The sequence below is a fragment of the Zingiber officinale genome, chromosome 1B (genome assembly GCF_018446385.1).
Source record: "Zingiber officinale cultivar Zhangliang chromosome 1B, Zo_v1.1, whole genome shotgun sequence".
Classification (NCBI taxonomy): Eukaryota; Viridiplantae; Streptophyta; class Magnoliopsida; order Zingiberales; family Zingiberaceae; genus Zingiber; species Zingiber officinale.
The window spans coordinates 125,814,667-125,886,755 of NC_055986.1; the positions used below are offsets into that span (position 1 = coordinate 125,814,667).

General features: G+C 35.4%; 5 protein-coding genes across 6 annotated transcripts in view; 4 read left to right on the top strand and 1 right to left on the bottom strand.

The window, feature by feature from the left end:
• The first annotated feature begins 8,441 nt into the window (after positions 1–8,441).
• On the top strand, positions 8,442–31,652 carry LOC121977643 (protein ANTI-SILENCING 1-like). Of its 2 annotated transcripts, none has more exons than XM_042530104.1 (10): positions 8,442–8,688; positions 22,343–23,597; positions 24,256–24,279; positions 25,163–25,255; positions 27,606–27,684; positions 27,759–27,849; positions 30,586–30,676; positions 30,786–30,902; positions 30,993–31,101; positions 31,185–31,652. In XM_042530104.1, exons 2-9 carry the CDS (start codon positions 22,350–22,352, stop codon positions 31,041–31,043), a joined length of 1,794 nt encoding a protein of 597 aa, XP_042386038.1. In that variant the 5' UTR covers positions 8,442–8,688; positions 22,343–22,349; the 3' UTR covers positions 31,044–31,101; positions 31,185–31,652. The 2 variants fall into 2 exon arrangements, with proteins under 2 accessions (XP_042386038.1, XP_042386044.1); XM_042530110.1 differs by lacking the exon at positions 8,442–8,688 and adding an exon at positions 20,493–20,564.
• Positions 31,653–33,117: 1,465 nt separating this feature from the next.
• Positions 33,118–34,846, top strand: LOC121977660 (acyl-protein thioesterase 2-like). Its single transcript, XM_042530120.1, has 9 exons — positions 33,118–33,221; positions 33,296–33,413; positions 33,480–33,516; positions 33,596–33,665; positions 33,762–33,866; positions 33,979–34,132; positions 34,217–34,299; positions 34,383–34,476; positions 34,561–34,846. Exons 1-9 carry the CDS (start codon positions 33,191–33,193, stop codon positions 34,646–34,648), a joined length of 780 nt encoding a protein of 259 aa, XP_042386054.1. The 5' UTR covers positions 33,118–33,190; the 3' UTR covers positions 34,649–34,846.
• A 23,300-nt stretch (positions 34,847–58,146) lies between these two features.
• Positions 58,147–64,110, top strand: LOC121977671 (DEAD-box ATP-dependent RNA helicase 36-like). The gene is made up of 6 exons (XM_042530130.1): positions 58,147–58,805; positions 60,127–60,449; positions 61,699–61,902; positions 61,985–62,066; positions 62,207–62,305; positions 63,756–64,110. Exons 1-6 carry the CDS (start codon positions 58,215–58,217, stop codon positions 63,906–63,908), a joined length of 1,452 nt encoding a protein of 483 aa, XP_042386064.1. The 5' UTR covers positions 58,147–58,214; the 3' UTR covers positions 63,909–64,110.
• A 954-nt stretch (positions 64,111–65,064) lies between these two features.
• On the top strand, positions 65,065–69,613 carry LOC121977683 (5-dehydro-2-deoxygluconokinase 2-like). The gene is made up of 5 exons (XM_042530137.1): positions 65,065–65,474; positions 66,247–66,494; positions 66,622–66,913; positions 68,770–68,922; positions 69,086–69,613. Exons 1-5 carry the CDS (start codon positions 65,130–65,132, stop codon positions 69,467–69,469), a joined length of 1,422 nt encoding a protein of 473 aa, XP_042386071.1. The 5' UTR covers positions 65,065–65,129; the 3' UTR covers positions 69,470–69,613.
• A 1,202-nt stretch (positions 69,614–70,815) lies between these two features.
• LOC121977695 (AP2/ERF and B3 domain-containing transcription factor RAV1-like) overlaps positions 70,816–72,089 on the bottom strand; it is a 1,556-nt gene continuing 282 nt past the window's right edge. Inside the window, exon 1 of the mRNA XM_042530145.1 lies at positions 70,816–72,089. This exon is cut by the window's right edge and continues 282 nt beyond it. Within this exon, the coding sequence (XP_042386079.1) occupies positions 71,179–72,089 (911 nt within the window). The 3' untranslated portion in view covers positions 70,816–71,178.

The following is a 72,089-nucleotide window of genomic DNA, read 5'->3' on the forward strand; positions in this document are numbered from 1 at the left end:
GGATCTCCTCTGCCTTGCTGTTGATTAGGGCTACAGGATTGAAGAGAAGGAGGGAGGTTTGTTCTGCTTGTTCTGATCGAGAGGTGAATCCAACAGTGAGGTTCTGGTTTGATCAGTGAGGTGTGCTCGGGATCTCAACAAGGTTGAGTGCTGAGGATTAACAAGCGTGGCTGTGAGCTAAGAGGCACTGTCTTAGGGATGTAGATCTTGGGTTGATCTTGCCGGCAGCATTCAAACCAGCATCATCAGTGGCTTTGGATCAAGAACAGAGGTTTGAATTTAAGGATTAGGTGTTGTAGATCATGTGTTGAATTTGGATATTTGTTAGATGATTAGGTATGATCTTGATACCTATTATGATTAATCATCATTAGGTTGTGTAGATTAATTAGGTTATATGGATTTAGGTTTTGGATTTCTATCTAAAGGGTTGTTTGGGGTTAAGGTAATTAACCCTAATTAACTGTTATAAAAGTTGAGGGATATGGTTTAGGGTTTATCCCTAAATTTCTATTTAGGATTTATTTAGCTATTTGTTTGTATTCTAGCTAAATAAAAGTAAATGTATTTGTTTGACACAGGACTCTGATTCGAGACAGACGTCTCGACGTTGGATTTGACGTGATACTGTACCTTCTATTTGAGGCGGGTACCTTTGACTTATCTTTTCGATATTGTCTTATGATATGTATAGTTTATATATGATTACTAGTGATTGGTAGATTATCACTTCCCCGGTTATAGTTTATTTGATATCTGTAGGCGGTTATTAGTGATTGGTAGTTTATCATTTTCCCTGGATGTAGTTTAGTTGATACCTGATACATGCTTCTATTGATAACTGTTATACATTAGTCTGACATGCTTTTCTTTCTGGCTATGTTTATCTGTGTTCATAGAGATAGATGTTTTTATTGTGCTTCCCTCTATACTGGATTAGATGATAGATATGTTGGATATGTGATATTGGATTCATGCTGTTTATTATCCTTGATATATATGTGTTTATCTTTTGGCACCTACACATATGGAGGAGGATATGTCCAGGTATGACATACTGTAGCCGCATGCACCATATTGCATGATTGCATGCTGGGCGATTGACGACTCCATTATTGTTGAGCTCGTCGGCCGGCTACATGAGGGCCTGCACACAACGTGTCTACTGCATGGGTAGTGGCACAGCACTCAGGGTGTGTATGGCAGGTTGCTCGGTGGTGCACCGCCGGGGTGCTCATGGGTAGCACGATACAGCGGGGTTGCAGCCGGGATCCCTCCCCGTCATCGCGTACCGGGAGTTGAGAGCATTGCGCTCCCTCACTATGTTTGAGGTAGGAGGATAGGTGTACTCCGATCCCGTCCACTCGGTCACTCTTGAGGGTAGTGACGGCAGAGTGCAGGTGTCCCCTACCCAGCGGTCTCACCATTGTGTGTGAGATCGATGGCGTCAGGGGTGACCATGTCATATTGCATCATATGCACAGATTGCATTTATTGTGATTGTTGCATATTGGATGATGCACTTAGGTGACTGCATATGATTGACATGCATACAGGATACATGCGTATTTGTTCTGACTATCTTTATCTGTGTATGTCCACAGTCATTCGCCCAAGCCTCGCAGGTGAGTACAGTTTATTTCAGTTATGCATTTCTTATTATTCTTGCTGTAAACTGTATTGCATGCTTCTGGTTACTCATTACAGTTTATTCAGCTATGCATACCTGTTATATTGTTAGGAGACTATACTGTAGGTCCTATGGTTTAAGAGACTGTACCTTAGGATATTACTGGTAGTTATATGTTGCTGTACATATCTATTGGATTACCAGCTGAGTTCTTTGAACTCACCCCGTTGTTACTATTTTTCAGGTTGAGGCCGTCAGGAGAGATTCCAGTCGCTAGCCCCTTTGTCGCGAGGATTGCTAGATATCGTTTTCTGTATTCGTTTTTATATGTATACTTGTGATGTGAGTTTGTATTGTGGACTTTATATCGAACATTTAGGTTTGTTACTTTGTTTTCCGCTGCGAATATTTTGTTACTTCGTGGATTTCGTTTCTTCATTGTAGTGGAGTAGGATGTGTACGTATATCTTCGTTGATTTCTATATCATATTTTCGTTATATAACTGCGTGGATTGTTCATATTATATCTGTGTAGAAATGTTGAATATAACTGCGTGGATTGTTTACTATTTGTGTGTATTGTTCCGGCCGAGTGTGGCCGAGGTATAGATATATGTATACTGAGATTCATATTGTCACACGTACAAGGGAGATGCTGCCGAAATTTCTTCGGACAGGGACTACCTGGGGCGTGACAGACTCATTAGTGCGTGTGACCCAATAGGTTCCCGGTTTATCTTTGTCACCCATAATTAACTACTTAATTATAGAACGATCATAAGTGACACCTAGTAGTACATCATGATCCCCAATTAACCGAAAAATCATAGTTGATCTTAGAATTAATTCTAAACCCTTCAGTTCCTTTCACTCGTCTTATACCCACTTGGTTCAGGACATGATCTATGTGTCTTGTCCCCACTAGGCTAACTACGTCACACCTAGTCCAAGTAATACTTCCTCGTTTTAAGGATTCAAATTACTCGTACATGTGTATAAGAGTCTCACACTCTTAACATGTGATGCTTTGGCCAAAGACTTTGAGTGGCCATAGAGTATACGTCTCCTCGCGAGGAGCGGTGAATCCTTTGTGGGTTATCCAAACACCTTCGGGTACTTCAACTTATACCTAATTATCCCGGATCTACACCTCAATGAAATATTTACTTAAGATGTCAAAGTATAAGTCTCCATGACCAAGATGACTTGTATACTTCAAGTCGAAGGAAACTTGCACTCGTGTTGTAGTAAGAACTTCACAGACATATCTATATATATGTAGAGAACCATATGAAGTCTTATGGCGAGTCACTCCAATGAACTAGTTACCATAACCAACATCCACGTTTAACTCTCGACATCCTAATGTCTCCAACTAGTGAGAAAACAATCGCTTGACCAAACCAAAGAGTATAACTCGTGCTAGTCTTACAAAATTGATGATGTCCGAATGCATCAATTCGACGACTAGGAAAATTTTAATATATTCATAATTGCACATGTAGAGATAATCATTAGTTGTGATCCAATCACAAATTCTCTTATGCTATAAATTATATTATGGGCATTCAATAAATGAGTTTAAGATAATCAAACATATAATATGCACTCAAATAATACCATGCCAGATAAACAATTCAAGGCAAGCGAAACAAAAGTCTTAGATAATCTCCAACCATAAATACCATATTTGGTGTAGTTTTTATACTAAAATAGTATAATTTTAGCACCAAATACTATTTCAGCTTCAATCCACTCACCCCAAAAAAAAATATTCATTAGAATATTCTATTTTTTTCTTATTCATAATTTAATTATCAATATATATTTTAATTTATTAGTATTTCTATATGATAATTATTATATTTAAAACTAATACTTCATTGATATTTGATAGGTTTATTTTTTAAAAAAAAATTATGCATCCAACTAATATCTATAAAAATTATAATTTTTATTACATAATTGTTCAGGCATAAATATATTTTAGAAATATTATAAAATCATACACAATTAGGATAAAATATTTTACTAATTTTTATTTAAAATAAACAATGACACTTAATTGAAAATATAATATTATAGGACTTTAACTTTCAGAATTACTATATTGTTCTCATAAATACTCGATTAATGCATTTTGAAGGACAATATGTGCTTCTTTGTCTTTAATTTATCTATATCGAGCTAGAAACTCTTCAAATCGAGTACTATCATCTACTACTAGCTCAACATCCAGAGTTGGCACCTCACCTCGAAGTGTTCACGATTGGTGTATTTAAATCACATTCATTTTCAATTATCATATTATGCATAATAATATATAATGTCATTATATCATGTAAAATATTTTTCCGCTAAAAACATAAAGGTCCTGCAATAATTTCAAAGCATGATTGGAGCACGCCAAATGCTCGCACAACATCCTTTCTACACGCATCTTGCTTCATTGCAAATAATTTATTCTTTCAACCTTGTGAATCACGAATTGTTTGAACAAGTGTTAACCATTTTGGGTATACCATCAGTAAAATAATAACTCATATTGTACTCTTTTCCTTAAATGACATAACGAGCAAAAATAGTAATACTTTAAGCAAGATTAGAAAAAACATGAGAAGATTCAAGTACATTAATATCATTGTCCGATCCGACCAGCCTAAAATACGCATGCAAATCCACAGATCATAATCAACTATAGTTTTGAGAATAATTATTGGTTTTCCACTATGACCAGAATATTGTCCTGTCCATGCTATTGGACAGTTTTTCCATCTCCAGTGCATGCAATTTGGGCTACCTAACATACCTAGAAAACCTCGTTGCTCACCAATCTATAGTAGCCTAGTAGCATTGTGAGCATTTGGAGATCGTAGGTACTGCCCTCTAAAAACTTTAACAACAGCATGACAAAATCGTCTAACACTTTCAATGGAAGTCGATTCCCCTATTTTAATGCACTTATCAGTAGCATTTGATAGTACACTGTATGTCAATATTTGAAATGCAACTGTTATTTTTTGTAAGCCTGACAAATCAAGTCTTCCAAGCCTATCTCTTCTCTATATAAAATGGTTGTCATGATTACTAACATCATCACAGATACGCATAAACAAATTCCATCCCATTCAGAATTTTCTTTAAAACATTACATCATTATACAATGCATTTTCGGTGAAATAATCATTGAATAGATTACGATCATTAGCTTCACGATTACGATTGATCACGTTGTGACCAGGAATTGAGTCTTGATGTATGCTTTGGTTGTTTTCTTTGTTGAGATAATTCAAGATAATTTGATTGTTGGTAGAAATCACTTGAGCGATCAGTTATTGCCTTGCACCAAACTACTTTGCACCAAACATTTTCGCACAGTTATCATCATCAGAGCTTAAAGATGATAAATTTGATGAACTTTCATTATTGTTATCCATTTTCTAAGATAATTGAATGAATAAGGTATATATTGTTTATGGGGTATGTATTTATAATGTATGTTATATCTATACTTTTTTATTTTATACATATGACGAGACCTAACAATGAATATATTTGGACAAAATTACACAGATAACGTGACACAACAATGATAAGATTGGGGCAAGTTAGACATGTGACATGACCTAACACTAAACACATATTTTTTTATGTGCGGATGGCATGATTTAACAAACACATGTGGATAAAATTCCACACATGACACAATAATGACAACATCGAGGCAAGTTGGGCAAATAATGTGACCTGACATTGAACACATTTTTTTTTGTGCATATGACATGATTTAACAAACACATTTGGATAAAATTACACAGATGACGTGACACAATAATGACAACATCGAGGCAAGTTGAGCAAGTGATATTGTTGGGGTTGCAAGGTTACAAACATAGTCCCATATTGAAAATACATGGGAAAGATCATGAGTTTATAAGAAAAAGATATCTCTATTGACATGAGGTCTTTTGGGTAAAGCCCAAGAGAAAAATCATGAGGGTTTAGACCCAAAGTGGATAATATCATACTATTATAGAGATATCTAAATTCTTTTTTATTCTTCAATTGGTATCGGTCACTCTTCATCAGACTAACCATAGGAAAAAGCATGAGCGAGAGCCATGATCCAAGATCAAACCATGTGGGTGAAACCTTGAACAAAGAAGGGGAGGCCTTGAGCAGGTTAGTGACCTGATGCTTGAGGGGAGACCCTGAGCAGGTCAAGAGTGACCCGATGCTCGAGGGTAGGCCTTGAGCAAGTCAAGAGTAACCCGATGCTTAAGGGGGATCATGTGGTCCTTTCATGAGTTTATAAGAAAAAGATATTTTCATTAGCATAAGACCTTTTGGGTAAAACCCAAGAGTAAAATCATGAGAGCTTAGGCTCAAAGTGGACAATATCATACAATTATGGAAATATCTAAATTCTTTTCAATTCTTCAGACGTGACCTGATACTGAATACACTTTTTTTTACAAATGACATGACTTAACAATGAACACATTTAGATAAAATTATACAGATGACATGACACAACAATAACAACATCAAGGTAAGTTGGGCAGGTGACGTGACCTGACACTAAACACACTTTTTTTTTTTATATGTAGATTATTGGGTTGTAATGATTGTAAATAAAGTCTCGCATTGAAAACACATAAAAATGATCATGAACTTATAATGGAAAGATATCTCTATTAGTATGAGACCTTTTGGGTAGAGCCTAAAAATAAAATCATGAGGGCATACACCTAAAGTCGACAATATCATACCATTATAGAGATATCTAAATTCTTTTTGTCATAACAATTGGTATTAGAACCCAGACTGCCAGAAGGACTAATCGCCGGCTGTATACAAGAGCTTATTCCAATTGAGCTATGTGGGTGGAATATTGACATATAACGAAGGAAGTGTAGGCTCCCATGCCTGAATCAAGATGACTAAACACTGGGCAGAGAAATCCTAATTGCGGCTAGGTAAGGAAATCCTAGTTGTTGTTTAGGTAAGAAAGTCATAGTAGGTCAGGTGAACCGAGGGGGTAGGTCAATTGGATCAAGGAGCAGAAAAGTCCTGGTGGATAAAGGATCAGATGACATCAAGTGAATAGGTTTGAGGGGGTTTGGGTTACAATGATTGCAAACAAAATCCCACATTGAAAATACATAGAAAGGATCATGAACTTATAAGGGAAAAATATTTCCATTGGTATGAGACCTTTTGGGTAGAGCCTAAAAATAAAAGTATGAGGGCTTGGACCCAAAGTGGATAATATCATACTATTGTGGAGATATCTAAATTATTTTGGTCCTAACATAGATGACGTGACCTAACAATGAATACATTTAAATAAAATTGCACAAATGATGTGACACAACAATGACAACATCGGGGTAAGTTAGGTAGGTGATGTGACCAAGCAAGTTGGGCAGGTGACGTGACATGACACTAAATACATTTTTTTTTATATAGATGATATGACCTAACAATGAACACATTTAAACAAAATTACACAGATAACGTGACACGACAATGATGGCATCGGGACAAGTTGGGCAGGTGACGTGATCTGACACTAAACACACATTTTTTTTATATGTATATGACATGACCTAATAATGAACACATTTTGACAAAATTACACAGATAACATGAAACAACGATGACAACATCGTGACAAGTTAGGGAGGTGACATGATGTGGTGATTATAACAATGGACAATGTTATGTAGCTAACGTGACATTACAATGCACAAATCTAAATCATTGAATGATTTTCATTCTTATATCTATCGTCAGATCAAAATTTATATAATTTTATATTCACGTTTTTCCCTATATAATGACTTACCATATATTGGTATAACACATTTTATGTCAACAATTTTTGTGAGAGTATTCTCTTCTAATAAAATGAGTTCAAGTCCCCAACAAACTTCAGACTCATTTGAAGAAGATAAACACTTATGTCATATTTATCTTCATATTTCACAAAATCCAATCATAGGAATCAAAGAATCAATTATAGGCAAGAATTGAGACAGAGTATCATGCAGATCCGAATTTTATGCATTATAGTTGATCGCCAAGATTTTTACAAAAAAGAATGCTTATTATGCTTAGTGTAGTATTCAAAATGAAAGGTTGCATACGATAAATCGAACATTTGAATCATAGTGGAGCATCTAAACAAGATATTATAAGTTTCTATACTCATATTTATTTTAGACTATCTAAATTTTATAATCAAAGTCTAAGTTCGTTAATAGCATTGCCTTCATAACTGATATTCAATTGTTTTCTTATAGTTAACTCGTGTCAATATTGTAACGACCTAATTTTCCCTATTTCGAGTTCTAAATGTCTTCAAAAACATTTAGAAATACTTTAAAATATTCTAGAGATTTTTAAAAATTTTTAGAATATTTTTATACGATTTTTGGAGATCGTTTGATATTTTTACTAAACGAAAGAAGTTTAGATAAAAAATTATCCAAGTCGAGTTTTGAACCCACGATCTCGACCCAAGCCAAACCTCAACCGAACCCAGCCAACCAACTGGTCTGCGGTTGTTTTGTGATTAAAAAGGGAAGAGAATTTATTTAAGTTGTAATTGGAACATTTAAAATAAATTGAAAAATAAAGGGCGCGGCTGAGGCATCGAAGTCGAGATCCGTGGCTTCGGTTAAAACCAGCTAACCAGCTATTCCGTGGCTATTTCGTGAAAGGATGGGAAACGAAATATAATTAAGTTATAGTAAAGGACAGAAATAAACCTAGGTATTAAAAGGAGAACTTAGGTTTTAGCGGAAACCTAATTTCTCCTCCTCCCTCACGCACGCGACGGTGATCTTCTCTCGGGCGGAACCGCAGCAAAGCTAGGGCTTTGTTCTCCGGCGCCGGCGAAGGCCTTTTTCCGGCCGGTCTTCACAGATTTGAGGTCCCCTCGTTGAAGAGAGCTCGTGGGCACGAGGAAGGGTTGAAATCTTGAGGTTTGAAGCTTCACCCGAACCCTAGACCTCCTTCCTCTTCTCGGTTGTAAGTCGAAGCAATCAAGAGTAAGTACTACTCACCTGCGGTAGGAGTAGTTCCGCGATTTTGCTTTCTTCTTTTCCTTGCCGAGCATGAACAGATTCTGTATTGACTTGTTTAAGCATTTCGGTTGGATTTTTGCTAAGCACAGCATGGTTTAAGGAGCTTTGTTTTAGGTTGTGACCTTGATGAGCATGCTCTGTTGTGTAGGGTTTTACAGTTTCGAATTTTACAGTATCAAGTTTCCAGTTCATGGTTGCTGCCGTGAGTTCATTAAGGATACAAGAGGGGAAAGGTTTAGGGTTTGATATGTAGCTGTCTTGTGCTATTAGTTCCTTTATACCGTGTAGATTGTAGCATTTCTTGCTTATGCTGTTAAGTTCCTTATGCAGTTAAGTGATAGCATATTCTGCCTATGCTGTTAGTCCTTTATACCATGCAGATTAGAGCATTTCCTGCCATGGTATTTCTGTTTTCGAATTTTTTGATGTCCGAACAGCCTCTAGTCCCAGCACCTAGTTATGTTTTAAGCATGTCTTTAGCACTTCAGTGTTGTACCCTTGTGTATCTACCTGCTGCCCATAAATTCCAGCAAGTTTGTCTTTCTTTTGGGACTGTGCAGATGGGCATAAACAACCTTGTTATAACAATTCAGAGTTAGCTTATTTTGCTACCTTATCTAGCATTCCAGTGTTTGGTTTCTTTGCATTTCAGTTGCTTAGTTTCCTTTGCATTTCAACATGCGATTCGGTTTCGGAATTTCACAGCTTGAACTCCACAGCATGCTTAGTTTTGCTTTCACAACATATTTAAGTTGTTTTTTATTCTTTGTAGCATAGCCTAAGGAGCATGGTTGTGCTAGGAAACCTTAGAATTTGTAGGTAGAAAGGATGGTAAAGTGCTCCATTTAATCTGCTTAGGGGTTTTCGAGAAGTTCTAAGCAAAGCAAGTCCAAGGTCAAGATAGGATCCTAAATTTCAGTATTTGAAGAGTAAGAACAGCCCATTATTTAGTTAGAATGGTTTAGCATTTTCCTTGCAACTCAAAGGGCAAAAACAACCCTTATTTAGTTAGAAGGGCAGCCTTTATTTAAAGTAGGCAGTATTTGAATAGCATGAGCAGTATTAGTTTTTAATTCTATTTCATTCGTAGATTTTTAATGATTCACGTGTGCAAATTTTTGTTATTCACATGTGCAGATTTTTAGTATTCATATGAACAGATTTTAGCATATAGTAGCATGCTGATTTTTGTTTCCCTTTGCTTTAAGATGTGCATGAACAAGTTATAACATATAGTAGTATGCTGATTTTTGTTTCCCTTTGTTTTAAGATATGCATGAACAGATTTTAGCATATACATGTTTGCACATAGCATTTAGTTTGGACTTTCCTTGCTATAATGAGTAGCTATAAGTAAGAAAAAGACCAAGGTCTAGTTAAAAAGAGATAACAAGTAAATTAAAGTAAGAGGCTAGTACCCGACTTCCGAGGTTGTCGTTAAACAGATCCAGGTGACCGTTTCCGAGGTCTCGGCCCTAGTAAGACCGAGGTCTTTACCTTGTGGGACTACAACAGTCTCTATTAGGGAGCGCGCATAAGATGGTATTAAGCCTGGGCCCAAAGAAAAAGAAGAAGAAAGAAAAAGTGAAATTAAAAGATTAATTTCAAATAGGAAGTTATAAGTAAATGAAACAAGTATAATCTATGTTTAGAATCAACAGAAGTTTAGTTCCTTTAATTCTAAGCATACAACATGAGTTTCATTACTTTTCTTATCAGTTTAGTGAGCATGATTAGTTTTATTTCCAGTATTCAGCTTTATTCTGGTATATCATGAGTATGCAATTTATTTGAGTACCTTGCTATTAGATGAGTACATGTAGCTTTTCTTTTAGCATTTCAGTTTCAGTATCGTTTGCATTTTTATGCACTTCGAGTTTTTGTGAGATAGTATAGTACTTACTAAGCGTTTCGCTTATAGATCTATTTTTCCTCCTACTGCATATAAAGGAAAAGCTAAGATATGAAAGGAAGGCGACAAGGTGGTGGTGATGAAGGTGTGTGATGACTGGACTATGGAGAGATCCAGAATGAGCTGGCAAATTGCCAAGACTTTTCTGTTTAGTTCTTTTAGTTCTCTTTTAATGTTATCATGCAATTGGGATTGTAGTTGAGTTTATTCCGCACTTGTAATTAGTTTTCTTTTATTATTCGTGGAGTGATATAGTTGTTTACTATTGCTAGAGTAGTTTCTTTCTTCTTATTGTGGTTTTTATCACTGCGTGATTGTGAAAAGTATGTTCCAGCCGCCTGTGGCTGTGTATACATTGTTTGTATTATTGATTTAGTCACCGGTACGGGGGAGACTCTATCGAAATTTTTCGGTAGGAATTCCTCTGAGCCGTGATAAATCTAACTGATGCTAATATTAGCATAAGCGACACTAGTAAGTAGAGTAGTAGTTAGGTAACGGTCGCCCTTAGAGAGTAGTAGTAAGAAGGGTGTGTTCCATTCTCCAGCATCACACACACATCTGCATCAGCCTTGCCGTCTCCAAGTAAGAAAGTATTTAAATTCTTTCTTTATTCTGCTTTCCTTATTATTAACTGCAGTATAGAGTATTTGTTTGTGAATGCTTAAGTAAGATAGAAGATTTTGTTTCCCTTTTCTATATTCATATATAAGTATGATTAGAAGGGTTAGAGAAGCTATCAAGCCTTTTCCTCTGCATAATTAGATGTCAAGAAGAGGACGTCCCCGTACCGTTCATACTGAGGACCGAGTTCAGGAGAACGAAGAGCCCAGAACCCCTGGGCCTATTCTCTCTGAAGTTGTTGCTCAACTTCAGAGACAAGTAGCGAGCAACAGCAAGTGATTGCCAATCTAATGGCCAATCAGAAGCCAGCTCCTCCCACTCCCCCAACCATTAATGTGGATACTCCAGTGGTGATTGAAGTCCTATCAGTTGCCCTGGAAGTCGCCACAACACCTAGAAGACAAGAAGCATACCTCATCCAGTTGCTGAAACTAAAACCAGAAAGCCGAGTCCTGTGGTGCTCAGGCTTGGTTCAAGACACTTGAGAGCACAATGGAGCTTCTTGACTGACCAGAAGTCGAGAAGGGTAAGTGTGCCTCTTTCTGCCTATCTGGAGGTGCTTGTAGGTGGTGGGAGCGAGTTAAGAGTAAGAGAGCAGTCAACCAGATGAGCTGGGTAGACTTCGAGACAGAGTTTTACGAAGAAGTCTTCCGTCAACGGATCACCAATAAACAGTATGAGGAGCTTATGAAATTCAGATAAGGTGACCTACCAGTAGAAGAAGCGGTCAAAAGATTTAACAGGCTAGCTTACCTTTGCCTAGAGTTAGTAAGTACAGTGAAAGAACGAGTTAGACTGATGCTCCTAATGCTGAGACTAGAAATAACACCTAATGTGAGTAGTGAAACTCACCGACCATAGATTGGTGAAGAGCTGGTCAGCAGGGCATTAGTGAGCACTATCTGAACAGCAACAAAGCACAACAAACGCAACACAAGCCAGTCAAGATAAGATAAGGCGGTGGGAAGCAGAGAACCCGGTCAGTAATCAGGCTGGAAGGACAAAGATAATAAGAAAGACCCAGCGGGAAGATGTTCGGGTGATGCAGAGTATCCAAAGGTATTTCCAGAAGGGCTACCTGGACTACCTCCCAACAGAGAAGTGGAGTTTGAGATTGAATTGGTTCCTGGTACCGCTCTAATTTCAAAAGCTCCGTATCGCATGTCTCCAGCAGAGTTGAAAGAGTTACAAGCACAACTACAGGAGTTACTTGACAAAGGCTCCATTCGCCCTAGTCACTCACCTTGGGGAGCTCCTGTGTTGTTTGTCAAGAAGAAAGATGGATCTATGCGAATGTGCATAGATTACATAGCTCTGAATCAAGTGACGATCAAGAACAAGTACCCCCTTCTCAGGATCGACGACTTATTTGATCAGTTAAGAGGGGCAACAGTGTTCTCAAAGATAGACTTGCGCTCTGGGTATCATCAGCTGAAGGTGAAAGAAAGGGATATACCCAGAACGACGTTCAGGACCAGATACGGATACTACAAGTTTGTAGTCATGCCTTTTGGTGTGACTAATGCGCCAGCGGTCTTCATGGACTTGATGAACAGGGTGTTCAGAGAATACCTTGATAAATTTGTCATTGTGTTCATCGACGACATTCTAGTCTATTCCAGAACCCCAGAGGAGCATGACACGCACTTGAGAATAGTTCTGCATACCCTACAGCAGAAACAACTTTATGCTAAATTCTCAAAGTACGAGTTGTGGTTAGAGCAGGTGGTGTTTCTAGGTCACATAATTTCTAAAAGAAGGTATCCAAGTGGATCCAGCCAAAATAGAAGCGGTTAACAACGGGAGTAGATCAAGAATGCCAGGGAGATCAAAAGCTTCCTTGGTTTAGCTGGGTACTACAGGAAATTCGTGGAGGACTTTTTTAGGATAGCCTCTCCACTAACAGCCCTCACCAGAAAGAACAAGAGGTTTGAATGGTCAGATAAATGTGAGCAGAGTTTCCAAAAGTTGAAGAAGAGACTGACCAGTGCTCCTATTCTGATTGTTCAGTGACAAGAGTTTTGACATCTACAGTGATGCTTCCAAGATTGGCTTGGGAGCTGTACTCATGCAAGACCCAAAGGTTGAGCTAAGTTAATTGGCCGGCCATAGCTTGGAGCCCAAGCTTGATTGGCCGGCCATATTAAAAGGGAATTTATTTTTAATTAAAATTATTTCTTATGTGGATATCATGGTTTTAAAAGAGAGTTTAAAATTTAAATCTTTCCTTTTATAGCTTTTTACAAAAGATTAAGAAAAGATTTAAAATCTTTCCGTATTTGTAGATTGAAAGGGAATTTTAATTTTTGAGAAAACTTTCCTTTTAACCATGTTCATGAATTAAAAGAAAGTTTAAAATTAAATATTCTTTTTTATTAATTTCTATTAAAAAATAAAGAAAAGATTTGATATCTTTCCTTATTTGATGATTGAAAGGAGATTTTAATTTTTAGAGATAACTTTTCTTTTTGGAAATTATTCATATGTTTAAAAGAAAGATTTTAATTTATAAAATTTCCTTTTTACTAACCAATCATGAAGGGATAAAATTATTGGAGAAATTTTATAAATTTCTGAAAATAAATTAGGAAATTTTAATTCTTGTTTATTTAAAACTCTCCTTGTTTTGGAGAAATAAGTGGCCAGCCAATATTATTGAAATAAGGAAATTGATTTTTAATAAATTAATTTTTCTTTTTCATAGCAAAAGAATTAAGGAAGTTTTTAATTAAATTTCCTTATTTGCCAAGACTAAGGAATATAAAAGAGGAGGTAGAGGTGCCTTCAAAAGAGACGACTCTATTATTCTTTTCCTCCCTCTCTTCCTTGGTGTGGTGGCCGGCCTCTTCCTCTTCTCTTTTCTCCTTCTTGTAGCCGAACTATCTTGTTCTCTTGGAGTCCTTGTGGTGGCCGGATCTAGCTTGGAGAAAAGAAGAGAAAGGAGGCTTCGTTCTTGCATCCCTTGGAGCTTGGTGGTGGTGGCCGAACCTCATCCTCTCTTGGAGTCTTGTGGTGGCCGAACCTTGCAAAGAAGAAGAAGGTGTCTGGTGGTTTTCATCTCGGAAGATCGTTGCCCACACAACGTCCGAAGTTAGAAGAGGAATACGGTAGAAGATCAAGAGGTCGTTAAAGTTTACAAAGAAAGGTATTACTAGTATTTATTTTCCGCATCATACTAGTTTATTTCTTTGTAAGAATTCCAAATACAAGAGGCTAGATATTCTAGGTTTCAAATTTATGTTTCGAATCGTGTTCTTTTGTTTTTATTTTTCGAACTTGTGCTTCGATTGTTCCTTTTGGTTAACCTAGAGTTATTTAAGGAAATTAAATATTAGCTTTCCTTAAAAGGCTTTATCTAGGCGGTGGTGGTTGCTCCCATATCCAAGAAGGCCATGTGCCTCGTCATGCAGTCCTGGAAGCCAATTTTGGAAATTAATATTTAATGAAATTAATAACATGGGTGAATTTGGATTGATTGTGTTAAGTTCCGCAGGAGATCCAAATCTAAACCTAAAGGAACATATATGTTAAACTTAGTATCAAACGTATTAAGTCCTGTAGGCGATACAAGTTTAATTTAAAAGAACACATGGTAGCTAGGAAAGGTTCAGACCTTGTACAAAATTTTTGTACAGAGGAACCGGTACGGTCTTCCTAGAACTAACCAACAATAGTATGTCACGCTCCGGGTAGTCCCTGCCCGAAGAAATTTCGGCAGCATCTCCCCTGTACGAGTGATAATCTGAAACTTCCTACAACAATCCAGATACCTCGGCCAACACGGCCGGAACATATGTATAAATAATAAGCAACAACCACACAGTATGATAGTAAACAAACCAAACTAAAACAACGATACGGAAATCATCTAAGTATTCCTACTCAACTACACCCATAAGGCTCAAAACTTATATCCTACTCAACTACACCCATAAAACACAAATCACAACGACGCAAATAAAATTAGCTTACTTCTTCTGTCGTCCAGGCAGACATGTAGCAGAACATATCCAAATAAAATCCAACGATAATAAAGGATCATACAAGATCCAAGTGTCAAAACCAGAACAAGTCTAAAACATAGTCTAATAAGAAAACCAAAAGTCCAAATAAATATCCTCGCGATCTGCAGGGGGACTAGCGATTGGAACTCTCCGGACAGCCTCAACCTGAAAATAGTAATAACAACGGGGTGAGTCAACTCCTCAGCGGGTAACTATTGACATGCATAGTAAGAAAATAACCAATAGCAATAATTATGTGTATAGTCTCTTGATATATGAATGATAAATGCAAACTGAAATATATAGGAGAAAAACTGTACTAACCATGACCTGGTATAAGGATAACAAGGGCGTTAGACCCAGAGTATCATAAATCCTGTATGCATGTCAAACATATGTAGCATATAAGTGCAGCAAACACAAGCAATAAATGCATCAATGCGTATGATGTCAATGACATGTCCTGGTCACCCCTACTGCCAATCAGTCATCTCACACACGATGGTGAGACTGAGTGGGTAGGGTTGTGACAACCATGCACTCTGCCATCACTGCTCCTGATGAGTGACCGAGTGGACAGGATGCTGTTGGAGTACACCATCCTCCTACCCCAAATTATAAGTGGGGGAGCACAATGCTCTCATCTCCCTGAGCCAGTCCAGAGGAGGGGTCCCTGTCCTGCTACAACGCTGCGTCACACTACCCATGAGTGGACCAATGGAGCCCTTGACAGAGCAACGTGTTGCAACACACCCTGCCTGATAGAAACCACTAACCCATGAGTGGTTGTGTGTGCAGATCCATGTAACTGGCGATGTGCTCAACAATAATGGAGCCAACAATCTCACAGCATGCAATCACGCGAGATGATACATGACACTAAAATTATGTTTGGTAGGGTGTAATCTGTCTTGTAATGTAATCAGGTTTACATTACAAAGCTGATTATTTTGTTTGGTTTAATTTTAAACTTGTAATGTAATGTAATTTGAATTACAAAAAGATAGTGAAGTTTTGTAATCTGCATTACAAAGCAAATAATATGTAATCCGATTACATTACGAGGTCACCGTTTAACCAAAATTTAAATGTCGAATATACCCCTAGTCCACTGCGACCGCTGCCCACCGCCATCGGCCGCAGCCACTGGTCGCCGCTGGCCGCTAGTCGTCGTCGGCCACCGCCGGCCTTCGGTCACCGCCGGCCGCCAGTCGTTGTCGGCCACCGCCGACCTTCGGTCACCGCCGGTCGCCGCCGCGGGCAGCCGGCTGTCGCCGCGGGCCGCCGGCTGTCGCCGCGGGCCGCCGGTGGCCGCCGCCTACCGGTCGCCGCAGGTTACCGGTCGCCGCCGTCGCCCATTGGCCACCGCCGCCCGCCGTCGGTTGCCGCCCACTGTCACAGAGGTGCTGCGGCCATCGGTAGAGGTCACATGATATTTTTGTCATTTTATAATAATACGAATTACATTGCTTATAAAAAATAATGGACACCAAACAAAAGAATATAATTACCCTTGTAATCAAAGATTACATACATTAATTACCAAACGTAGTAATGTAATCAAGATTACATTACATTACATTCCAAATTTGATTACATTACAAGCTAGATTACATTACAACCAACCAAACATACCCTAAGCATGGAAATATCCTGATCCTATCCATCTCTACCAAAATGTGTACCAAAAGACATATGGATCAAATAATATGGTCTAGGTACACAAGTCAGATAAGGTATAAAAACCTAGGTCCTGAACATAATAAGACATGGTTATGTCACTACCTCTTTAAGCATATAAAATCAGGTGGGTACTAATATGGAATGCATAACAAGTAAGCAAAAGCAAGCATGTAACATGTATCCGGTAGTGACAAACCGATGCAGATAAGAAACAAAATTATTACTACTTGTTAAAAACTATTATGCATATCAAATGACATATCTAAAAAGATAAGTCAAGGTACCCACCTCCAATAAAAAGGTCCAATCCAGTCCAAATCCGACGTCGAGATACTCGTCTCGCGTCAAAGTCCTGTAATTAATTGTACATTTTAGCTAAGTTTAATTATAAGAAAATAGCTAAACCAAATTATTTTCTCCAGGAACCCTAATTAAATAGTTAATTCCAGTTAACTATCCCTACTCCGAAACTTAGGGTTTCATTCCACTGCTCAATTACATTAAAACCTACACATGAACCTAATTCATCCACATATACAATATTCATTTCATTCACTACTCCTTACCTCAATTTACAACCGTATTCACAGTCGTAGAAACTCATCGCCAAAATATGGTGGCCGAAATTACAAAGAAGTTGCTGCTAGGAAATAAACTGGAGTTGCTGCTAGAAACCAAAAACCCTAATAAGCAATTTCCTTGTCAAACCAAATACCCCAAACCAACCATACACATTTACTCACCCAAATCAGTGGTTAGGGTTGAGGACTACCTCGGATTCGACTGCAAGGAGTGTGAGGGAAGAAGCTCCGTGACTGTGGGCAAAAATAGGAGATGTTGGCTGGCCGGGAGTCCTCACATCGAAGCAAGAGGAGAAGGGAAATGACTTCGTTCCCGAGAGAGAAATCAGAAGGCTAGGGCTCCGACGACGTCGACAGTAAGAAGAATCGAGGAATAAGGCTCGGTCGCCGATGCTAGGGCAGAAGAGAAATTAACCCGCGCTAGGGCTAAAGAGGCGCGACACTCGGCGATCAGTGGCGTTGGCGACCGGGATCTCCACGGCGAGTGGCGACGGCAGAGGAGGGAAAATCGGGCGAATCGGGAGTCGGCGTCGGCTGTGGTGGCGATCGACGCCGTCGCTCGGTGAAGTGGCGAAGCAAGGGTGGCGCGAGGCGTCTGCGTGCGTCGGGTGTGCGGCTCGGGAGGGAAGGAGAAGAGAGGCTTTGGCTTCCCTTGGCCATTGCTTTTGTACCGGGGGAAGAAACCGTCGCGGAGCGGTTTGGGCAAGGGAGGAGGCGACGCGAAGGAGGAGAGGAGATGGCGTCACGGCTAGGGCATGGGTTCGGGGAAGGAAAAATAAGAAAAGAAAAGAAAAGAAAAAATAAAAAGGAAAAAATCAAACATTTCTTCGCTTAAATGAGATAGCCTAAACAGGCTTTCCCGGGATCAAATTTTTTTTTTTATCCCTGTAACCGAAGCAATACGGTCTCTGAAAAATTCTTAAAAATTTCGAAAAATTCCCTTATGGTTATTTGTCCTTTTTCGGTATTTTATACAGCGAGGATAGGGGGATCGGTCGATCGAACGAGGACTCATCAGAAGCTGAATTTGGACGGGAAGACGAACCGATTCAAGCAGGATCGGTCGACCAAACCAGGGGATTGGTCAACCGATCAACGATGAGTCAAACCTGATCCTGAGATCAGTGGATCTGGACCAAGCTTAGCTTGGCTATTTAAGGAGGGCTCGACCAGTTGTTTCAACAACAATACAATTTTCGAAATCAAGAACGAACAACTGCTGTTCTCTTCAATGCTGCTTCGACAACCGACGAAAGACTTCTAATTCTATTGTTGTCGATAATTTTGTTATATTCTACTTCAAGTTTTGTAATCTTTATTCAAACTATTAGTGATTGCCCGCCGAAAGCGATCGACGATCGCGGATCTTGGAGTAAAAGTCGTCATATGCTCCGAATCAAGTAAAAAAAATTATGTTAATATTATTTTTATCTTGTTCTTTATTCCGTTACGTTAACTTTAAATTTTCTAATAAACAAACGAATTAGTTACGAATACTATTCATCATCCTCTCTCTCTTTTAACACGTCATCAATTCTACAATTTCTAAGACATGAGACGACTGGCGACAGCTTCAGATTTCGTGGGACCCATGGAGAGGGAGGAGAGAATAATGACGGTAGAAACTCATAGCTAAACAGTTTGTAAAGTATTTAATTAGGATCCCTTCTCCCCAACAATGTCAGATTTGTTTCATTTCGTTGTCGATCAATCCTGACACAGCCCCTGTAGTGTGCTGTTTCCCGGATTTCCCTTCCAAAGGCCAAATCGATGTAATTTTCCAATTTAACGACCTGCCAATATGGGCTCGTCCCGGGCCGGAGATAAGCGCTGCCCATTAACAAAACCGACATTTGAAATCGTTGGCTCACGGTTACGGCTTACACAACTTTCTTTCCCTTGAAAGATATGTGTTTCTCCCGCACGTTGGCACGCTCTTCGTAATTTGCCGTTTCTTGCTCGCGGAGTTGGTCGCCGGCGATAACACTCCTCTCGCACAAAGAGATCTTCTCGACGGTAATCCAGTTAGAATAGGTCCTCTCCCTTCTCCATTCCCAGTCTTTCTCTGACGACATTTTAAAGCACTTAGAAACCCTAATTTCCGGTTCCGACTGTCTACTTGTACAGTTGTAAAAAAAATCCCCCCTTGTGTAACCCTCCTCCCTCGCGCTTCTCTCGCGAGCCCCCGGCACCCGGCCACCTACCGGCTCGCCGTCGGTTGGCAGGGCCGCTGCTGCACGAAGCCAATTCCGCCTCCTTCTTCCCCTCCGCCTTCGTAAGCTCCTCTTCCGGCCGGCGAGGTGGATCAGCACTCAGTCCGACCTTTTGAACGTGCAGTGAGAAGCCGCTGCTTCTTGCTTCTTCCTCGCGTTCACAGTGACAACTCTTTCTATTCCTGCGTCCAGACCGCTTGTTGCAGTAGTCTGTCTATAGCAGGCCGTATGTCATGGATTGTTTAGTCTTACTAACTGAATTTGGTGGTTTGCTAATTATGGGGTTCTGTTTATTAGATTGGCTCTGGAGCAAGCAATAGGCCGTTGATTCTGCAGCCATATGTTGGGAAGCAAACTTTCCGATTGAGGTAGATTGTTACCTTTCTCCCTTCTGTGGCGGGTAATCTCAGTAAGAGTTGAGCATCGTGGACCGTGATAGTTGTTCTGTTTTGTGGTTGATCAAATTGGATTCTTTTTAACAAATGGCCTAATTTAAGGGGTGGGAATACAAGTTATGGGTGATGACATACTAGTGGATGATGACTCTATCACAGATGAGACCTAGGTGCCTCTGAACTATCTAACAATTTTTGTTCGTTAGCAATGTCACCAAGTGTGATGTGTTGGGCACGACACACTTAGATACTCTTTGGTAGTAGTAACATCCATGAAAAAGTCCAACCATGTTCACTGATTGCAATTTGACATTTATTAGATATTCTGCTAAAATTGATGCATATTTCTTTGGCAGGTGTTTATGCTCTAGCATTAAGTTTTTTCTTGCACACTGAATGCATTCTGATGTTTGGTGGACCAACCTTAGGTGGGGTTGACAATAAATTCTAGAAGTTCCATCTTAATAGATTATGAAAGTTTTAATTTCATGCAAATGCTATAAGCACTATATGCTCATTATATCCTTTTTTTACCTTATTTAAATAATTTCATTGAAATTGTTCACCTTTACTAATTTCAAGAAAAAACATTCTTTTAACTCTATAAAACTTGCTAGAAAAATACATTCAAACTTTAAAACTGCATAAATGATTGCAATTTACATATGAAATACTCCAGTTTCAGTGAAACTTAATGGGATTGTTTTATTGAACTAGTAGGAAGTAAACAAGAACTCCTCCTGAATAGCTCAAACAAACAGCCTAGTCCAAATTACTTGAGCTTCATTTCACATTGATGATTATGTGCAATTTCTCTTGCTAGGGGTCATGTGGGAACTCACTTCTTTTGATGTGATGAGCAAACTACAAAATGTGCTTTAAGAGCTTAAATTAACTTTACCATTCAAGATGCTATTTAGAGAAGTTGAACATTTGCTTCTCAGGTGACTAGTGTGCTAAATAGATTATTAGTGTCTGAAGTCAATGAGGAAAAATTATCAAAATAAATGGAGCCTTTTGAAGAATCACGTGTCCTCTCCCTTCCTAACAATGAAGGGTTTAGACCAACATTGGACAAGGATGTGGTGCATATTGCTCTTTTTAGGTCGTAGGTAACTCCTACATTCGAGTTGCCTAAGAGAAAGGAGAAAACAACTTTCCTTGCAATAAAGACCAAAACGAATTACAAGAATGAAAGACCAGTCATCTGTATGGAGGAATAAGATTGTGTTAAATAGCTTCTTGGTATTTGGTATAAAATAAATGCTCTATTGGCTTCATCTATCTGTTGTTTTTCTTGTTTGCTACTAAACACTAACATGGACATTCTAATTTGATCCTTACATCCGAATTGATCAAGTGTACTTTTTGTTTTCTCAAAATGTGTTGTTATGCACCTAGATTCATATATTCTGTTAGATGCTCATACCAAACTCTGAGTCACGTAGGATTTTTGAAACATTCTAGTCTGTTAACATTAGATGTGCTTGATCTATGTCATGAGGGTTTCTTGGTGCAACTGTCCAGTCATACATCTGGGTATGAAGTTATAAGAATAATTGTATATCAAAGAATCATTTCTCTACCTTCTCTTGCAATTGGCAAGAGAAATCTCCTATAACAATTGATAGCGTATAATGCCACTAATGGTTGTGAAGAACAGTAAATGTTTTGCAGAATTTTAACCTACCACATCTTCCTCTCTCAACCATACTCCAAAAAGCCCCCTTTTCTCATACCTTTTTTTTAATCTGATGTTACTTCCTCTTTTGCTAATGCCTTAATTTCAGAATATTTAACTATGATATTTGTAAACTGATTATGAATCTTGAGACACTATTTTAATCTATAACTACTGTATTTACATATTGTATTAGAAAATAACTAGTCATACTATTAAGTTAATATACCAGTAATTCTACATACTTGAAGTCATCCTTTTGATCATAGTTTTGTCCCTCTATGATAATTACTTTTAACTTTTCCTTGTAGTCCATTTTTCATAGTTTTGGTTCTTCATTTGCACAACTTCTTCTTGAATTTCTATGGATGTTGTAAATTTTCATCAATTTTCGTAGCTTTATTATTCAACTTGTAATCTAGAATCTGCTTTGCACTGTGCAATTCATGTTTTGTAATTGGCATGTTACTTCAACATTTCTTTGATTTTTTGAGGCTAATTTGGTCTAGGAAACTTTGCTTGTAGATGAGCAATGGATCACCTTGAGGATCCATCAAATGATGCACCTAGATTTCAATGGGGCAAAAAAAGAGGAGTTGGTGGTGCTAAGAGAAATTTTCTGTTCTATGAGTCATTTATGATTGATAATATCATTTATTCATTGTATGACTCTATATACGCCTATAATGAGCTTGGTGAGCCTCATATTGGGAAAATAGTGAAGTTATGGCAACAACCAGACAACAAGAGGAAAGTGAAACTTGTATGGTTTTTTCGCCCTAATGAACTCAATAACTATTTGGAAGATACTCCATTGGAGAAGGAAATCTTTTTAGCCACTGGAGAGGGTGCTGGTCTTTGCAACATTAATCCGCTGGAAGTTATAGTTGGCAAATGTTCTGTGATTTGCACTTTAAGGGATGAGAGGAATCCACAGCCATCAAATTATGAATTGGAAACGGCAGATTACATATTCTATCGCACCTTTAATGTTCAAAGCTTTACGATATCTGAAAATTTTGATGAAAAGATAGCTGGAGTAGAAGTAAAGTATTTTTTAAACCATAAAGAAGATCAGTTAGATTCTAAGACTGAGGTGAAAGCTGACACTGATAAAGTAGGTCCACTGATTCCCATTCCACTCAGTACATCAATGCCAGATCCTTTGAGAATTCTAGAGAACGCAGAAAATAACAGCATCAAACCTGCTGCAACTTCCTTTAAGAAAGCGGCTGATATTGTTAGCAAACTTTCAGGACAATGTCTTCCTGACAAAAGAGGATCTCCAAAAATGGAAATTACTTCAGAAGGTGGAAATGTTGAAGATGATTCAGTATATGATAAAAACATATCTCATTCAGGCTTAGTTGATGGTAAATATCTCAAAAAAATGAATATTCCTGCACAAGTCATGAATGCCACTCATTTAAACAAGAATGAAGTAGAGTCTAATGGCTGTAATTCTTCAAGTCATCTGCGCAAAGAATCTTCTGAAATGAGGAGCGATGCTCCAGTTGATAAGATTCTCAAGAGAATGGACACTAATGCTTCTAAAGAAGCCATGAGTCACCCTAGTTTCCAAAAACCAAAGATGGAGTCCAATGGGGCTGGCTCTTCAAAAGAGATTCTTCATTTGCACAAAAATTTGTCAGAGAACAGGAACCTTGTTGATGGTAAAACTAAAATTGTAGATGGACCTGAGAAAAAGTCTCCTCTTTTGGCAATGACAAAAAAGCATTCTGACACTGAGGTTTTGCAAGTGACTAGAAGGCCAGATGTGGTAAGACTTACTTTCTATGTACATATACTAAGACTTACTTTCTATGTACATATACTAAGCAATAGGAAGTAGGCCAGATGTGGTATTGCTCACAACTTGAAAAGTATATGCTAATCATTGTCCTTTTCCTGTATCCTTTTTCTCGAGTTGTAATAGCTCAAGTGTTTTATTAAACCTTAGTATGGAATTCTTTATTTTAATTCTACGGATGTATGCAGAAGGGGCGAGGGGGGACTCCATGTACTATTTTTTTTATACTGTGCAATTACAATTGCCCCCTCTAAGATTGAATACTAACATATATTCATTAATTTGGCCTCCAAAGTTGAAGGCTCTAGGTCTGCCATTGACTATGTGCCTTTTTTTACGTATGGTTGTTGGTCACCCCACAACAACTTGGATGGTATGATAATTGTGCACTTCATGGCTAGGTCAAAGAGACATTTCTACCTCATCATGTAATTGTATGGTTGTTACACAGAACTCTGCATTAAACTATTTTTGTCTCAAAGATCATAATATTTGGTTTCTTTAAATTGATATACATATGAGAAGTCATTTCATGGGGAATTATATAAAAAGTCACATTGATTAAAAGTTGTATTCATTTGGCAGTAGAGGTTATGTGCTGATACTATTTCTTGTATTTTTTTTCCAGGATAAAAGCAAATGGTTCAAAATGGTGAGTAGCATTTTACTTTCCTGACCCTTTTCTTTATGTTGTTTTACTCTTTTTTTTTGCTCATATACTGAATGTCAACATGCCATATGTTAGCTTCACAGTCCCAATGTGGTACCTATAATTAGATTATATGTGCTCCCTACATGAATGGCACATTTGACCTTTTCCTTTCATGATCATGAAACTTGCTGACGAGCCAATAATATCAGTCATAACAAGATGGCAGTCTTTTAGCAAACAATTTGATTCACTGCTTTAATTCTAGTTGTACATGTTTGAATGCATATCACCTCACATTAGAATTTTCTCAGAATGCAGTCTTTCTCTTTTTTGTCTGTAAATGGATGCACGAGCGATACTATCCTCTTTCTAATCCTCAAGTAGTAGGTGAAGATTTTTTGGGAAAATTAATGCAACTTTTAGAGTTCGTTGACCATTGGTAAGCCATATTTGTCTAATGGAACAAATTATATTGTTTTATGTTTATGTTGTATTGGTAATTGTCATGTGAACGAAGGAGCTAGACTTTGTTGTGTGGCATGATGTACTCATAGCATGAAATAATAGGATTACAATTTTATATTAACCCAAATATCAAAGTCTTACACATTTGGTTGCCAATGCCATGTGGTGTAATGTACACACCTCATTGTGTTTGTGCAGTTAGTGGCATGGCTAAACCTGTATGCAATTATGGTGCCTAGCTGCACTAGTTAGTGTCTACTAGTCTGTCAGGATGGCAGATAACTTGTTTTTATTCAGTATAATCCATGTATATTGCCAGCTCTTGTTTGATAGAATAGAGATGAATCTTATAATTCTTCAAAACCTTGACCATTTTGGTTGTTCGATTTCAATATTTTACTTCACATGAAATATCCAGAAGTGGGAGGACAGAATACAAAAAGCTGAGAGGGAAGGAACTCTTGTATTTGTGGAGAATTTGGACCCATCATATGCATCATCAGAAGTAGAGGTACTTGCCATTCTTTATATTTTCCCATCACCAACCTCATCTTATGTGAAGTTATACCAAAAAGTGAAGACAGATGCACTTCTCTGTTGACCTGAATTCCCTTCTATGTGTCCTTTATAATCTATAAACCACAAACGTGTTGAGATTTTTGGCAGTTGGTCCTGGACTGACAACATCCAAGTCTCATCTTGCAAAAGATGCAAAAATAAAAGAACACTTGGTTCATTGTATTGAATATTTACTCAAAATATAGTAAAAATGGTCAGAGCTTAAATATGCTTGCTTCATGTGCACAAGATGTTAAGTCTTACCATATAATGTCTGATAGTCTATTTGCTTCTAAAACTTCAAAGTCAAAATTTTATTTATTTGCTGTCAACAAAAGTGAAGCCTTTCTTAAGCTACATAAGCAAGTTTCATTTTACTATCAGCCATGCCTCTCTTGTTTTAGTATTCTTTGTGCGCATGGACAAATCTCTATTGCAGAGCCATCCCTGTTAAATTATATATTTTTTCTTCTTAAACTAGTGCCTTTCTAGACTTCATTGGGTGCAGTAAGAGCTTTATCTTGCGAATCTTATTTACTGGAGCAATCATTTCAGAGGAATAATCTATGCAAGTGACTGGAAATATTCATGTGCTGGGCTTAAACTAATACCATTGGACTCAATTTTGTGCTTGTTTGGACATCTACAAATATTACTGTTGTTTTTTAAATAGTTAAAATTTCATATAATTTTTGGAATATCATAGTTGTATATTAATAATATTAACTAACTACAATTCTAAACCTCTAAGAGGAGATGAAAGGGCTTGGCAAAAGATGAGACAACCTCAACAGTTGCAGAAGAATTAGAAAATGGGGATTACTTAGCAGTATGGGTGAGAGGGAGAGACAAAGTGGTGGCATCTTACTATTGGTTAGAGGCATAGCTTTTTCCCTTATTCTGTCTTTCCTATAATTGTTACACGAGCCTTCTGTTTCGTATTGGAAGCAGTATGAGAAATAGGGGAGAAGGTATTAGGCCATTAAGGATGCAGACTGCACTAGCTGTTCAGTTTATGGTATTATGTTTTTCAAAGAGTAAGTTGGCTTAGCTGGTTGAAGACAAACATTTTAGCATTGCACAATTAGGGGTGGGTATTCGGTTAAAACTGAACTGAATTAACCAAACCGTTTTTTTTTTTAAAAAGACAAACCGATAAAATATTGAATAAAATATTGGTTAATTTGGTCGAAAACCAAATTAATCAAATTAACTGATTTAAAAAAAAAAACAGTTTTTTTAAATTAAATTCGGTCAGTCTTATAAAATAGGGTCTAAAAATTCAGTTTGGTCCAAGAATTTGGTTAATTCGATCTATTTGGTTTAACCGAATAAGAAATTTTAAAACTGAAACTAAATCGAATTAACCAATTTTTTTTAGAAAAACAATTGAATTTCTGAATGAACTAAACCGAATTTTAAAATTCAGTCGGTTTGTTCGATTTAATCAAATTTTTACTCACTCCTATGCACAATTAGTTTAAAAGCTTGTGTCGTACTAGATGGCACGGGCGAAACATTTCGACCAGCACGACACCAACACTAGCACAAGGCCCCGTGGTGGTCGTGAAGGGGTTGTGTGATCACTATGGCCGTTGCAGAGGCATAGCGTGAGCCATGCAGCCATCGCGGAGGCGTCGTGCGAGTGTGGTGGTCGCCACATACTGAAATCGCATCATTCTAGTCATAAATTGAAACTCCTATACGGCTTGAAATTTTAAATCATGGGAGAATCTTTATAAATGTAGAACCGCCATATCAGCGGCCCCCTTAGAGCCGGCCCCATGGATATGGAGGGAGGTATCATGGGAGAATCTTTATGCTTGCATATATTGTTGTGCACTGAGATAAAACCTTGCACACATTTTTTTTTCAAATTGTTGCTATAGCCTTTCCTCCTAGGACTTATAATCCACGCTCTTGTCTGTCTCTATCAATAACAAATGATGTAAAAGTATATGAAATTTCTTAATCTAGTCAGGTAGAGTCAACTAGTTTCATGCTTATCTCCTCAGGCAAGGTCTTCACTTCTATGAAGTTTTGATGTTTAATCTGAAAATTATGGAACACATTGAAATTAATTAACATGACTTCTTCTAAGCTTCCTAGAGGCTTATATTTCATAGCTAAAGAGTAGATGAGTAATCAAACTTCGGGTGTCTACATTGTTCAATTGCCATTGAATAATTGAGCGTTCATATGCAATGCATTGTGCACTTTTAGGTTTTTGGTAGCATTTGAATCAGTTACATACTAGTATTACAAGTGTTTTTTTACTTTCAAAATGTTTTTCTTCTATGTAGGATATTATTTTCACTACCTTGCAACTAAGTTGCACTGCACAGATGGTACCACAAGCTACATTTCAAAATCCCAATCATGGTATATGATCCTTTGAGCGTTCATACTGATACGTCTGGTTGGATAATTACATCAAATTATTCTTGTAACTTCAGGTCAAGCATATGTTATTTTTAAAACAAGGGATGCAGCAGATTTGGCAGTTTCAAAAATCAACCGAGGATGCATTTTACTACCAAATGGAAGGTATTACTTGCTACATCTGAAATTTTTAATAACTACGAACAAAATATTCCAAAATTTGTTATTCATGGAAGTTAATTAGGTATGGTGTTACATTCTGCAAACAATTTTTGGTACTAGGTGTGGTTTTTTGTTGCATGTTGAGTCTTGATTTGTCAGCTCATTGAGGTACTATTTCCTCAGGTAATGGGACAGTTTTTTTTTGTTGGAAACCTAAACCTTTCCCTTTCACATAAGGAACAAAGATTTACTTGTTCTTGTTTTCGTAAGTCCTTCACCCTCATCAATCCCACCCTTTGCCCATAAGTCCCTCCTTGCTAACATCCTTGAGCCATCCAAAATCATCCACGAGCTATATTGGTTTTCTCATCCTTCCTAGATCATGCGGATTAGCTGAATTCCTCAGTTTGCTTGACCTGCTAGGCTGTCTATCCTGACTGGATCACCCGACTTGCATGGATTGAATCAAGCACACCCAAACTTGCTTGACAGATCCGAACCAATCAGGCTGCCTGAATCACTTGTTTGTTGGTCCGTCTAGGTCATCCAACTTGTCAGGATTGATTGGCCAACCAGCTCGTTGAGCCCCATTGGACCGTCAGTCCGATTAGCACTAGTTTGTGTGACATGGAATTTATTTGTGACTCAACTAGCTAGTTTTCTTCATTACTTAAATATACATTTAGAAATAAAATTAGTGAATTTGCAGAGAGACTAATTAACATAGGTAGGTTTGATCAATAGTCTCAGTCAGTTCAATATGCAGTCAATGTGAGGCTCTCTGCCAGTTTGACTACTGAACCATTCGCTTAAAATTGTCTGATTCGATTTTGATTTCAATTTTTATAATTTGATGTAATACAAAGATTGTACCACATAAAAAGTGTTAAACATTCACAGACCATTCAAAAAAATTGCATCCTGCTTTAGGCCCTTCTGAAAAAGGATAATTTTCTCAATAACTGAAACTATTATAGTATGCCAATGAGTATGCCTACTTCCTATTGCATCTAATCATATTTTGTCCCAATGCACTGACAAGACTGTTTGATCATGAAAGATTGTACCAAGACAATTATTGGATGCTGCTCCCTTCAACTAATAAAATGCAACCCGTGACTAGGTGATGTTATCATTATATAATTCATATAACTAGCAGTATGAATGGCATTGAAAATATTCTTGGTTATTACAGCTGGTTCCAACTTCACTGCAACACAAGCATTGATTCCTGCTTCCTCACCTGTTTCTTGCTAGGCAACTTTATTTTCCTTTTTTCTAGTAAGGCAACTTGTAGGATAAGAGGCCCCTTCATTATCTCTCTTTACACAGGATTTTCATGGGTTATGTATTCTAAACAGATAATGTTGGGATCAATGCCCCTCACCACAGGAAAAAAGAAACTAAAGTCTATTTTGAATCATTTTTGAGTCAGTTAAACTTTATCTTAGTAAAATTTTAACTATTCAGACATCATTATCATTATGGTTTGTGCCTTTTGAACAAACACCCAGGTAGTTCAGAAAAATTGGGTTTCAATAATAGCTGCAGCTAGCTGCTCCTATTGCATTAAAGGAGCTGGTTGATGTGAGCAGTGATCAATAAATAATTTTGTAAAATTGTTAGCTGTTTGGGAGTTCAGAAGATGCTCAAGGAATGGAGGATAAGTTTAGATTAACTATAAGAATAATAGTGATGCAGCATGACCAAAATTTTGAGATAGATTGAATTTTGAGATATCAGATGGATCTTTGCTAGATTTTATGGTATGTCAGAGATTATATATTTGTTGATAAATGACGATAAGCTGATTTTGCAGCAGCATCAAATATACCATGAATATCAACTATCCAAATAAACATTTATGTTTAAGTTGATCTTTATCAATTTTGAAAATTGGGAGCTATGAAAAGTTTGCTCTAATTAGAGATTTTTCCCTTAAGTTAGAATATGAAATAAGGATGATGACTGAAGATGTTGAAAACATATTCCCTAGATTCAGAATTGGAATAAAGCGAAACTTGTTTTTCATGATCTTTAATGAAGAATCCTTTTGATGAAAAGTGCTTCCAAGCTATAGATAAAAATACAATGATCTTAATTTAGCTCCTGGCATTAGACACTTAGAGCTAATGTGTAATATGTGATTCTAACGTCCAACATTGCTTGTGTCTACATGTCTATCTTTTTATGTCAGTATGAACAAATTTATGACCCATATTCTACATATCTGCTATCATGGAAGACATTGCTCAGTGTTGAGATTAATTACAAACTTGTCATATCTGGGAGTTGTTTGGTAAAATCCAAGTAGGTGGCTGCAAATGGCATCTGCACCAACTGAACTATTTGCAGGTTTTGGTTGGAATATTAGTTGTCAATTCAGCTATGATTGTGCCTTGAAAGTTGCAAAGGCAAGGGACTTAAAATGCTTGTGTTTGTTTTTAAGATGTAAAGTAACTAAAATTATGTAGATTCTACTTGATATTTTTTGGACAAGTTGAATCAATTAGTGAAGGTGCAATAATTCAATAAAAAACGATTTAGGTATTGCTGGTGTTGTATATCATTTTGGATTGGCCATTGGAGGAATAAGATCCAGTTAGTCTTCCTAAATAGTCGGGAGAAACAGGAGTCATAGAATAATGTGTTTTTTTAATATTCTATTATGATATATGCATGGTAGTGAGTCATCATGGAAAAAAAACCGTCCTCAGTTATGGTAATTGTCTATTGCAGTCCCCTTCTCTGCAGCAAAGGACTATTGGAGGTGCCTAAATCATCTATTCGTGGGCATCTTTCAGTAAATAAGTTCCTAACACGAGAGGCGGTAACTAAATAATAATTTGTTGTCTGATTTCATGCACATTTATTTTTTTTTATGAATATTGTTATAAATTTAATTTTAATATTCTGATTGCTTTGCTTATTTTGTATAGAGAATGGCTGTGTCAACATCGCATTGTTCGCAACCTAACACAATTGAATATGAGATGGCTATGGAATGGCGGCTTAGTGAAGAATTGGCAGGCAGGAGCTTGAAAATCTTGCACAGGGTATTTTCGTCTTAAATTATGTCTTGCAACTGAATTTAGTCTTTTATTACTAAGCACTGAGTCTGATAGACTATCTTCCATTGTCTTTAGGAACAAGCTGATAAGTTGAAGGAAGTGAAGAAGAGATTGAAAAGCAAATGAAATGGCTATTAAATCTCCGACTACTCTTTTTAACTGTCCTAGTTTGAAATTTGACTAGGTTTGGTTTTATCAATCTCCTGCCATGTTCTAAAAGCTGAAGACATGTTCAATTGCTTCATACTTACCAGACTATTCTTATAGGGATTTTGAGGGATGCACTGGCTTGGGCAGTTGATTTTTGAAAACCGAGGAAAGGAACCTGACCTAATCTTGGTACGCAGTCTCACTGCTTGAAGTTTCAGCAACTTCTTAACCAGAGATTAGAATTGTGTATATGTGGCGTAGTTGCTAGAAATTGCACCGGTAGAGTTCTCTTTCACACAGTCTCTGCAGCATCTTCTGCCTTTATACAGAGTTTCGTCATCTAGCGGAATGAATTGAGATATTGGATTAATGAACGCTGGTTATGTAAGCACATTACTGATCAATATAGAAAATCAGGCATTAACTTTTGGTGCAGCTGAAACAGCACCCTGGGTTATTATGATTCACAGCAAGCTTGTGTCCATGGGTTTGCCGTTGAATTTTTGCAAGATTACATGTCAACTTATTAGTTGTTAAAGTTGTAGAATTGTTTCATTAGTTTAGGTAAACTCGCACTTTTTGTCTTTTCTGAAGTGCCTTCATTTTATTATAACTATATGTATGTCATTTACGGTAATAGCATATTTGCAATATTCTAGTACTCATGACACATGGTAAATGTTCGAGAACTTTACTTTGAATACATGAATGATGCGTTTGGTACGTTGGATTAATAATTCTATTTCTTATGAACGATTAGGAAATATAATTGCTAATCCCAAACGTCCCAAACCAACGGTGTCTAATGCAAATATTTAACACATGGACCTCATATCAAATATAATGTACTGTTGTCTAAGAGCTGCTTTAATGAAATCTTAAAGATGTGTCATTAAGTGCAGTATAAATAAACATGCCTATCAAAATACAATACACACGTACAAATACGAGACGTTCGCTAACAAAAGTATTAATTATCTCGGCACGACTTATTCGTAAAAAATATTGTCCCGTGGATTTCGATTTCTTGCATTGATGATAACCTTCAATATTTTGTAGGTATATCTCCTATACCTAATACACAGTAATTAAAACACTCGAATCTGTTCCCATTTCTTAGCCCTAGCATATTAGATTAGATTGACCAATACCTATACGATAAGGCAAACGGATTCCACTTGTGGAGTTGCAATTAGGACACACCTTCACATATCTCTTCATCATGAGACGAGCATAACAAGGACAACCAATTGAACTGTGATTTCACTTAATTGTTAGTAATAAATTAATTAACTGTCGGCAGACGTAGCTTAGATTCTGCTTGTTGCACAAATATATCAATACGAAAGAGAGAGAGGAATATATTCCAGCTCCAAACTAGCTCATCATCGATGCATGCATGAAGAACCATGCATGCACGTTGACTTCGGCAATGCTTTTTTCCTTGGATATTGAAAGATTCTTCACCCATTTGACTTGGGCTTGAGTAGCTTATAATTACGTACTGTCATTGTTTTATTTTTATTTTTATTTTTAATTCGAGGAATAATGAGATGACACGTCGTATTAACCTTTGAGTTAGTCACTGATCTTGGTGATTAATGAAAGATGGAACAATTTTAGGACGTGATGCTGTGGGATATACCATGCCACCGAGGAGTTGACAAAACCAATTAGTCGCACTTTTCTTTTCTTTTCTTTTTTTAATCAGAAATGGAGTATAAAGAGGAGAGCTGTAAACACTTGATGGTTATTCCAGTTGTCTAGTAGGGAAAGCCTCAGTCTAAAAAGTAGCTACACTATAATTAAGCCATTTAATTTCTTACAAATTAAAAGAAGAGTTCAATGGATTCGTTATACTAAAGACTATACTAAATTACGAACGAGAGAGCTCAGCTCGCAGTTTTGCTCAAAGATTCTCGAATTCGCCTGCAGAGAAAAGCTTCCCTTCTTTTTATACTAATTATGATCCAAGAGACAGCCCCAGACATTGCTCAGATGCCGATTCTTAATTAATCGCCTACCTACCTTTTCTCTTAATTATAAATAGAGGTCAATCCATCCTCTCTCGATCGTCATCACATATATCGCAGCTCCAAATCCAACAATTAATTGCCATCGGAATGTACCGTGGAAGCAGCTCAAATCCTTCTGGTAAACTCCTGTTTGTATCCTAATTAATTAATCTGTAAGTATTTCAGAAACGATTTAAATTTGCACGCATGCAGGCGGTAAGTCTGCAGCGAGGAGGCTCGTGGAGTATGGCAGGACCTACGTGGTGAGGCCGAAGGGGAGACACCAGGCCACCATCGTCTGGCTCCATGGGTTAGGCGACAACGGATTAAGGTCAGACACCAGGCCAACTGCTGTTTATATATATAAAACATAATTCTATCTTGTTTACTTGTGCAGCTGGTCCCAGCTTCTGGAATCACTTCCTCTGCCAAATGTAAGTGCAATTACGAGCTTCGTCATGCTCTCGGACAGGGGTGCCATCTAATTGGAACTTCAAAGTTGTTTTCCTGCAGATTAAGTGGATATGTCCGACTGCTCCTACAAGACCTGTATCCATGTTCGGTGGATTTGCCTGCACAGCATGTAGATCTGCATTCTTGTTGATCATGAATTAAGCATTTTTTTTTTAATTTTTTATGTAAGCATCGATCGTTTTTTTCCTTTTGTTCTTTCTGATAGGGTTTGATGTTACGGAAATCAAAGAGGATGGCCCTGATGATGTTGATGGACTGGATGCTTCGGCTGCACACATTGCAAATCTTTTGTCTTCTGAGCCATCTGATGGTGCTTTCTTTTTTCTTCTTCTTCTTCTTTCTTTTCTGTGTTGTTTCCTATGATGATGATATATTATTGATCAGTTGCTAGCTCCTTAATTAATTTGCTCGAATTCATCCAGTGAAACTCGGGATCGGTGGATTCAGTATGGGTGCTGCCACTGCCTTGTACTCTGCAGCATGCTTTGCACACGGCAAGTATGGAAATGGCAGCCCCTACCACCCCATCAACCTCAGTGTAACTGTCAGTCTCAGCGGGTGGCTTCCATGTTGCAGGTCTGCAAACTCTCTTCGTTTCGGAATCGCCATTAATATTAATTTTAAGAGAATGACCACATTCCTGACATGAATCCAAAACAGGACTCTGAAAACAAAGGTCGAAAGTTCACATGATGCGGGGAGGAGAGCTGCTTCCATGCCAGTCTTGCTCTGCCATGGAAGAGGTATTTAACAATTTGTCAAACAGCTACGATAGATAGGACAAAAAGAAGAAGATTAATTTCGATTTCCTATTTTTGAACTGCAGGGGATGGAGTCGTTTCCTACAAGCTCGGAGAAAGATCTGCAGAGATTCTAAGAATCTCTGGGTTCAGAAATCTCATGTTTAAGACCTTTAATGCGTATGTTCTCAGAACTTAAAATTTTCAGCTCAAAATGAGCTTTAATTAATATATTAAAGATTAAAGATTACTGGAATTGAGCAGGCTCGAACACTACACTGTACCTGATGAGATGGATGCTGTCTGCAAGTGGCTTACGGCGAGGCTGCGGCTCGAGGGGCCTCGCACTTAAACGAGAGGAGGAGAAATGGACTATAGTATAGTAGACACATCATATTTCTTCTATGGTTGTGAATGATATCGCTTACTTAGCAAGTCTTGTTGCTTTAGCTTTGGCTTTGGCAGTGTATTAATGGATACGTGATTGTATGGTTGTGTATGCATCTTCCTTCACCAGCGAATGACCTTCGTTATGTTGCTGTGGCTTAGCAAATGGTCATTAAATATATTTAAATTTAATTTTGTTGTTATTTAAAACATATCTGAATATTTTAATGATGAATAAAATGTTTAATTTGTTTTGATAATTACGACTTGATTAATTTAATTCACGATAAGTGCATGTATTCATTGTTCATTCATTTTTGTTTATTTTTATTTTATTAAATAATTTGAAACCCTTGCTACTCTGCATTTTTTTAATATTTTTTATTTAAAATTTATTTAGAAATAGTTTGAAGTGACGTTTATTGTTTTTATTATAAAAACAACTGCATAATATAATTGAAATAACAAGCCCAATTTTATTTAATATATCCAATTTTAATCTATTAACTTTAGCTACTTAATTTTGTTCATAATTTTATTTAATTAATTATAAATCGGATTTTTATTTTTATTAGTTGACAGTGAATATCTTGCTTCTGATCTAGATCCTTATAATTTGGATCCTCGAAAGTTTTCTAAAAGTTTTTCAAAGACCATCTCGATAAATCGAGAAGTATTCGTGTAGTGGACCGTCCATCCTAGTATTCTTAGAACAACTGTCTAATAAAAGAAACTCATCCGTTAATTCGTCAAACTTAAGACTCATTCCTTTGATGTCTGGTAAATTGATAGAAAGCATCCTTAAAAGAGAATCATTTAATATATCAGAATTGATCGGATCAAGTCATCGGATCAAATCAAATTAGTATTATGATTTAATAATTATTAGAATAATTCAATTATAATTATTAGAATAATTATGTTATTTATTAATTGATTAATTGACCAAGTACTTCTTAAACATTATATATTGTATTGTCCGTAGAGACAAATATCAAAGAATAATAAAATTTATTATTGCTCTCTTATTCTTCATCACCTGCTTCCTATTTTTCTTCTTCAATGGTATCAGAGCCTTTGCTCTCATTTTTCGCCACAACCATCTCTTCCTTTTGCCACCTTGAACCAAAGGGTTGGCTCCTCCTTTCTTCTCGATGCGAGTCTTGCTGTGCTCTAAGCCTAGCTCCCGCCGTCTATAAGTCTAGCTAGAGCTTGAAAGTAACAAGTTCCCGCTCTAGCACTAGCGACATCTGTAGGACTAATGCACGTGAGAAAAAGGGTGAATCATGTGATTTTAAAAACTTTTCTTTACTATTTTGAAATCAAGTACGTAGTGGAATTAAAATTAAATAAAGAAAACTAAAGCACACGTTTGGTTACTTGATTCGAAGTCTTCAGTAACTCCTACTCCAAGACCCAAGCCCCCTAGGACCTATGAATAGGTAATCCACTAAATTCTCTACTGGTAAACTCTCGATAGAGTAATCGAGAACAAAAAGAATAAAAGATAGTGTAACACACTACACTTCCTTTAAGCAAGTATAATAAAGTAAACAATAATAAATTTGTTGCCAATACAAAAGGTGGAGATCCGGGCGTTCGTGTATTGGTGTCAGTCTTCCAGTGTCGTAGGAGTCTTCTCGAAGTAGCGTGCGAGTATAAAAGTCGGAGTGAATGATGTACTGAATCTTATGGTCGAAGGCCTTTTTATAGGCCTTTTCTAGGTGCTCGGACCACCCCCGAGTGCCTCTAACGAGGTTTATCCAATCTTAGGACTTTGCTAACTTATCCATGTCCAGGTGTCTGGACCTCGTCTAAGTGCCCTCTAAAACTTTATCCATCTTCGGGCGCCTGGACCAGTTTGGACACCTAGACTCTAACTTATGATGGCTAATCAGCATGTACCGTTTAAAACCTTGGCGAAGATCTAAACTACGATCTCATCATGGAGATCCAATGAAAAAAAAAAGTAAAACAAGGAAATTCTAGTTTTTTAACAGTTTGGGGAACGGAAACAGAACTTCCTTTTGGTCCTGCCCGAACCCTACCTTCTTTTTTTGAACCCATATATAAAGAACTAAAAAAAAATATTCGAAAAGTGAAAAAGAATTATTTTCTACCTCTAAAAGTAAAAGTTTCAAAACCATGGGTGCGCTAACTCCGTTGCTCAAGTGCCTGGTTTCGGGCCAATCCAAGTGCCTAGACTTTGTTTGGGCACTCGAACCTCCAAGTGCCTGGATCTTTCCTGAGCACCTAGAGACCCTTTTTCAGCCAACTTGAAGTTTTGATTTCCTACAAAATATGTTAGTCCATGCAACAAAAATTATCCTATAAAACAAAGTTAGCACAATTAAATATAAGATTTATGAATTAGATTCTGTCTTCTCAAAATCAGGATCTAGTCATGGTCTCAGCTTAGACTTCTAAAATGAATCTAAACTGGATCAGCGCCTACAATCCCACTGGGACTCATCCTCACTGGATCACTCCCCTCCAATGACTTACTTGACTTACCAGTTGCAATCACTTGACTTGCCTCTTGACCCACCAAGTCTTTCTACCAGAATCGCACATCCAGACTTCAGTCAATCGTCAGGAATTGAACATCCCAACTGGACTTCAGCCAATTGTTTGGTCCTTAATGACCCAACTAGACTTTCTACCAGAATCACACATCTGGACTTCAACCTAGTATCTAGTCCTCTAGACTCGTCACTTCCTATACACTCGGTAAAGAGGTTAGATAAACATAATATATAACTTTAATTTATTTATCATTCATCAAAATTTGAGTTTGACCATTGGTGCTAACTGCACCAACAGCATCCTCCTTGCAACTCATCGACGAGGCTACCGAGATTCGTTGCCAACCTCCACCATCGTTGCCATTGCCACCACAAAGTCATCATATACGCACTGCACTTCAGTAAGATCTGCTCCTAATCTGTCACCACATATTCTCTCCCTCTCTATTGCTTCCACTAAGTGGTGATCCCTCTCTATCACAGCCGACTTTATTTTTTCCATATAAGTTATTTTCTCTACCTTCTTTTTTCGTTTCTTTTCTTGTTTCTCATTTGGCTTCTTTGTGTCCCTGCCAATTTTTCTATTGTTTATCTTCCTGCTTCTCCTTTGGCCTTTGTGCTTTCTTTTTCTAGCACCGACCAATTTTCTTTTGATGTTTTCTCATCGTATCCTCATTGTAGTCCTCTCTATTTCATAAAAAAACTCTTTCTTTTCCCGTAAGCCCCTCTACAATTTCTTTCTTTCAAAAAAAAATAAAATAAAATAACGAAGCCTTCCTTATCTCATTTTCTCTTTCTCCTTTTGATTTTATTTTCAATATATGTTAGATACTCGGAAAAGATGTCAAATTTGTCTCAGAGTTGGACATATTGGTACCCAATGTGCTAAATGATTTGATACAAATTTTGTCGGTGGTCCTACAGTTAAGACAGTCAACTGCTTCATAAGCATATCCTAAAGTACTCTCATCTATGTCTATTCCTGATAAACCATTAGAGTTTTCTTCTACTGAATGGTATATTGACACTGGAGTAACTCATCATGTCACATCAAATTATAATATTCTCACAGAAATAATGTCATACTATGGTTCAGATATGGTACAAGTAGGCAATGACTTAGGTTTGTAAATTGGCAATCCTGGAATCACATATATTCATTTAGCTAATCGCAGTTTTCACATGCACAACATTTTTCATGTTCCATTTATTTCTAAAAATTTGCTCTTCTCATGTCAGTTTTGTCTTGATAACAATATTCTTTTTAAATTTCATCATAATCATTATCTTATAAAAGATTGAGGAACAGATACTACTACCATGTTTTATGAGGGAATCAAAAATGACCTTTATTATTTTCAAAGCTCTTCAATCAAATCTTTTATTGGTGAATGCATAAATAAACCAGGTGCTTGGTATGCTCGACTTGGTCATCCTTCTATTCGCATTGTTCAATCAATCATCAATAGGTATGGTTTACCCATCTCCTTTACCTCCTCCCCATCTCATTCATGTAGGGTCTGCATGAAATCTAAAAGTCATAAGTTATCTTTCTCTTCATCTGATTATGTTTCTAATTTTTCACTTGAAATAATTCATTCGGATATTTAGGGCCCAACATATATTTTGTCTAACTGAGGTTCCTATATTATGTTACCTTCATTAATCATTTTAGTTAATATACTTAGCTTTATCCTATAAAAATAAAATCTGATTTATTACACATATTTTGTCTTTTTTAAAACAAGTTGAACGATATTTTAATCTCAAAATACTCTCTCTTCATTCTGATTAGGGAGGCGAATGTTGGTGCAAAATCCCTCAGGTCAAGGTTGACCTGGTTAACCAAGCTGAGTCTTGGTTTGGGTTTAGATGTTTGACAATAAGATATTGATCGAAGAAGAGTCAAGTAGGTCAAGGTTGACCGGATACTTGACTAGGAAGTCCTAGTGAGTGAAGCTAGGTGGAAATCCTGGTGAGTGAAGCCAGGTGAAAGTCCTAGTGAGTGAAGCTAGGCAGAAGGAAGTCCTAGTGAGTGAAGCTAGGCAGAAGGAAATCCTGATGAGTGAAGCCAGGTGAAAATCCTAGTGAGTGAAGCTAGGTGAAAGTCCTGGTGAGTGAAGCCAGGTGAAAGTCCTAGTGAGTGAAGCTAGGCAGATGGAAAACCCTAGTGAGTGAAGCTAGGTGAACGTCCTGGTGAGTGAAGCCAGGCAAGGAAGGAAATCCAGATGGATCAAGGATGATCAGACATCTGGTGTTGGGAAGTCCAAGTAGGTCAAAGGATTGACTGGATACTTGGCAAGGAAGGAAGTCCAGATGGGTCAAGGTTGACCAGACATCTGGTGGAAGTCCAAGTAGGTCAATGGAGTGACCGGATACTTGGCACGACGAGTAAAAGTCCAAGTGGGTCAAAGGGATTGACCGGACACTTGGTGGGGAGTTCTAGCAGGTCAAGGGAGTGACCAGATGCGAGGCATGATGTACCAACAGGTCAAGGTTGACCGGATGTTGGTTAGGGAGGATTGGGACTTGGTTTTGGGCAAAAATCAAGTCGGATCGATCCGTGGATCGATCCAGATGTGTGGATCGATCGCGGATCTATCCATGGAATGGTCGGATCGATCCGTGGATCGATCCAGGTCCCTACGATCCGCCGATCGATCGGACGATGTTGCTTCGATAAGCGCCGGATCGATCCGTGGATCGATCCAGCGCTTTCGAGCAGGCGCACTGGATCGATCCGTGGATCGATCCAGCCTCCCGATCGATTCGTAACTTTGAATCGATCGGGTTCCACCGCTGGCGCCGATTTAAGCCGCAGCGTCGATGGTCATGCATCCTTTTACCGATTCATTCCAGCTCCTCACCAGCTTCTCCACAGCTCTCTACAAGCACGTGATCGCCAGTTCTTGAAGGTTCTTGGAGGCTTTCCAAGTCAAGAGGCGGATCTATTGCAAGAGGAAGAAGTTAGGGTTAGGGTTTTTACTGCACATCTTGTAAGCGTTTGCTTAACGTGTATCTTCCTTTCTTCTTTTTGTATTGAGAGTGTTGTAGGGCTTCTCCGCCTTTGGTAGTTACCATAAAGGAGTGTTATTCATAGTGGAGGGTGTGTGCGTTGGTGTGGATCCTTGGATTAGTCACCTCTTGTGAGGTGGATACCAAGTAAAATCCTAGTGTTAGCGTTTTGTGTTTGTTTCTGTATTTTCCGCTGCGCATTCTTGAAGAAACAAGCAACGCCAAGCAACGCTAAGCAACGAAGCGCACCGAGCGAACGCGACGAGCTATTCACCCCCCCCCCCCTCTAGCTACTTTTGGTCCTAACAGCGAATATATATCAAACTTTTCATCGTCATCTTATCTCTTGTAGAATTGTTTATCAAGTCTCTTGCCCTCACACTCCAGAGCAAAATGGCTCTGTTGAGAGAAAATATAGACATATAGTTAAAACTGCTTTAACTCTTCTCCCTCATGCATCAGTTCCGCATAAATTTTGGGATAAAGCTGTTTGTACTGTAATATATCTCATAAATTGACTTCTTACCCTATTACTCAATCATAATTGTCCTTTGGAAAAACTTTATAGTCAGACTCCCGACTACACCTTTTTTCAAATTTTTTGTTGCGCGTGTTATCCATAGTTGTGTCCCTACTCTAAACACAAACTTAACTCTTGTTTATTACTATGTGTTTTCCTTGGTTATAGTAATATGCATCATAATTATCGTTGCTTGCATATACTAACAGGATGAATATATACTTCACGACATGTTACTTTTGATAAATCTCTATTTCCTTTTTTAGCAGCGTCTTCAATCTCTCCTCCGAATATAGGTGGTGCCTTCTTGATGTCATCTAACATTGTCAGAAGTGATGACATCCTAGGTCATATTCCGAAGCTCTCTAATAACTCCCCTATATCATCGAAATCACCTCAAGTTGTTGCTCTAATCTCAAAAGCCTCACCAATCGAAAATAATATGTTTTCTAGCTCTAGATCCTCAGATAATATAAGTCCGTCAACAAAATCACCATGTCAGCCTACTTCCTCATCGCCATCAACAAGTGATTTAGATGATAATACTTCTTATCGCATGCTTCCCTTAAGTAACATATATGCACGATGTCCACCAATGACAACTCGACATCCCCTTTCACAAGCTCTAGTGGTCTCTTCAAAATATATTGAATCAACTTGTTTTGCACAAGCAAACAAAGATCTGAATTGGTGTAGTGCAATGACTATAAAATTTGATGCACTTCTTTGTAATAGAACATGGAGTCTAGTTCCGCACTCTCCCTCCATGAATTTTGTGGGCTCTAAACGGATATTTTGTCTTAGACATCAAGCTGATGATTCTCTTGAACGACACAAAGCTTAACTTGTAGCCAAAGGATTTAGTCAACAACCAGGTATTGACTTCAATGATATTTTTAGCCCAATTATCAAAATTACATCTGTCTGATTATTGTTATCGATAGTTATTGGTTATAATTGGCATGTACAACAATTAGACATTTCAAATGTGTTTCTTCACGATCATCTTAAGGAAATTGTATTTATGGAGTAACCATCTGAGTTCATTCATCCATAATTTTCATCTCATGTTTGTCAACTCAAGAAATCCTTATATGGTCTTTGACAAACTCCTCATACATGGTTTCATCGATTATCTAATTTGTTATAAACTCAAGAATTTTTTGAATCAAAGACTGCTCATCTCTATTCCACAAATATAATGACGGATCTATAATATTTTTTCTTATATATGCGGATGACATCCTAATAACTAGCAATGATCACAAGGGTATCACAACTTTATTAAGTCTTCTCAATCAATAATTTCCCACTTGAGATTTGGGTAATGCTCATTTTTTCATAATATTAAACTTATTCCATATGAGGAAGACTATCTTCTCTCTCAAAGTAAATACATTACTGGGCTTCTCCAAAGAGCCAAAATATATAGAGCAGGTATAATTTCTACACCAATTGCTATAAATAACTCTACAACTTCATTTTCTCCTGCTTTGTCTAATCAATAGATTTATCAAAGTATTGTTGGAGTCTTATAATATGTCACTATCACATGACTTGATATTACCTTTACAGTAAATCGTACTTGTCAAGTATGCATGCTCCAACTAAGTAAAATTGGGATAATGTAAAAAGAATATTTCGTTATCTCAAATATATTATTTTACATGGTATTTTTTATATTGTCAATCATCTTGAGATTTACATACATATAGCAATGTGGATTGGGTAAGCTCTCCTGAAGACAGATGATCTACAAGTTGATATGCAATATTTCTTGGATGAAATCTTATCTCATGAAATTCAAAAGAGTAACCTATAGTATCTCATTCAAGCACTGAGGCTGAATATAAAGCTATAGTGGATATAACGTCCGAAAGTATTTGGCTTCTATCACTTATTTTTTAATTTTATCTTGCATCAAATAATGCATCAAAAATTTAGTGCAACAATATTGGAGCAATATATCTTACAGCTAATCCAATCTTTCATGCTCATACAAAAATATGTGGAAATTGATTTTCATTTTATTCGTGAACATATGACAAATCATAGTTATTCGTCTCTTATATTTCTACTGAAGATCAAATCATCGATATTTTTACTAAGTCATTATCTAGACAACGTTTTAACAAGCTAACAAGCAAACTCAACGTTAAAGATCTTCTATTAAGTTTGTTAGGGGATAAAATATAATCATTTAATATATCAGGATTGACTGGATCAAGTCACCGAATCAAATCAAATTAGTATTAAGATTTAGTAATTATTAGAATATTTTTGTTATAATTATTAGAATAATTTTGTTATTTATTTATTGGTTAATTGACTAAGTATTTCTTATACATTATATATTATACTGTCCTTAGGGACAAATATTAATGAGCAATAAGATTTAGTATTGCTCCTTATTCCTCATCACCCGCTTCCTATTTTGCTTCTTTCAATCATGTCATTGCACTATTGCCTCAGGACATAAATTAGATTTTTTTTTTCTTATTATGATATGTAAAGTTATTATTCTCACTTAGTAAATATGGATTGTAATCCCAACAAAACCCTAATAACATGCTGCCGTTAATTTTTTAGGAGTAGTTGTTACTTATCGTCCATTACTAGAAGAAATTTCTCTCTCATCTCACTATCTCAGCGACATAATCAACTCTTCCTATGGATGCAGAGCTTAAACCATTCCACCTCTTCCCCACCATCAAGAAATCTAACCCCTCCTGCTCCCGCCTTACCTTCGCTTATGTTATTAACATAAAATGCTAGTAATTGATACTTTGAACATGTTTGTTATTTTCAAATTCTTCATAAATAATTGTTCATTCATTTTTGTTTTTATTAAATAATTTGAAACCTTATATATATATATATATATATATGTCATTATATTAATAGTGTCTTATTTTTAAAAAATATTTTTAATTTAAAATTTAATTAGAAATAATTTGATGTAACATTTATTTTAGTTTCGATTATGAAAATAGCTACATAATATAATTGAAATAACCAGTCCAATTTTATTAAATATATCCCATTTTTAATCTTTTAACTTTCTTATAATATTGTCACTTAATTTTATTCATAATTGTATGGAATTTATTATAAATGAGATTTTTTTTAAGTACACCAAATATTCAATTTATGCCGACTAATTATAAAAATGATTGATTTGGTTTCATGAAAATTTTCATCAATCATCAGGATAACTTAAAAAATATTTGTAATAGACGATGCATTAGTTAAGTATCTTGAATCATCCATTAAGAAAAATTTATAAGTTAAGTTATCAAAATTAAGTCTTGATCTTGAATGCATGATAATTTGAAAAAACATCATGTCATTGCACCTTTACCTTATGTATAAATCAAGATTTATTTTTTTGATTTTTTTATTATGAAGTCCAAAGTTATTATTGGCACTGAGTAAGTGCGGATTGGCAACCCAACAAAATTTTAAGAGTGTGTTTGGTTCAAATTATCATGTATAATTTTGATTATATGATTATCAAGTAATCACATAACTAAAATTATGGGGAATAAAACATAATCAAATATTGTTTGATTCAACCTATAGCAAAAACTTATTTGTTTGAATATTTTAATGAATAATCAAGTTTAATATTTACTATATTACCCTTAATTATAAAATCAACCATATATATTATTATTATTATTATTATTATTATTTTTAAATTCTACCGTTTTTTTAAAAAAAAATTCAAATTTTTCTTTATTTTAGTGTGTTTTTTTATTTTTTTACATTTTTTAATTTTTTTTAAATTATTTTTTATTATTTTATGTTTTTTCTATTTTTCTTATTTTTTTTATATTTTTAATTTTTATGTTTTTTATTATTTTTTTACGTTTTTTTATTATTTTTTTATGTTTTTATTATTTTTATTTTTTACGTTTTTTCTATTTTTTTATTTTAAATATTTTTCCCATTTTTTAAGTTTTTTTTAAATTTTTTTATGTTTCTTTCTATTTTTAAAATTTTTTATGTTTTTTAAAGTTTTTCTTTTTATTTTTTTTATATTTTATATATTTTTTTTACATTTTTCTTTTTTATCATATTTTTCTCTTATTCGAAGGTATTTTCGGTAAAATAAATGTCACTTAAAAATCTTAGGGGCCGTTTGGTTTACATTTTCCACGCTATTTTCTGTTTTCATTTTCTGAAAAAATAAAAAATACATTTAATTTACATTTTTCACATTCATTTTTAAGACAGCCATTACATATGTCCATCGCTAGAAGACATTTCTCTCTCATCTTGTTATTGGTGGCATAATCAACTTTTCCTATGGATGCGGAGCCCAAAATCATTCCACCTCTTCTCTAACATCAAGAAATCCAACCCTCCTCCGGCTCTTGCCTTACCCTTCCATAGCCTAACTGATATTTTAAACACTGTTTATTATTTTTAAAATTTTCATAAATAAATGCATATTCATTCTTCATTCATTATTGTTTATTATTATTATTTTAATTTGAATCCCTTGCTATTTATATTAATAATGTCTCCATTTTTTAAAAAAATATTTTTAATTTAAAATTTATTTAGAAATAGTTTGAAGTGACATTTATTTTTGTTTTGATTAGAAAAATAATTACATAATATAATTGAAATAACAAGTCTGATTTTATTTAATACATCTAATTTTTAATCTTTTAACTTTCTTACAAAATAGACACTTAATTTTGTTCATAATTTAATTTAATTTATTATAAATAAGACTTTTATCTTTTTTTAAGTTGGCACACAATATTCAGACTACGACTAATTTTAGGAGTGAGTGATTGAGCTTTATCAACCATCAAGATAACTCAAGAAATATTTGTAGCAGATAACTTATCAATTTAGTAATTTTAGGTGATCATTCATTGAAAAAAAATTCACCTGTTAAATCGTCAAAATTGAGGCTCGATACCATTGCCCCGGGTATAAATTAGGCTTTTATTTTTATTTTTTTCTTATTATGAAGTGCAAAGTTATTATTAGCACTAAATAAATGGAAATTGGCATCCCAACAACACCCTAACAATGTGCTGCCGGAGATTATCGAGATAGTCTTTATTTATTGTCCATCATGGAAAGGAATTTCTCTCTTGTCTCGCTGTCGATGGCATGATTAACTCTTCCTATGGATGCAGACCCAAACCATTTTACCACTTCTCTTGCATCTAAAATTCCAACCCTCCACATCCTATCTTGTCCCCCTAAGACTGTTATGTAGGGATTTTATACATAAAATAACACATAACAAAGTAGAAAAATGATCTCTCTAGAGATCTTTGTGAATATCGTATACTACATTTTACTACTTTATCAGATAGAATCGTTATCTTTGTTGCATAAATCAGTACTCCTGACAACAACTTTGATTCGGATGTATATCTCAGCCGATCAATACGTCCGTGTCTTTATGGTATATCCACACGAATATGTTCTTCGTCCGTCTCACGAACTCACGTCTTGAAGAAGAAATAGTCTTATTGGGCTAGCAATAAGAGAAGTTTTGCCAAGAAGAAGAAGAGGGTTCAGCCAAAAAGAAGAAGAGGAAACTAAAAGGTTCTCTCTAAAAATGCATTGCAAAAAATCCTTTTATATTCATCCAATGAATACCAAGGGTTTTTGCATCTTTCTCATGATTAATCCAAATTAATCATCATTATTCTTCTTTAATGAGTGAATTTAACTTAATAAGTTCAACTCGGATTAGACTCAATTCAACCCAATGAGCCTAACTCGGATTGAACTTAATCCAATGATTGAATTCATTTGAGCCTAACTCAATAAGTCTAATTCAAATTGGACTTAACCCAACAATCTTAAGGTCCATCATATTTTAATCAAACTAAAATAGACTCATCTCTAAATCAATATGTTCTTTATGTGTGACCCAATAAGCTCTCGTAAAGTTGGTAATGTATCTAAAATCAATTTAGATAATGCATCATTGCTATCCAAGTGACGAGAATGTCGAAATTCAACCTAACCTTTCTGTGTCTATTATCTTATATGACTTGGTCCTTCACAATTCTCGATATCTAAATTGAACAATGAGGCATAGATTGTGACATCCTCTTTTCAATCTTTGTATTTCTTGATCTCCAAGTAAACTCATTTAACCAAATGAGCTCAATATCTCATATTAACTCATTTGAGCATGACTATGTATTTTAGTAGTCGTACTTAATCAAGAGACCCACAGATATCACTTCTGTCATATAAAAGAGATAGATTTCATCTACATCACTCGCATCCCTCTGGCAGAACTTATTATATACTCAGTGATAGACTTTATAGTCCACTTTATTATAGGTAACGTTTGTCGATACCAAAGTACACAACTTCTTATGTAAGAAATCGTAGTGACTTCAAGTCTAAAGACTATTCATACCAATACTTTCTATGAGAATGTTTATGACATTCATATAATGATCCATGGAGCATTTTCATTATATATTTTCTAATACATACTCTTGTGTCAACTTGATATCTCATATTCATGAGTCATGACTTGTGAGATTAAGTCATCAACTGACCTACATGCTAGTCTCAACGCATTAATATTTTCCTTATATATTAATACTTGAATATGAATAATTAAAAATAGTGTCTATATATATCTAAAGTCTTTCACTATTAATTCAACCAATTGATATGCTGTAAATTAGAACCTACTACCCTAAAATATTATTATATTTATTTATCTAGCACATATCTGAAGTAAATATAATAACAATAATATTTACTTTTATTAATGAAATATAATATAATATAATATAATATAATATGTCTTAAGTTAATCAACTCTTGATTGACTTACCACTAAAATAGTAGTAACGGGTATTTTAAACACGGTTTGTTATTATCAAATTCTTCATAAATAATATGCGTTATTCATTTATTTTTGTTAATTTTTATTTTATTAAATAATTTGAAACCCTTGCTATACATTTTTATATTAATAATGTCTCATCAAGATATCCAATTGACTAAGGGTGATTAATATTTTACTATAATAAAACAATGGGTCAATTTTTAGCAAGCACATGCACTCGTAAAAAAAAAAAAACTCTTTCCATCCTCTAGAGAGGATTGTGAGGGATGCATGAGAAACTTACTATCTCTTTTTTTTTAAATATTTTTAATTTATTTAGAAATAGATTGAAGTAACATTTATTTTAGTTTTGATTACGAGAATATGCATAATATAATTAGAAATAACAAGTCCAATGTTGTTTCATATATCCAATTTTTAATCTTTTAACTTTCTTAGAAAATAGCAACTTAATTTTATTGAATTTATTATAAATGATGTTTAGTTGACATGGGATATCTATGCCGACTAATTCTAGGGTTGATCGATACGGTTCTACAGAAATTTTTTATCGATTATTAGGATAAATTGAGAAGTACTCATATGTATGATGCTTTAAGTCAACTGTCTATTAAGAAAAATTTGCCTATTAATTTATCGAAATTGAAATTGTTAGTTGTTGATAAATTTAAAAAATACCATGCCAATACATTATTTTCCTGAGACATAAATGATGTTTTCATTTGTCTTATTATTAACGTGCAAAGTTATTTTTGGCACCGATAAGCAAGGATTGACGGGTAAAGTTTTATTTTTTTCTAAAGATAAATCTGAAACACTCCTAGTAAACATTCTATTAATTTAATATTTTTAGATCAATGGACCATAAAAAAAAATTATTCTTTAATAAATTAAAATTAGAATTCAATTTTTAGATGTTTGATAAATTGCGAAGGTGTTTCACCATTATATCATTGAAGATTTTTCAAGGAAAATTATTACTTACCGTCGAAGATAGTGCATTTTATTAGCATCCAGATATTTTAAACACTATTTTTTAAATTCTTCATAAATAAGTACATATTTATTGGTCATTCATTTTTATTTATTTTTATTTTATTAAATAATTTAAACCCTATACCTTGTTATATTAATAATGTCTCGATTTTTTTTTAAAAAATAATTTAAAATGCATTTAGAAATAGTTTGAAGTGACATTTATTTTACTTTGAATTATAAAAATAATTGCATAATATAATTAAAATAACAAGTCAAATTTTATTTAATATATCCAATTTTTAATAACCACTTAATTTTGTTTATAATTTTATTAAATTTAGTATATATCTGGCTTTATTTGGTATTGGATAAACTTTTTCTATTAACTATTACAATAAGTCAATTTATCCATTAATTTAAGCTAGGACTGATATCTAATTTTTTTATTATAACCTGCAAAATTAATATTAACACTAGATAAGCGTGAATTGGCATTCCAACAAAATCCTAACAATGTGCCAACGACAATTTTTCAAGAGCAGTCATTACTCATCATCAATTACTGTAAACAATTTCTCTTTCATCTACGGCATAATCAATTTTTTCTATATATTTAGAGCCCAAACCATTCCACCTCTTCTCTAGCATCAAGAACTTCTAGTTCTTGTCATGTCCTCTGCAGCCCATCATAATAAAATAATAGTAATTGATATTTTAAACACTATTTGTTATTTTCAAATTCTTCATAAATAAGTGTATATTCATTCTTCATTCATTTTTATTTATTTTTTCTTTTATTAAATAATTTAAAACCCTTGATATACGTCCTTATATTAATAATCTCTCTACTAGCTACTACCTACAGTAATATTTTGATTTTTTAATATTGTTATTTTAAAATTTATTTAGAAATAATTTAAAGTGACATTTATTTTAGTTTTGATTATAAAAATAGCTGCATAATATAATGGGAATAATAAGTCTAATTTTATTTAATATATCTCATCTTTAATCTTTTAACTTTATGAGAAAATAGCTGCTTAATTTTTTTCATATTTTATTGAATTTATTATAAATTGGGTTTTTATTTTTTTTAGTTAGTACCAGATATTCAATTTATACCGACAAATTTTAGAAATAATCGATCTAGTTTCATAAAAATTTCTTATCAATTGATAGGATAAATCGAAAAGTGCTCATAGCGGATGATCCATTAGTCCATCATTCTTAGATCAACTATCTATTAAACAAATTTATCTATTAATTTATCAAAGTTACAATTTGATTTGGGATGTTTTATAAACTGAAAACATGCTGTACTACTCTACCATTTTTCTAAAGCGTAATCAGGCTTTTAATTTTTTTTAATTTTTTTTATTATGATATGCAAAGTTATTTTTGGCACTGACAAGTGCAGATTGACATCCCAACAAAACCCTGAAAACAAGCCACCAATGATTGTTCAAGGAAAATCCTAACAGAGGATTAAGGGTGATTGTTAATGGGAATTAGATTCACAGAGGTAGGAAATAAAAATGAGAGATTTTCATTCCTTTATTTTATTAAGTAACGACTCATTTCTATATTTGGACGATTGAATCCACCATCCAACCAAGTACCCTAAATTATTGTGTTTAAAAAATAAACTTCTATTTTTAAATCTGTTACTATTGAGTAGCTTGGGTTTTTAGTTTAAATAAAAAATTTGGTTCACAAATCAAGAGCTTTTTTACCAATTTTTTTATCACATTAATATCTAAAATAGTGCGATAATAAATTTATTTTTTAATTTATCATTAGGATGCTTCCGTGGATTTATAATTTTTAACGTGGTACATAACGTGTCAAAAATAAATATATATTTTTAGATTACATACCTTGGGGTAGTTCGTTCGTCTATAATATTTCCGTTAATCCGTCTCTAAATTAATACGGAGTATATATTCATTAGTGATTATTAGTCATTAGTGCATGTGACAAGATATGAGGGGAGACATGCTCGGACACGCCGAATTTTGACCACGGATTACATATCCTTAGGACATCCTCAATGGGATGTTAAATTAATATTATAATGCTCATTGAACACCTCCCTCCCTATTGTGAGTGAGTATTATAATGTCCACTCACAAGAGATACATAGGGGAGTGTTAAGAGGGATGATAACTTTTTTTTTTGTTTTTTTTTTGTAATGGTAACAAAATATATTAAAAAAATATTATTATTTAAAAATAGTCAAATTATTTTTTAAAAAATAAAATTATTATTAAAAATAATAATGATAATTTAAGTATTTTAAAATATATTTAAAATATATTTATTTAATATGTATTAATTTTAAGATGATTAAATGAGACCCTAGGATCTATAAATAATAAATATTATTGTTAAAAGGAATATGAATAAAAGAGATATATTACTATAATGAGTATGTGACTCTATATTTTTAGATGAAATGATGAATATTATAGTAGGTTAGTGTTGTGAATGTTCTTATCATCTATTGTTCCAAGCAACTTCTCACTTTTTGCACAATAACTCTTTCTAAATAAGTGCATATTCATTGTTCATAATTTTTTTTGTTTATTTTTATTTTATTAAATAATTTGAAACCTTGGCTATACATGTGGTAAAAAGGTGAAATCGCTCGCCCCCAGTTATACACAATGGCAGAGTTGGAAACATCATTTAGAAAATTTATAGCCCTGTGATGATCTCAGATAAAAAAAGCCTTCTAGACTATTTCTTTTCTTTTTTTACCGAGACTATCTTATCTTTCTTTTCTTCATAGAAAATTTAACCGTTCCTCCTAGCCGTCAGCATTGGCCCCTGGACTATAACTAGTGGCGTAGCTAGGAATTTCACTCAGGAGAGGCAAAGCGACGGAGTCAACGAATGATGACGGTAATGCTGGCAGCAAACAATGACGTCGGTTAAGTGAAAGAAATCAATCATGAAAATTTTACCTCAATTAAAAGGTGTTTTTTTATTGAGCATCTGCGAAGCGACGACGTTAGCCAAGTGAAGACGACGACAATGCAACAAATGACAGCGACGATGGTAGTAATCGGTGTGCGGCAATAGCGACTTGGGCTATAACGTCAGTGACATATCGCGGAAGATTTTTCGGGAGAGTTAGGAAAAAGAATATGAAAGAAATTAGAGGAAGAAAAAAAATGAAAAAGAGGAAAATAAAAGTTCGGTATTAGAGGAGGAAGAAGAAAAATAGACAGAAAAAAAATTGACTCAGGAAAAGAGTAAATTAGGTTCGGACCGTTCGGCTAAAAGAATTTTAATTGAAACGTTTTACTAAAAAGATGAGAAAATTTTAAAATTTATGACTATACGTTCTTTTATTTTTTCCAGGTATTAATATTTTTCTTAAATTTCAGGGGGTGCGATCGTACCCCTGATCTTTATATAGCTACGCCCGACTATACATGGTTATATTAATAATGTCTCGATTTTTTGAATATTTATAATTAAAAATTTATTTAAAAATAATTTAAAGTGACATTTATTTTAGTTTCGATTATAAAAAATAACTGCATAATATAATTGAAATAAAAAGTCAAATTTTATTCAATATATCCTTTTTTTAATTAACAACGTGCATTTGCTGGAAGGAATTTCTTTCTTCCGCTTCCGTGGAGCTTAGATCATTCTTGTTCAGCTTTTATTTTCATCTGTAATTTAAAATTTTTAGTTGTCAAATTATATTTGGTTGATAATTTATTTTTATTTTTTTTAAAATATGATCCATAATTTTTAATTTTTTTTATTGATAAAAAATTAATTTCTTGATCAAAAGGATATTTGGTGAATAATTTAAAAATATTTTTTAGTTATACCCATTAATAATTAATATATTTTTATAAATAAAATTAAAAGCATATTTTATATTGTATTATTATTCATCTTTCAATTAATGCATCCTCGATGTATCTAAATCAATTTAATTGATAATTTATTTAAGTTAAAGTTAATAAACAGATATAATTTTATTTTTGAATGCTTTAAAAATTAATAAGGCAACTCACCATCACTCTTTTTTTCTTTATTTTTCTTATTATGATATGTAAAGTTATTATTGACATTGGGTAAACGCAGATTGAAATCCTAATAAAACCCTGACAATGTTATTTTTTGAGGACAATCGGTACTTATCGTCTTTTTTGAGGACAATAGGTACTTATTCTCCATTGCTAGAAGGAATTTTTTCTATAGTCTCACTATCAACGACATAATTAATACTTCCTATGGATGGAGAGCCCAAACCATTCTACCTCTTCTCAAATCACCTAGAAATCCAATCCTCTAGTTCTTATTTGCCTTCCTTCCTTGTGTTGACGATTGAATTAATACATTTTATTAATGATAATATGTCGTATATAAATATCATTACAAAGTAAAAATAAGAAAACACATAAAATAAGAATCAAATAAAAGAAACATAATAGGATTAGTAGCACAAAATGCAGCGACAAAAATCAAATTTTTTGACATACATGGTACAAATAAAATATTAGAGAAAACTAAAGGGAAAGATAGAGTGGAGAAAGAGAAAGAACAGTGTGTGTAGTGGATAGTCTAGAACATCACCAATAACGATGATATCATTCCTAGAGTAAGGTTCATGCAACGAGAGAGTAGTGAGATCAGTGGTGACATGATGAGAGGCACCAGAGTCGACCACCCATTCTCGAGAATCAGACGGAGGTGTAAAATGAACAACAATGTGCGCAAACGGTGCACTATACGCTGGACGTGGAGCACGCAAGAAGTTAGCGGAAGCAGAGCAAGCATCGAGGCAGTCATATGACCACACTAGCGACCAGAGTGACCTTGAACACCACAGATCTGACAGCGCCCAAGATAACGATTGGGACTAGACACAGCTGGATGTGCAGGAGGATGCGCAGACATTCCAGGAGTAAATAGGCACGACTGATGGGACATCGACGGAACTTGCTGGCGACCACCATGATAGTTTGAATATCGATTACAAGAATTCTCTGCTGGTGCCACAAGAGCAGTCATTGGCGTCAAAGATGAAGATGGTGTTGAGACTTTTAATTGGACTTCATGGCTGAGGAGCTGCTCGAATAGCTCATCAAAGGTAATAGGGATGCCACGAACTTATATAGCATGTGAGATATTGCAATAATCTTGGTTAAGACCATTCAGGACACGAATGGAGAGCTCATCAAAATCAACTTTGACATTCATAAGCGTAAGAGCATCAATATTTCTTTTGATGTCCTGCATATAATCAGTGATATATCTGTTACCCTGTTGAGGGTTGGCAAGATTTTGACGATGAGTTATAATCTTGCCATGTGAGGGAGCAGCATAGGTTCTCTCCAGCGTCTGCCATGCGTCTCTATATGAAGTTGATGAAGAAATAAACTATACAAGAATAGGAGACATTGAACCTATAATATCGTTGAGGAGAAGTTGATCTTGACGGAGCCAGAGAATATGATCAGGATTCGCCTGAGGGAGCATGGCGTCTGTAGGCATTATCTGCACAGGGGGCAGGGATGTGAGTCATTAACAAAACCCAGTAAGTCATATCCGAATAGAAGAGACGTGAACTGCAAGCGCCAGACAGAGTAATTGGAGTTAGTGAGTTTCAATGGTGCTTGAGCATTGACGTTGAGAACCACAAGAATGGAAGCTGAATCAGGAGTATTTGTGAGAGATAACCGACGAGTGATGTCGTTGGCGGTATGAATTCAAATAAATAAATTGGGTTTACTTTTTCAAGTTTATTCATTATTCATTTTAGAACTGGAAAAATTTGGATAACCCATGGTTTTGAAAAAAAAAAGGTAGATCCGTTACCTTAGCGCCCCCCTAGTGCCGGCCCCACGGATATGGAGGGAGGTTCATGCAGGTACACAGGCCATAGGCGCATGGCGGGGTAAACCCTAGGTCGTCAGTTCCTGAGAATCGACCCCTGACCATTACGCCAGAAATACCATGCGCCCACCGTCTGCGCTACGCCCTGGGGCAACCCATGATTTTGAAACTTTTACTTTTAGAGATAGAAAATAATTCTTTTTCACTTTTCGAATATTTTTTTTTAGTTCTTTATATATGGGTTCAAAACAAGAAGGTAAGGTTCGGGCAGGACCAAAAGGAAGTTCTGTTTCCGTTCCCCAAACTGTTAAAAAATTAGAATTTTCTTGTTTTACTTTTTTTTTTTCATTGGATCTCCATGATGAGATCGTAGTTTTGATCTTCGTCAAGGTTTTAAACGGAAATGAAATAAAATTTTTACCCGAAGGCAACTGGTGGATATCATGGAGAAAAGAAAAAATAAACTTAGCTATACGTTGTTATATTAATAATGTCTCGATTTTTTTAAATTAAAAATTATTTAGCAATAGTTTGAAGTGATATTTAGTTTCGTTTTGATTATAAAAATAATGGTATAATATAATTGAAATAACAAGTCAAATTTTATTTAGAGTTGTGATATTCATCTAGAATTTTCATCTAGAAAATTCATCTAGATAGACACATAAATGATGGAACCCACCATTTCACTTTTTGTAGGCCCATCATTTATGTGTCTATCTAGATGAATTTTCTAGATGAAAATTCTAGATGAATATCATTTCTCTTTTATTTAATATATCCAATTTTTAATAACCATTCATAATCTTATTAAATTTATTATAAATCTAAATATCTAATTTGTGTCAACTAATTTTAAAATAATTGATCCAATTTTATAAAAAAATTTTTATTAACTACCGGATAAATAAATTTATCCGTTAATTTATTTAAGTTGTGATTTAATTCGATATCTGAATAGATGATATCATGTCATCATGTATAAATTAGACTTTTATTTTTTATTTTTTTTATTATGACGTGTAAAGTTAATATTCGTACTGTATAAGTGTGGATTGACATCTCAACCAATCACTAATAATTGAATTCACATCCCCACAAACCCTACCAACGGGCCGTCGATGATTTCAAGGGCAGTTGTAACTTATCGTGGATCGCAGGAAAGAATTTCTTTCTGTCGATGGCATAATCAATTCTTTAAATGCAGAGCCCAAACCATTCCACCTCTCATCCGACGTCCAAAAATTCAACCATCCAACCCCGTCTTACCAATCCACAGCCCATCCCAATAAAATGACAGTAAATAATTTGAAATCCTTGCTATCCATTGTTACATTAATAATGCCTCAGTATTTAGTTGGAGGGCCGACCATAATGGCTCCAATACTGTCTTATTTTTTAAAAAATAACTGTATAATATAATTGGAATAACAAGTCTAATTTTATTTAATATATCCCATGTTTAATTTTTTTAACTTTCTTATAAAATAGCCACTTTATTTTGTTCATAATTTTATTAAATTTATTATAAATTGGGCTTTTATTCTTTAAGTTGACACCTTGAGAGTATTTGCAATGCTTGTTATTACATATGTTAATAACACCGCAGGGTGTTAATAACACCCCTCCACTTGAACATGTTCAAGCAATGTGGGATGGACCAGCCCTCGCCCTACGTGTTTTTTTAATTTTGTTTTAAAATTTATTTATTAAAAATTATTTTTTAAAAAAATAGGAAAATCATTTTTTAAAAGGAAGATTATTATTAAAAAATAATAATAATTTAAATATTTTAAAATATATTTATTTAATATACTATAATTTTAAGATGATTGAGTGCACTGTGGGACTCATAAATAATGAATATTAACGTTAAAAGGAATATGGGTGAAAGAGATATGTTGTTATAATGAGTATGCGACAGTGATCTCCATGCTTTTTGATGAGATGGTGGGTGCTATAATACGGATGCATTGTGGATGCTCTAATAATCTTGGTTATCCATCCAAGGTTATCAATGAAAATTCTATTTGGTTTAGGCAATCGATAATTTCCGAATAATATTACATGCTCGACATGTCAGTAAAAGGGTATGCAACCAGTAATCTAAAAATCTTGAAAAACTGAGGGTTTTCTTGATTATGAAGTTAACGAATTTTTTTATCAAAAATATCGTTCGATAAGAGAAAAATACATTTTTTTTTTAAAAAATAGACAAATGTAAAAAAATATTAAAAATAATAAAAAATGTAAAAAAATAAAATTAGGGGAAAAAATAAAAAACATTAAAAAATAGAAAAAATATAAAAAAATAGAAAAACATTAAAAAATTTAAAAAGGAAAAAGGAAAATGTAAAAAAAATTAAAAGAAATTAAAAATGTAAAAAATTAAAAAATGAAAAAAATAAAAAAAAAGGAAGAAAGGAAGGAAAAAATGTAAAAAAACACATACAAATAAAGAAAAATGTGAAAAAGAAAAAGTAAAAAAAACATAAAATTAGAAAAACGTTGAGTTTAAATAATAATAATAATATATGTGGTTGGTTTTGTAATGGAGAGTAGTAATACAGTAAAATATTAAATTAAGTTATTCATTAAAACTTTAAAGGAATAAATTTTTGTTGCATTACCTATATTGAATCAAACAATATTTGGTTATGTTTTATTCCCTATAACCTTGGTCATATAATTATCTAGTAATCTTATAATTAATGTTATACATAATAATTTGAACCAAATATACCCTTAGGAGCGATCGATTCAATTTCACGAAAGTTTATCATCAGCTACCAGGGTAAATCGAAAAGTACTTGTAGCAGACGACTCATTAGCCTATCATTTTTAGATCAATCATTCATTAAAAAAAATTATCTATTAATTTATCAAAATTAAGACTTGATTCTATTTGATACATTGAGAAAATACCATACCATTATACCATTTTTCAAAGGCATAAATCATGTTCTTTTTTCTTATTCCGACATGCAAAGTTATTATTGGCATTGCAAGTGGGATAGACATCCCAAAAAACCCTAACAATGTGTCACTATGATTTTTCAGAGACTGTCATTACTTAGGGTCTCTCCAATATTGACTAAATTGTTAGGTTTAAAAAATAAATCTCTATTTTTAAGGTGTTTGATCCTATTAATATCTAGCTATATATATGATGGCAATATATATATATATATATATATATATATATATATATATATATATATAGTAGGCTAATAAATCTATTTTTAAATTTATTATTAGAGATATTTTTAATAGATTTATAACTTTTAATATACATAGATGTTGTGAAAAAAATAAATATATATATTTAGATTTACATGGCCTTATCATCCATCTCTCCAAGAATTCAATTGCCTAATCAACTCTTCCTAAATAAGTGGACATTTGTTGATTCATTTTTGTTTATTTTTATTTTATTAAATAATTTGAAACCTTGTTATACATCGTTATATTAATAATGTCTCGATTTTTAAAAAAATTTTTAATTTATTTTTTTAGAAATAATTGGAAGTAATATTTTTTTTAGTTTCGATTATAAAAATATTTGTATAATATAATTTGAAATCCTTCCCATACATATTAATAATGTCTTGATTTTTTAAATATTTTTAATTTATTTTTTTTAGAAATAATTTAATCTGTTAATTTTATAGAATTTATTATAAAACCCTAACAACACCGTGCCGCCGGCGAGGCATTCGTTCGTCCTTAAGCTAAAGGAAGGAATTTCTTTCTGGTTGCTGCTTAATTTTCTATGGATGCGGAGTTCAAACCATTCCGACTCTTCTCCAGCATCAATAAATCAAACCCTCCAGCTCTCGCCGCTTTGCCCTCCCACCGCCCAGATCCTACTTCCAATGATTTCGAACACGAACGCGGCAATGCCGACGCTATCGGTCCGGCCTCCTTCGCCGAGCTCGGCCTCTCCGAGTGGGCTGTCGATACCTGCCGTGAGCTTCGAATTGAACGCCCCACCACAGTTCAGAGCCGCTGTATTCCGCGTATCCTAGCCGGTGATGATGTGCTAGGGATTGCCCAGACCGGCAGCGGCAAGACTGCAGCCTTTGCCCTTCCTATCCTCAATCGCTTGGCTGAGGACCCCTACGGTGTCTTCGCCCTCGTAGTCACCCCCACCAGGGAGCTTGCCGTTCAGCTTGTGGAGCAATTCAGGGCGTTCGGTTCATCGCTCAACCTAAGGTGCACGCTCGTCGTCGGTGGTATGGACATGCTCAGTCAGGCACGATCCCTCTCCCAACGACCGCATGTAGTCGTTGCGACCCCAGGGCGGATCAAGGTTTTGCTGGACCAAGATCCTGATTTACCTGCTGTTTTTTCAAAGACAAAGGTGAAAATTTGCTTGCTATATATTGCAGAGCGATTATCTTGTTCATAGGTCCAAAAGAGTATCTTTCGGTTGATAAAACAAAAAAACAGGATTTCCACCAAAAGAGGAAAATAATAGTATTGACTTCAATAATTCCTCTCTTACAAATTAAGTAGCCTACGCTTTATCAAACTTCATATATTTTCTCCCTTACATGCTTTATGGAGATTGTTCAAACATTTTCTAAGAACTATTTTAAGTTGTGCAATGAAAGGTTAATAGTTTTATTTGTTGCATGATATTTAACTTGGAAAATTTTAGTATTTCATCATACGCCCAGTCATGCTTTGCTTTTGTTTCAGTCTTCTGACACTGTAGATTAGCATTAAATACAGTGAGTTCTTGTTGGCTGCAAAATTTTGGGTTTACGATGAGATTTCCTTTATTCTGATGATCAATTTTGGTCTGTACTAGTATGAAAAGTTCCTTACCTTACAGTGAGTTCTTGTTATGCATAACTGTGGTAGTTTTGTCCTTACACTGTATATAAATAATGGCTACAAATTGGTTCATCATACTTGAAACAGTGTAAATGCAGACACAGTGACTAACTTTGCTCCAAGCTATTTAATTTTGTTTGCAATATCAGATGTGTCTTCAATGCGGATGTGCTAAATGTAAATTCAGACATGTCTAAATTGGTAGTTGTATCTGGAATAAAATCCATTTGGTCTGCTGGCAACTATGATTTAGCAGATGGATAAGTTCTATAGTAACACACAAACTAATTCTGAGTGATGGTTGCTTAATATTATCCTAATTGCAGCTAGTGTTGGGTTCATTGCTAGATGAATAAGATGCAATCTGGTGGCTTTGTATAACAAGAAAGTAAATCATTCATCGGCAACAACATTGGATTTATTTATTTTTCTAACTTAAGTTAGCATGACTAGCTGTCTTGGAAAGAATTTCAGTTTGAGTTGCTGCAATGAGTTGAAATCTAGTAGGGGGATTAAAATTTAGTTTTTTTCCTTCTTGTCCCAACTATTTAGTAATTTTGATCTTATCAAGTTATGACCTAAGTTCACATGGTAACTCTTTGGAAAGATATCTTCATTAGATTTTTTTGAGAAGCAATCATAGAAACAAAGTATGTGATTGTTTGGTGGAGATTGAACAAAAGTATGACTGGAAATTGATTTTTCTCTTGCATTAAACAAAGTTTCTCATCCTTTGTATGTTTAGTTTGTTAAAACTTCTATATCACTTCTTATTGTCTGCTTTCTGAGCATTAAAGTTTCAAGATTTATGATATCTATGTGTCTTCTTTCTTCTCTTTCAGTTTCTAGTTTTGGATGAGGCAGACCGAGTATTGGATGTTGACTTCGAGGAGGAACTTCGAGTTATATTTAAATTTCTGCCTAAGAGTCGGCAAACACTATTGTTTTCTGCAACTATGACCAGTAATTTACAGGCCTTGCTTCAAATATCTGGAAATAGGTCTTACTTTTACGAGGGATACGAAGGATTTAAAACAGTTGATTCTTTAGAACAACAGTTTGTTATCACTCCTAAGAATCTTAAGGATGTCTACCTGTTTCACATTTTGTCGAGAATGGAGGAGAGAAATATTCGATCAGTCATGGTATTCGTTTCCACTTGCAGGTATGTTTGTAGTTGGACATTTTGATCAGAATAGTCTTGCATTAGCTATATTGTAGTTGTTTATCTAATCTCGAAAAACTGGAGATACATCTTATGCTGGTTTTGTAATGATGTGAAACCAATTCAAGTGAAATATGAATGTGTTAATATTCGCTCAGATATGGAAGCTAATTTAACATTATTCAATTGATTATATATTCTAAAATGTTTTGTACTAACTTTCATGGTAATCTAGAATTTGCTTTTCTAAAGTACTTTTCACTTCCGTGCCAGCGTTTGGAGAATATCTTTAGGAAGGTGATGCTCTGATAAAGTATTCTTTTGAGTATGCACTTCCCAACACCCCACTTGCACTCAAAGATGCTTTTAAATGTGCTCCCAAACACACCTAAGTAATGCATATGCAATGCACCTAATGATTTCAAAAACATTTTGTTCTTGTATTTTGCTTCATTCATTTTCTGTTGTCTATTTAAAGCACTACAATCATTGGGAAATCAGAATATATCTTAATATGGTTATTTGGCAACAAACAATGTAATCAAATCTGAAACATACAGTTGTGAAAAATGCAATAATTATGCTATATTACTTAGACAATACTTCACTTACCCATAATGCTTTTCAATATCTTCACTATTTCATTCCTTAGCAACTCAATCAGTAGCCTATTCAGATCACTTTTTGTTCATCAAAGATAATCTTCTAGTTTTGATGTTATTACCAGCATTGCCTCCTCTGGCATTTACTGGTAATCATGAAAGTGTTTCCCTGAAAATGAAGCAATGGCTATCTTCAGGCCTATATAAGCACTAGAATTTGTTCATCTGGTAGACATAGTACATCTGAGCATCAAAGAAAATTTCTTATACCATTTAAGAACTTGACATTGTTTATTTTATGATTTTACTCACGCATCAATTGGAAATTTTTTGTGAACATAATTTATCATATCCATACCTTTATTGGTTAAAGCCTTTTAAATTTTATGTGTTTTTGAAGATACATAGTAGGACTGAGCACTAGACTCCATTCATCTGGTAGACATACTCGGACTGTGTATCAAATAGACTTTCATATACTATCTAGCAACCGGAAATTGTTTATTTATGGATTCTCTTTCCCATCAATTGGTTTTTTTTTTGCAAACATAACCTATCACTCTATGTGTTTTGGAAGAGACATCTAATGAGATAATCCTTCTTTTTTAAGCTAGGGACACTATTAACTCTTGGTTGTGTGCATGCAGAAGTTGTCACCTTCTGAGTTTGCTCCTGGAAGAATTGGACCAGTCTGCAGTGGCTCTGCACTCTCACAAGGCCCAAAAACTGAGACTTTCTGCATTAAGCCGGTTTAAATCTGGCCAAGTTCCTATTTTGCTTGCCACTGATGTAGCAAGCCGTGGTTTGGATATTCCAACAGTTGATCTCGTAATCAATTATGACATTCCCAAGTAAATGAGCAAACTTTAGATTTTCTTGGATCCTCTCACTGTTTGATGTCATTCCTACTTATTGGTATTTTCAATCCTGAAGGTATGCAAGGGACTATGTTCATCGTGTTGGACGAACTGCAAGAGCGGGCAGAGGAGGACTTTCCATAAGCTTTGTTACTGAGGTTTGGTGTCATGATCATGAAATCATCACCTGTATTATGAATTGCTGATTATTAGCCACAAAACATTTAACTAATGATTTACTATTGCAACTATAATTTTTCACTCGACAGGTTTATTTACCCTGCTCCTTATGATGCAGAATGATTTGGATCTCATTCATGAGATAGAGGCTGTTATCCAAAAACAATTAACAGAATACAAATATGAAGAAAACGCCTTTAAAGATGATCTGTCAATGGTATGGTTCCATTAATCTGTTGTATTTATCCAAGATCAAGCTGCATACTCTATCTCTAGATTTTTTTCATTTGATTTTGTAAGTTTTCAAGGTTGAAGTTGTGTATGCCTTGACCAGTATATAACATAAACATCAATCACTGATTTTCAATTTGAAGTATAAGCTTGGTATGGCGGGTACAAAATTTTTACAGACTTTCTACTCATGGAACCTCTGTATTACCTAATGTCTAGACTGCACCTCCAAGTAATAAAGAGTTAATGCTTATAATCTCTCTCCCAAATAGATGGTGTATATCCATGATTTGGACATAGTTACCTAGGTTGCAAGTGACCACCTTATTGTCAAACTAGGCCCTCATCCTCTTGTATTTCTTGTGATCGTGTCAGAAGATTAAAAATATATAGATTTGATAAACATGCATGCTTTACAAATTGTGTTGGAGTCTGCGTCTATCACTTTAACTGTGTTATGACCAGTATGGATTTTTTACAAGTAGAATGCCAAACTTCTGGAGAGCTGATTCCGTTTTGTCTTCCTATCCATGAACAAATTGAGACATACATTTCAGGTGGGCATTGAAACTTTAGTTTTTAAGGTCAAAGGCAGTGAAGATAATAAGAAGAGGTATGAAACAGCATGCAGTGTAGGTAGATAGCCAGCAAGAAAGCGGAAAGAGAGACAGAAGATGAAAGGTTTTAAGCTTGTTGATTTGGATGAATGAATAAGGAAGGCGACAGGAGGAGGAAGAGAGAGGGAGAAGCAATAAAAACACATAAAATAGGTGTTTATGTGTTTTTTTCCTCCTCCCTCCTATTCACTCACCCTTATAAATAAGCCATTTTAAATTTGAGAGGTCTAAAGAGTGAAGAAAAGAAACTGAGAACTACAATGTCCTAAGCCTTTGCTGCTGTTCTTCTTGAAAAAGTGAAGAGAACTGAGTTCAATTGATTGATATTTGAAGCAACCACATTCTTGTATTAAATGAGATATGTAGTGATTCAGCTCATTGCCATTTCTTGTTCGCTATAATATGTATCATCAAGGATTTCTCATTAGCCCTTTTGATAAATTAAGGTATTTGAAATTATGGTTTGTCTGACTATTTTATGGTGTTGAATCAATATTGGACAAGCTCTGTGCTATCATGGCATAAGCTAATCATATTGGTTCCATGGCCATGAGTATGAGGATACCCATGTGGCTAACAATCAAGCCAAGTTCTCAATAGTCAATACATCACTCGTTGAAATTATTATCTTATTCTGCAGTTTTGATAGAATAGAACATAGTTATCCAGGTACAATGGTTAAGCAAACATTTTTGATACTATTTTAATTAAGACCATCATCATAAAGGAACATTGTGTTCCTGGATTTCATGTGCCAGTGTTGCAAGGAATTTCCACACCAGCTAAATTGCCTTATGTTAACTTTATTGCAAAGTGCAGGTCTTCAAAGCTAGACGTGTGGTCACGATGAAAATGGTAGATGATGGTTTTGAAGAGACAGCACGAGAAAGAAAAGCACAGAAGCTTAGGACATTATCAGAAAAAGGTTTGGTGAAGAAGCGGAAACGGAAGGAGAGAAAGGTAGCAGCATGATTCGCTTTTATCAAGTAACGATTCGTTGGCTGATATAGGACCTCCGGTGAATGTGGTACTGGAGTGATTCTTCCTCCCAAGTGTTATGGATCCCTGCCTTGTAAAATGTAAACAAATTTTGTTTTATTCAAATGTTTGGATAGACTGTTATTTAAGAAATATACACTTCTGTTTGCCACAACAACCATTTCATTGAATCTTATGCATAGCTCCATCGTCTCCTGATTGATGAGATTAACTACAGTCTCCCTTGTGATGCCCTCAACTGAAAGAGGGAGAATATCATTTCAATTGGTATCCACACTTCAAGTAGCAATTAAACAAAAGAATGAAGCATTTCATTCCACTTGTTATGTTATTCGATTTTTATGTGTTCCAGATCAAATGAGGGATTTAATAGTCGAACATGAGAACAATAGATGCTGAAATGGTACCAGTGTTTTTTTTCCTCCACTCATCAAGTCTGATCTAATTGACAGAGATATGAGGCACAATGCTTAAACTTTTCACTAATTGTATAACCTCCTTTACTGATAAGCATCACAACAAAATGCCCCAACTTGAATGATCCTAAAATATTTTCCTTAGGAACCAACAGAACTACAAAGTATTTAATTTCAAGAGACATGTTGGTTGATTGAGGTGATGGCAATGCAAGTTTTTTTTTTTAAAAAAAATTAATCTAATTAATTTTGGAGTTGATTGGCCTTGCCCCATAAAAATCTTATATTTTCATAATGCTAAAAATGATCAGTCCTAACCATCGGGATAAATTTAGAAAGTACAGATGTCTAATGCAAGTTTTTAGAACTTCATTTGGAGAAAGTTTTGAACTTCATTAATGACCTACTCGATTTATTTGGAGAAACTCTTCCAATTGTTTTACCAAATTTATTGACCCTTAAAATCCTATGCCACAAGCCACAACCCTGTAAAGGCTTCAAGGACGTCTCTGTAAGCAAGTCGGCACAGAGCGAACCTTCTTTAAATTCAAAAGTTGCTTTAGTGACAAATGTGCGTATTCCTCCTTGCCGAAAGTTTTTGATCGCATACAAACACCTAATTTAGTAATTTCTGTGTGCTGGGTTTGCTCCTTTAAATTTCACAGGCTTTGAGGACTTTTATTTCACATATCGTAATTTCAAGTGCCTTGTGGTAATTCTCAGGTTCTATTAACGAAACTATCAACCGCCCACTCGATATCCGCTTGTTCGGCGATCCATGGCTCTCAGAACCCTAAACCCGCCATGGCGTTGGAGGCCAGAACCCTCGTCCCTGATCGATGTCCGGACGACCCTCCTCCTTCCTCCGAGAAGATCGGCCCTCCCTCCTGCCACCGTCGCTGTCGGCGCCTGCGCCTCCCGACAGATCACCGCCGGGAATGGCGGGGTTTGGGATCCCGTTGTTGGTGGCGAGGCGAGGAACAGGGTGCGGAAGAGTGTCGATCTCGCGACGCTGGGGAACCTCTGCGTAGACATCGTTCTCGGCGTCCCGAGCTTGCCGTCAGCGTCCAAGGAGGAGCGGCGGGCATACATGGAACGGCTGGCGGCTTCGCCTCCTGATAAGGTTGGTAGGAATCCCATTCGTTCGCTTTATGGCAGTTTTTCTTTCCTTTACTGGATTTACTCTTTTTTCTAAGAACACAAAAGGCCTCGTCTGTCTTTTTGCATTTTAAGAGTTTGCTCGCTTTGATATTCTAGAAAAAAAGGTTCATGAAGGATCTACATTTACTTATACTGGTATTAGATTATGATATTACCCTGAGATTCTGTGGCGCTCTTTATACTATATAACTATTCATGTTTTTCAAAACATTTCTTAAATACAAAAAATTTATTTTGATGGTATATAAACTTCATTATGGTTTTAAATTGTCATGATGTTTTATTATTAAATAATTAAGATCGGATGCTTATAATTATGCTCATTTTTCTTGCATCTCCCAGTGTTAAGTAATGCTAAACAACTCAACAATCGACCAAATAAAACTAAATCCTTGATTTCAGTTCCTGAGAATTGTTATCTAGAGGTAGAGAATAAAGTTATCAATTTTTTTGGGACGATAGTATCAAGATCCAAGCGACTAGAAGAAATTGTATTGCATTATTTTTCACATTGCCACCCTTTTATAGCCATTGTAATGATGTAATAGGAATACTGGAGAAATGAGCTTAATCTTGGCTTGGCTTGGCTTGTACATTGGAATCAGAACTCTTGTATTATTTTTTGTTTGTGTCAGAATATACCTTCAATGAGTGAGTAGCACTGAAATTTGAACTTGATTTGCTATATGGCTCTGGTAAATGTGCTATAAACCTTTTCCCCCTCTTTTGTCTAGAAATTTTGGGAAGCTGGTGGTAACTGCAACTTGACCATTGCTGCATCAAGGCTAGGACTATTGTGTTTAACTCTTGGTCATGTTGGCGATGAAATTTACGGGAACTTTCTCCTTGAGGTGCTTGAGGATGAGAACATTAATTTTTTAGGAATGAGTAAAAATGTTGATGAAACTTCTAGTATTACAGATTACCAAACCCTTTTGTGCTGGGTTCTGGTTGATCCATTTCAAAAGCATGGTTTCTGCAGGTAGACTTTTGCATCATCAAATATTTTATTTTTTTTATTGTTTCACTGTTTATTGCTACTTGTACTTGAAAATGTTGAACATTAACGGCTTCATTCTTAGCTTAATGCACAATTTTTTCAAGTACAGCATTGCTGATTTCAGTGAGGAACCTGTATTTAGTTGGATGACTGAGCTGACAGAAGAAATTAAGATGGCTATCCAGCAAGCTAAGATATTATTCTGCAATGGTTATGCATTTGATGAATTCTTCCCTGATTTGATCATCTCTGCACTTGATTGTGCTATTAGTAGTGGAACATCAGTATTTTTTGATCCTGGCCCACGAGTTAAAACTCTTTCAAATGGAACCCCTCAAGAACAGATGGCACTTCAGCAATTTCTGTGGCAAAGTGATGTTCTTCTTTTTACTTCAGATGAGGTCCACTCTTCAACTATTTTATATTATTCTTTGCTTTCTTACATGCTATCAAAATTGCACTATCTTCAAAAAATGTGCAGCTATTGGAAAAAATAAATATCAGCATATGCCATTTCATGTATTGCTCTATTTTTTTATTTACTTCTTTCTTAAGATCATTATTTTAGCATCCTTTACATAAGGGTCTGAATGCTGTGTTTTTTTATTTGCACTTAGTTACAACACTCAGTTTTAGCAATGGGAATCATAATGGAGGGAAGGACCAGGCAGCTAGATGTTGTGTGTTTATTTGTCAATAACTCTCTGGTGTCTACTTACAGATCATTAATTCTTAGATCTGCTCTTAGATTTCACAATTTCTTGGAGACCTTTCAGGATTGTTTGAATTGGTTCATAATCTTTGCTTGCTTTACTATTTATTCAGTAGTCTAAATTAATCCCAGAAAATATAGTAGATGTAAAATGTCTTCAGCTATGTTTTCTTTTAAAGAGCGATTAAACATTATCCTGAAATATTTGAATTAGAATTTCAGAAGAGGGTGAGGAGAGAGTCTGGTGACAGAGAGAACTTGTCAGATAAGGTTTAGTTTATAGAGCGAATTTTTACAGTCTGTTAACCAATTTATTCAGACATAAACTTGCCAGTGTTGGTCCATTGATGATCTGGCAACAAAGAAGTAAATAGCACGTTCAGTACTTCAGTAAAGGTCAAGGGGTTCAGCTTTTGAGTGGTTTTCATTAGTTGATTCTTTTAAGTTGGATCTTACTGTGATTATCTGATTTGCCCCCAATTCCTAGCCGACCCACTTGAACCAGCTATCCAGTTCAATTTTTAAAACATTGGTTCTGGTGGCAGGCTTTCTACATTAAAAAAAAAACACTTTAGCCAAAAAAAAAGTACATGTACAGAAAGCATGCTGATGATTTCAAGAATAGACTTGCCTATACTAATGATTGTATATTGAAGAAACACTGAGGTGAAGTTAACTTACTATCTACCATAGACAGGATCATTTGTGTTGAACAAATTATGTATAGATATGGAATTGCTTTTAAACTCAAAATGGATGAAAGTGTATCATAATTATAGAGTAAGAGAGAAGACTTAGAAAACATGGATAGAAAATAAAATAATGTGTCTAATTAACTGGCAAATTGGGAAAAAAAAACATCAAAATTCTATCCTGGGTTGTGTTTGTAGGAATGTTATTCAAAACTGGATAACCTCATTAAACTCCAAAAATCAGTTTTCTTTTCCAACAACTATGACATTGTATGCTCATGCTCTCTAGTATCGTCTTTGAGTTCTTCACATCTTCCTTAACAATTAAGTTTTATTCAATAGGGGTCCAGACTTCTTTATTCAGTTATTTAATACAGCAGTAAATGCACTAAACTAGACAGGTTAAACCTACTTTTTTTGTCAACAAAGTAAAGACATTAATCATCAAAACTTACATTTTTCCTGACTGAGCACATGTGGTTTTATTTTGATAGAAACATGTGTCCGTTCTCATTTCCATTTTTTTATGTACCACGTATATCTTTTGTGATTTGATCAAGACGTTTATCCATTTTTTTAATTTAAATTTGGGTAATTATTATTTGAAAAAAATAATAAATTGAATCTTCCACTGAGGTCACTTTTCTTCAATTTTTCTCATGCTTTTCTCTCTCCCTTTATCCAAATAGTAACCAACCAAAAAGAATCATTGGTTGAAATGTATAATATTTAGCACTTTAATTACATGTTCAATTCACTTTATAGCAGTTTCTAACAGGATTACTTTTATGCATGTAAATGCCTAAACAATCCAACTTTGAATGAACAACGAATGCTGATTATAATATTGCAGGTTGAGGCATTAACGGGGATCCACAATCCTATTGAGGCAGGAAAGACACTAATCAGAGAAGGTGCACGAACAAAATGGGTCATTATTAAGATGGGTGCGAAAGGATCAATTTTGATTGACCACACCACTGTGTCATGTGCTCCCTCATTCAAGGTATAGTTTGCCATATCTTCACCGTTTAATTTAGTTTACACCTACCATTGAAGATCTACGATCTCTGTTTTGCTTCACCCTCCTAAACACTGCTTTTATGAAACTAATTTATGCTTGGGTTACTGCCACTACATGCTTTAATTTGATACTCAATTCTCAACAGGTAAATGTTGTTGATACTGTGGGGTGTGGCGATAGTTTTACTGCAGCCATAGCTTTTGGATTTCTACATGGCATGCCTGCGATTAACACATTAACACTGGCAAATGCAATAGGTGCTGCAACTGCAACTGGTTGTGGAGCTGGTAGAAATGTTGCTCATTTGAACAAGGTATTAGAACTACTCAAGCAGTCAACTCTCAATGAGGATGATAATTTTTGGAATAAACTAATTTGTGGGAATTCTTTGAACAATGAAGTTTTGCTTCTGTCAAAAGTCTCCATAAACGGACACAACCATCGCCTTATCCGCATTCCTATTTCCAGTGTAGTACCGAAACTACTTACAATATTTGAAGGTGCATTTAGAAGCACGGTGTCAACTTGATTAGGAATGTGTACTTTAGTCTCATGTTAATATTACTTAATTTACATGCATTTACGAAAGTTTGTGCCAGAATGCCCAAGTGGCTGTTTTATGAAATTTTGATAATAAACACAGAAATGTTCATTTTGCTTATTACCAGAGGTATTTGTTTGGTGCTGTCCGATCGAAATCTCTTTTTTTATTGTTTCATTTTTTTGTCCTCTGATTTAGCTTAGATGCGGACAATATAGTGCGCGCATGGATATTGGTCGATTAATTTGGTTTATCTCGTGTTGTGTATTGGCGTTTGATGTATTAGATAGAATTGGAGTTCAAAGACTAATTTTCATACATCCCATGGTGGGTTAATATTTACAACTTTCAACTATTTTTGTTGAAAACTGAAACTATTAACTGGTAGTAGGTATGTAAAAATTGGAAACATTGGGATGGATGAAAATCTTGGTATTTGGGTGAAGGCACTTCCATGGCCATGTTGTTCTATTTTTGGGCAATAGTTGAAGTGGGGCTTGCAGGCTGCGGCAGACGTAAAATTCAACGGAAGTATGCGAGAAGAAAATTCAACAAATAGATATATTGCACGCCTTATTTCACATATCTTATTTTATTTAGTTTTTTCTATGCTTAATATTATTACTTGACTTTTAAATTCTAAAAAAAATTTACTTTTAAATTCTTAAAAAAAAAAAATTATTGGAAGGACCATGGGTTCTTAAAAAAAAAAAAAAAAAAAAAAATTATTTGATCAAGATGTCTTGGATCATTCATGGCTCCTCAAACCTTTGAGGTGCTCCGACTGAAATGTGGATATCATGAAGGAGCTCTTTCCTATAGTGGCTTTTGTTCAATGGAGCGTTTTTTTAAACTAAATGTTTTTTTTATTTCTATTTAAAAAATATTAAAATATTAAAAAAATGAGAAATAGAGAGAATATTATAAAAATTTATGAATTTAGATTTTATAAAAATTTAATTATATATAAGGTAAAATATGAAGAAGAGATGAAAAATATATATAATGTAAAGTGTAGGATAAAGAGTTGTCGAGAAATTTTTTTTTTTATAGTAGATAGATGTATAAGATTTTTAACTTTTTGACGCGAGTGACATGGAAATAACAATCAAGGACCTTATGGAACTCATGGAAGGTTCCATAACACAATGGATGTCCTTATATACATATACATATGAGAAAGATAAAAAAAAAATAGATTTATACATGGTTCGCTAAGGAAGTGCAGGTATATACATTTTCTTCTTCTTCTTCTTAATATGTTTACATTTCAGTTGAGGTCTTTGGTGTTCTTAAAGTTGACTCTTAGTATGGAACAACACGATGGCACTACTTCAACTCTACAAATTACGCAACACGGTACGATTTTAAAGGAGCTTGGTCTTTTTCTATGATCGCAGAGAATTTAGACTGCCCAAAAGTACCGCTGGTGTCAAAGTATTCGAATGCGCACTCGATGATCAGCATTCAATGTTCAGAAGTCGAGATCAAAAACGAATAAGCCGCAATTCTTCTTCTTCTTCTTCTTCTTCTTCCTTTTTTGTTTTTCTTTTCTTTTTTCTTTTAATCTTTAGATATGATTGATTTTTCTTATTAGTTCTTCCAATAGATTCAACTCAATTGCCATATCTCAGCCATTGATGTGCACCTGAACATTTACAAAAACCTGATTTTTTTTTGAGTTCTTCGTAAATCAATTAACCGATCGAATTAACAGCCGACCAAAGATTAGTCTCCGTGCATTGCTTCTTGAGTAATCTTTCGTCCGTCAAGCTCAAATCTACGCGCTTGTTCCCCTTTGCCTCGGCTCCGCCGGCCGCCGGCATCCTAACAACGATGTCGACCCCAAAAAGTCTCACGACCTCGACAGCGGGGTTGGGCGTCGCGGATACCACCGTCGGCGTGCGCCGACCTTGGCCGGAGCGGGTCCTCCACCCGATAAAGAGCAGCTTCTCAGCGCCGGTGGAGCGCTGGAAGGTGATGACGTCGCCGGCCCTGAGACCCTTCTCCTTCACGAACCTGCTCCATCCCTTGGTCAGCACGTAGCTCTGGCTGCTGCCCCAGTACGAGTACCGGAACCGCCACACCTTCCCGTCGACGGCGTCCTCGAAGTGGAGAAGCATGCCCTTAGCGGCGGCCGTCATCGCCGGGAAGTGCTTCTCCGCGTGCTGCTTCGGGATCACCAGCCGGTTCAACTTCCCCACGTCGCTCGGCGTCACCGCCTTCTCGAAGAGCTTCACCCTGTGCTGCGGCGCCGCCGCTCCAAATCCCGGCGAACCGAGCCCGAGGCCGCCGCTCGACCGCTGTTTCGTCCCCCGCTTTAGCTTGCTCTGCTGCAGCTCGTCTGGGTAGGTGTGCTTACGGAGCATGTCGACGACCTCGTCCTTCGAGCGCGAGGCGATGAACGCCTGTTCGGCCGCGGCGTCGGGGGCCGAGGACTCGAAGAGGGGTTTGAAGTTGGTGACGGCATCTCTGCCGCGGAAGCGCTGGACGGCGACGTCGTAGACTCGAGCAGCCTCGGCCTCGTCATCGAACGTGCCGAGCCAGACGCGGTTGTGCTTCTCGTAGATCTGAGCGCCCCAACGCCCGTTCGGCTGCGGCACCACGC

Excerpts from the sequence above, each read along its gene's own strand:
- LOC121977643 (XM_042530104.1), top strand. The coding sequence starts at position 22,350 with ATGGATCACCTTGAGGATCCATCAAATGATGCACCTAGATTTCAATGG. Across the intron at positions 27,850-30,585 it reads ATTTTACTACCAAATGGAAG|TCCCCTTCTCTGCAGCAAAG; the intron begins GTATTACTTGCT and ends TGTCTATTGCAG. Across the intron at positions 30,677-30,785 it reads AGTTCCTAACACGAGAGGCG|AGAATGGCTGTGTCAACATC; the intron begins GTAACTAAATAA and ends TATTTTGTATAG.
- LOC121977660 (XM_042530120.1), top strand. The coding sequence starts at position 33,191 with ATGTACCGTGGAAGCAGCTCAAATCCTTCTG. Across the intron at positions 33,666-33,761 it reads TGGATTTGCCTGCACAGCAT|GGTTTGATGTTACGGAAATC; the intron begins GTAGATCTGCAT and ends TCTTTCTGATAG. Across the intron at positions 33,867-33,978 it reads GTCTTCTGAGCCATCTGATG|TGAAACTCGGGATCGGTGGA; the intron begins GTGCTTTCTTTT and ends GAATTCATCCAG.
- LOC121977671 (XM_042530130.1), top strand. The coding sequence starts at position 58,215 with ATGGATGCGGAGTTCAAACCATTCCGACTCTTCTCCAGCATCAATAAA. Across the intron at positions 58,806-60,126 it reads CTGTTTTTTCAAAGACAAAG|TTTCTAGTTTTGGATGAGGC; the intron begins GTGAAAATTTGC and ends CTTCTCTTTCAG. Across the intron at positions 61,903-61,984 it reads ATCAATTATGACATTCCCAA|GTATGCAAGGGACTATGTTC; the intron begins GTAAATGAGCAA and ends TCAATCCTGAAG.
- LOC121977683 (XM_042530137.1), top strand. The coding sequence starts at position 65,130 with ATGGCTCTCAGAACCCTAAACCCGCCATGGCGTTGGAGGCCAGAACCC. Across the intron at positions 66,914-68,769 it reads TTCTTTTTACTTCAGATGAG|GTTGAGGCATTAACGGGGAT; the intron begins GTCCACTCTTCA and ends ATAATATTGCAG. Across the intron at positions 68,923-69,085 it reads CATGTGCTCCCTCATTCAAG|GTAAATGTTGTTGATACTGT; the intron begins GTATAGTTTGCC and ends AATTCTCAACAG.